This window comes from Malus sylvestris, chromosome 9 (assembly GCF_916048215.2).
Source record: "Malus sylvestris chromosome 9, drMalSylv7.2, whole genome shotgun sequence".
NCBI lineage: Eukaryota > Viridiplantae > Streptophyta > Magnoliopsida > Rosales > Rosaceae > Malus > Malus sylvestris.
Window position 1 is genome coordinate 32,168,607 of NC_062268.1, and position 59,074 is coordinate 32,227,680.

At 37.5% G+C, this 59,074-nt stretch overlaps 3 protein-coding genes across 11 annotated transcripts; all 3 read right to left on the reverse strand.

Annotated features, from left to right (window-relative positions):
• Positions 1 to 26,018: 26,018 nt before the first annotated feature.
• On the reverse strand, positions 26,019 to 30,206 carry LOC126582562 (PHD finger protein MALE MEIOCYTE DEATH 1). Its single transcript, XM_050246700.1, has 3 exons — positions 29,788 to 30,206; positions 27,796 to 28,039; positions 26,019 to 27,716 (listed from the first exon to the last, which is right to left on the reverse strand). Exons 1-3 carry the CDS (start codon positions 30,080 to 30,082, stop codon positions 26,219 to 26,221), a joined length of 2,037 nt encoding a protein of 678 aa, XP_050102657.1. The 5' UTR covers positions 30,083 to 30,206; the 3' UTR covers positions 26,019 to 26,218.
• A 7,296-nt stretch (positions 30,207 to 37,502) lies between these two features.
• LOC126582559 (potassium channel SKOR-like) lies at positions 37,503 to 55,142 on the reverse strand. 8 transcript variants are annotated; one of them, XR_007609546.1, is made up of 15 exons: positions 55,022 to 55,142; positions 54,629 to 54,908; positions 50,900 to 51,124; positions 50,622 to 50,685; positions 50,042 to 50,381; positions 49,672 to 49,967; positions 49,222 to 49,302; positions 48,661 to 48,759; positions 48,318 to 48,539; positions 48,025 to 48,207; positions 47,821 to 47,896; positions 47,438 to 47,732; positions 47,034 to 47,155; positions 46,251 to 46,574; positions 37,503 to 38,929 (listed from the first exon to the last, which is right to left on the reverse strand). XR_007609546.1 is itself a non-coding variant. In XM_050246696.1 (15 exons), the coding sequence occupies exons 2-15, from the start codon at positions 54,877 to 54,879 to the stop codon at positions 39,000 to 39,002; spliced, it is 2,508 nt and encodes an 835-aa protein (XP_050102653.1). In that variant the 5' UTR covers positions 54,880 to 54,908; positions 55,022 to 55,142; the 3' UTR covers positions 37,503 to 38,999. The 8 variants fall into 8 exon arrangements, 6 of the variants coding, with proteins under 6 accessions (XP_050102653.1, XP_050102651.1, XP_050102649.1 ...); XM_050246696.1 differs by lacking the exons at positions 46,251 to 46,574; positions 47,034 to 47,155 and adding exons at positions 39,963 to 40,084; positions 40,312 to 40,449 and having other exon boundaries at positions 37,503 to 39,253; positions 47,576 to 47,732; XR_007609547.1 differs by lacking the exon at positions 49,222 to 49,302.
• Positions 43,009 to 45,832, reverse strand: LOC126582575 (uncharacterized). Of its 2 annotated transcripts, XR_007609548.1 has the most exons (4): positions 45,257 to 45,832; positions 44,935 to 45,180; positions 43,320 to 43,423; positions 43,009 to 43,200 (listed from the first exon to the last, which is right to left on the reverse strand). XR_007609548.1 is itself a non-coding variant. In XM_050246724.1 (3 exons), exons 1-3 carry the CDS (start codon positions 45,432 to 45,434, stop codon positions 43,181 to 43,183), a joined length of 444 nt encoding a protein of 147 aa, XP_050102681.1. In that variant the 5' UTR covers positions 45,435 to 45,756; the 3' UTR covers positions 43,013 to 43,180. The 2 variants fall into 2 exon arrangements, 1 of the variants encoding a protein (XP_050102681.1); XM_050246724.1 differs by lacking the exon at positions 43,320 to 43,423 and having other exon boundaries at positions 43,013 to 43,200; positions 45,257 to 45,756.
• Positions 55,143 to 59,074: the final 3,932 nt, after the last annotated feature.

Below are 59,074 nucleotides of genomic sequence, written 5' to 3' on the forward strand. Positions count from 1 at the left end.
ATGGAAAAGAACCCAACACACACTAAATAAATCCACCCACACATTACTTTTACTAATCAAGTTGTCAACATGTAGTTACAAGCAAACAACCCTGATCTTTGAACAACATCATACAATTTAACTTTTCTAAGTCATTTGTATGATTTTTGTGTTGTGAAGTTGTTAGTTTGGACTTTGAAAGACTTGATTGATGATTTTAGTTCAACTTTAAATGTTTATTTTCATTGTCTTTGATTCTAGTTAGAATGCTTAAGTTATGATTGTGTTGGAGATGTTAAAATTTAAAATTTCAATGTTTTTTATTGTTTGAAAAAAAAAAAAAAACCAAAACCGAACCGGAAAAAACCAAACCAAAAAAATGAACCGAACCGAAATTTCAGTTTGATTTCGATTTTGGCAAAAAACCGAACCGATTTGAACCGAACCCACCCCTACAAAGTAGGGCAACGTTCAACCCATGAGTGCATTAAGGCCTTGTTTGGCACTATGAGAAGATGATTTATTTTCTTTAATTTTTAAGATAATTTTTTGATATAACGAATTTTGTTTCACCGTGTAGGCATGGACATAGTCAAATTGGCTAGAACAAATATACACCTCAATCCTTCCTCCAAGTTTAAATTCGCTATTTCAGATTAGTTTAAAATAAAACAGGATTAGTTTAAAATAAAACAAGATTTGCTAAATCCATTCTCGTCAATGCTAAATTCAACAAGCACATGGATCCAATACATTCCAAACATATGTGTTCAGTTTGGCCCAATTAAAGTTTTCAATTTGGGCCTATATAGTAGTTGTGAGAGGAGCGAATGTCACACACTTTTTTGGCAGCTCATTTTAGGGTCGGTTTGGTTTTATTTGGATCGGTATTCTTCAAACTCAAAAACCAAACCAACACTACCGTTCGGTTTATTTTCATTTATTTGATTGGGTTCTAATTTTTTTTTTGTTAATTTTAATTTAGCAAATGAGAGATAGATTAAGAGCTCTTTCGAAGCTTCTTCTTCGCGATCGACAATACTAATCTCTCGAAAGGTGAGACGGGTACGGACGCGACATAGAAGCCGATGAAGAAATGCTAGTTATATAATCCTCAAAAGTAGACTGTGTTGGAGTTTTGAGACTCCATGTCTCACATCGGGGAACATATGTTTCCCAATGGTCTATATATATATATATATATATATTGTCTTTTATACTAATAGTTAGGATTTGGCCTATTTGGAAAATGATTGAAAGACTTGTACTTTATGATTGTGTGGATTAGGCTTATATAATATAGCCTAATATAATTAATATTAATTAATCAAGATAAGGGCCTTGGGCCTTAGAAGTTAAAATTAATAAGAGTATTAATTTTAATTAACATAGTAATTAAAAATTGTTTTGTTTAAGAGACACAGCTTTTATAAAGAGTTGTGTACTTTCAAATACGTTCAACAGGTATTTGAAAGGGTATAAAACAACCTATATATTTGCAATCTCAGTTTCCAATAGAATTATCTTTTCTTCCTCTCTCTCTTTCGTACAAAATTCCTAGAGAGTAAACACACAAAGCAATTCGTCAGAATTCTATAATTCAATGTGGGTTGTAGAATTGGATAATTGCATTTTGGTCGAGCAGACATCGTAGAACCACAAGCACAAGAGTGAGATGAAAATACTATTCGAATGACATTTTGTGTTAGCCTCTATGCGTGATTCAATCAAGTCAGTATCATTTTAATTCCTATAATTATTTTTATTATTTCATTATGTATTACAAGTATTATTCGTTAATAAAGAATCAATATTTCAAGATCTTTTTTTTTTTTTTTTAATTGTTCTCCAACAAACTGTACAGTCAAGAGGGAGAAGGGAAACATAATCTCCATTCCTATGGAAATAGAGGACGGTTTATTATTGGATCAATATGATTACATTCATTTTTTCAAGATCGTTTTATCGTACAAGCAAGAACCTTCTTCATTTACAGCCACACCCAAGATAACATTTAGGTTTGCATTGTTCCGAAAGCATGTGATGGGGAGCATTAGAACATCTCTAAATTGTGCTTCAGGATTCTTTCGGTAATTTCCTTGCCGCTACCAAAAAAGCCTATGTATGTCTTGTGTAGCCGTTGCTGAAGCGGTGGCTGTGCAGTATGGTTGTGAGTTGGGTCATGAATTGGGTCAGACTCATGTTGTTCTTGAATCTGATTCTCAACAATCTATTTCATGTTTGCGGGGATCTCTTCTAATGGTAAGTGGGAGGCTTTTCCCATTTTAGCGAGGTGTTTGAAGCTTGGGGAAGCCTTTCAGGATTGTCGCTGGTCTTGGATTCCAAGATTAGCCAATTTGGCGGCAGACCATTTGGCGTCACGTAGTTGTGTGGAGATGTGTGACGTGTCTTGGGTTGCTAGACCTCCATCTTCACTGGTGCATGTGCTGAATAAGGATGACTTACCATGTCCTCCTTAAGTTCATGTTGGTGGTGCAAGGGGGGACGCTTTAAGGTTGTTTCGAGTGTCTGGTCTTCTTACCCCTTGCACTTCCAGTTTGTTTTTTGCTTGTTAGCCTTTTGTTCAACTTTCATTGTTCTCTTTGGCTTCTTTTGCTCTGGTTAATACATCTCCAGTTTTCCAAAAAAATAAAAATAAAGGAGATGTCAAAATATACACATCAGTTATAACAGTAAAAAAAGATCACACTAATATTCTCTAACCGAAGTGCCAAATCCTAGGTGGCGATGACATGAATTGGCAGCAAAAAAGATTGCTGTCAAATTTGACGCAGCTTGAAATGTTTTTTTATTAATCATCAAATGTATTTTATTAATTTTAATTAGTGTAATCATTTATTATAATTAATGTTGAGTTGATCGATGCAATTATCCTATTTTTTTTTTCTTTTCAATCAAGGAAGGTGAACAGATTACTAACTAAACTTTAAATGTCCTTTATTAAATTTTAATTAGTTTAATAATTTATTTTATAAAATAATAAAATAATAATTTAATTTGACATATCGGTTGGAGAACAAAACTTTAAAAGATGTCAAAGTGCCACATAAGCTGTCAAAATTTAAATTTTATGTTCAAAATTTGACATCTCCTTTGGAGATGGTCTTAGAAGTAACAAATTGTGGCTCGTCGTTTTTGGAGTCCATGGCAACTTGGTATTGCTTTCAACCTTCGACTGTCAGAGGCAAACCTGTCACTCAATATAACAATTAATAATTTAACCCACTAACGATATCGTTTGTAAAAAAAATTGTAAAGCATTTAGATTTGAGAGCCTAACTAATATCTCTTTTAGATTTGTAAATCTAGTTTAGGTTCTTCTGTTTAAAAGTCAATACCATGGCATATTAAAGTATTTAACCCAATTATCAATTAAGCTTTAGAAATAGGAATTGGTTTATTATATTAACACCCTACATATTGTTGAATAAATCTTACCCCGGTGTCTTATTTCCCCACCCACCATTTAATGAAAATGTTAATAACATATTTATCCTTTTAAAAGAAGACTCTTAAACCCCTATTTAATTCAGTACTAAAATAATAAATAAATAATGGTGTGTGGGGTGTGATATCTTTGGTGGAAAGAGGTTGGGAAAGATTTGGGTTGGAATCGACGGAAAGGTTGGAGGAAGGAATGGGCGTGTGCTAGATGAAGGCGAGAAACTTCAATAGAGAAAAAAGAGAATTGGGTGTGAGATCTGCGGTTTTGACAAAAAATGGAGGAAGAAGAGTGGTTTGGGGATTCGGGGTTTTTGCGGCATTAGGTGTGAAGGAGATGATGAATGTCTAGGTCTTAGGTCTTGCATTTTCTTTCATTTTTTATATTTTTATTTATTTATTTATAATATTATTTAAAGATATATCAGAGTTGTTTAAAAAAAAAATATTATGGTTATTTTGGGAATAATGGTAGGTGGGGAAATAACATTTTACTTTTTTAATTTTCTATGGTGGGTGAGATTATCATGTGGGTGGGAAAATAGGACAATGGGGTGGGTCTAATAGCACTCATTGAAAATTATCTTAGATTCTTAATACATCTTACATACTTCCCCATAATACCCTCACACCCCATTCTCAACATACACATTACATTTTCTACATACACCCTATATTTTCTATACACCCCACATTCTTCAAATCTTATAATACTCATTTGTTTCTTGAATCTCTCCTTGTTCAAAGTTTTCCGAGTTAGTAGCCTTCCCATTAAGAAAACTTTGGAAGTTCTTAGCAGTAAGCCCTCCAGTTTATCAACCACAATATGTTGCTCCTCACCTGTGAGGGCCAGTTGCTCCAAGAACTAGGAAACCATGTCCTCCATTGCTCCTTCTAGAATTTCTAAACTCCACTTGGTCGTTCTAGCGATTGTTTCTGCAAGTAGTCGCAGCATTCCAATAAAAATTCAACAGACCAAACTGAAACATTCCTTCGGGGATACCGACGTGAACAGAAATCCACAGTTCAGACTACCATCACTGCCTATGCGCCGCTGTGAAGAAACTCTCTCCAAGATAACCCTAGAGATACTGGTTAAAGCAAACTGATGAATATTATTTGCTAAGAACATACAACTCAAGATCAAAATTATTTAAAATTGTTGATTGGTAGCAGTAGTGACATTGTAAACAAATATTAGGCTTGAATCAATAATAGGCTTAAATAAATATTTTGTAGTATGGTTTCCTAGGAACTCGCAAGCAAGTATTTGGAAGAAAGAAAGGCCTCCTATATAAAATATAAAAAATGTGATCTTGATTCACAATTTGATGCCCAACAACCTATGTTCGAGAAGATAATTATGATACTTTTATAAAGTTTAATAACCCAGAAAAAAAAAAAAAAAAGAGATTGGGTAAGGAGGGATTGGCGTATAAGAAAGTGCATTTAAGGTTTTTATATGTTTCATTGGTTAGAATTTTATTCAACAATGGAGGATGGGAGAGGCTTTGATAGTTGAAGAACATAAATAATACATTAAAGGGAACTTTAACGAAAAGCACCCGGTATTGTCACTTTAACGAAAAACCACATTTTTACACTAAAAAGTCAATCCTAGTACTATTCACTTTACCCTTTATTTTGTCCTTATCATTAAAACTCAAAGTTTTCAAGTCCTTTTCATTAGTTTTCCTTACATTAAAAGTAATTTGGGGTGTATTTAGAAATTTCTTATTTTTTTAAACCTAATAAGATCGAAATTGTCATTGAACATAAGTCATTTAATATTAAATTTTGATGTGGAGTGCATTTAACATTATGTGGGGTGCTAATAAAAAATGCTTTTATTAATCAATCAAATAATTGAAACATTTGCATCTTCAACTAACACATTAAATAGGAATTCTGGACCTAACTCATCCTAGTCAAAACTCCCGCCGGGCCTCTAGGGTTTAGGGGTGGCCGGCCCTAGGGTGGAATTTAGGTGGGAATATCCCAAGATATTTATGTAAATAAATATCTTGGAGTAATTTGGTAAATGTCCTAAATAAATGGAATTATGATTACTTATTTAAAAGATATCTTCTCTGATTAGGAATGTATATATGATAAGAATAAGGGATTATTCTATCATAAATACCTTTGATTTTTCCAACGGGTAGGGGTGCCTTGAGTAGTAGTTGATCTTTGCTTGCTTTACCTCAGCTGCGCATGGTAAATGGGAATGCTTCTGCTGATTTAATAGGGGTAGTCTTGTCTTTCTTGGAAAATAATTCATGTATCAGCTTTATGAATTTTGGAATTATTTTTGCTCCACAAATGCCCCCACACCTGCTGGGCTGCTTTCAAGAAAGGGTATGAGGTGTAGGAATCCAAAGCTGCAATGGAGTTTGTGTCACAATTTGATATAGATTCCCTCTTTGACTTGGAATTTAAATTCTTCTAGGAAAAGGAATCTAATTGCCACCAAAACATATTTAAGTCTGTGTCAAGCAGGGAATTAAATAAATTTGGAGTGCAACTAAAACCTCGCAAGAAAGAGAGAAAGTTTGAGGATATTTGTTTCCCCTCTCCTAGTAATCTTCTTTGCTTGCCCATGCAAAGAATAGTGTTCCGTTTGTTTTTCTTCTTCTCCAAGGTAAGAAAATTTTGATTTTTTTCTTTCTTGTTGATTTTTTGGAACCTTGGAGCTTGAATTTTTGGCTCAACGGGGGTTGAGGACATGATGAAAAAGGGCAGCCGTGGGCTGTTACTGCGTGGCATGGCTCGGCTGGCTGGGCCTAGGAAGGCTCGACTGGGCAGAGGTAGTCAGCGTTAGGGCACGTGGACCTGGGTCTTGGGTTGCTAGGATCATGCCCATGCAGCGTTGAGAGATACGAGAGAAAGGAGGCATGGGGGAGCCAACCCCCTCCTTTTGAATTGGGTACCATGATTTTTAGATGTTTGTCTATTACAATTTCTTATGCACTCTATTTTAGTCTCACTTATTAACTTTGTTTGATTTTTAGTCGAACAATGCTTAACTACTCAAGGATGAGTATAAACTCCTATTTAAAACTTTTCTAGTTCGAATCACAGAATTTCGTGCTTATGATTAGAACCGTTTATATTATGAATCACGTTGTAAAGATCATCTCTACAAAAAATGAATTAAGAGTAAGATCGTTTAGTTAATCTATTGTAGTAAATATATAGACAGTTCGTAATACTTTTACCAATTCCATTCATTTGTTTTCAAAGTTAGATGACTAAATGACCTTAGTTTTAATTATTTTTTGCTGAGGTGATCTTTATAGAGTGATTTATAATGTGACGATTTCGATCATAAACACAAAGTTCTATGAATCAGTAACGAACAGTTTTGAGTAGGAACTCATACTCATCCTTTGAGTAGCCGAATATTGTTCTTTTCAGTCATGATCGATATGCATTTGGATTATTTTTTAACAAAATATGCATTTGGACTTAGATTCAAAACAATCAAATCATAAGATAACCATTGCATGCATATATGTTTGGCAATTTTCTAGTAAAACCCGCGTGAATCTTGCCATTGAAAGCCAAGCAGCAGCAGTTCGGGACCCTGAAGTAAAAATAAACAAACTTCAAACCCCATTTCCTAGTATATATTTTATGTGTTTGAGAAGAATTTGTACCATCTATTTGGGTTAATATTTAAACTTTGGGCCGAAGGAACAGAAGCCCAACAAGAACCAAGAAGGCATAACTCTGCCCCGAAGGCCCAACATTAAACTCATTCGCCTAGCCCAAGGCAAAATGATGATTCCACATTTAATGCAAAGGCTAGTGGCTTGAAAGAAGTGACACTTGGTAGAAATCAGCCTCCTCTCAGCCCAAAAGCACTTTCTGGATGGCAGAGTACGTAAATTACTAATGAGTCACTACCCCTCAGTTGCTTTCGGGCAGGAACCAAGCTGCAAACAGTTAGGCTAATTCACCTATAAAAGGAGGAAGAGGGCCCAGAAACAAGGACACTTAACCAATCAAACAAACAAATACACAAACTCTGCTCAAGCCAAATTTTCATACAAAGTTGTAGTCAGCCCCCAACCTCAATCCTTTTCAGGATCAGATCTCACAAAAACCATCTTTTGTCTAGTTTAACAGCTCTGGTGCTCACCAAGTAGTATTGATTTCTCTTGTAACTTTATTTGTCATCCATTCTCCCTTGAAACCCTCAGACCCCTGTAGTGGCAAAGAAAAGAAACGGCGAAAGGTCCAGCCTTACCCGACAAGGTTCAATCTTGCCCAATTCCCTTTATTTTGTCTTTTATATAATAGATCTAGTGTTGTAATGAATTCCCTAGTATGTATTTAAATCATTTTAGGTCTTTTAATGATCCAAAGTTTAGATTACTCTTGGTTCTGGTTTTAATTAAAGGGTTTCACTATCTTAAAAGTGGATCCACTTCATGCCGTGATTAGACCTGGACCTCTGCCCATTTACCATACTAGATATACAAAAGTCCTTGATCTCAAGGCATAGAAAAGAATCTAATATGGACTTAACCCATCCACAACAATTCTTTGATAATGAGAAGTTAGAGTAACTTGGGGCGCAAGTAATCGACTTAAATCCACTCATTTCACATCTGCCATATTGAGATGGCAGTGGCACGCCTCAACACTTAAGTTAGTTTTGACTGCGAGCCTCACGGCTTATACTTAAGGTCCGACAAAGGCACCTTTCAGAATTAACTCTGTCCTCTTCTTGCAACCCGACAAACAAAGCAAGAACCTGACAGTCAACCAAAGTGCCAACTCAGCAGGGAGCTGTGTGCTCGAGCCAGGAATGCCCACATGCGATATTCCTGCCCGAACACCATCTTTATAGTTGAGATGAGATTTGCATGTGTTGGTGGACCATATCTCTATTAAAGAGATGATACAAATATATGGAATTGGATCCTCTCATGAGCACAAACTCTGGAGCCTCCTGACCAGTGTACGTGGGCTGTTGAATTTTGATCCAACAGTTACAAATAGAAAGTCCTTCTAAAGTTATAATAATTGTAGTCGTTGGATCAAAATCCAACGATTCACATGCGCTGGTCAGGAGCCTCCTGAGCTTGTGCTCAGAAGAGGATCCAATTCCCAAATATATGATCAGTTTAGCATTAATCGTTTAAAAATATTAGACAAGATGTGGCCACATTTCTCGAGAAATGCATGAATGTATGACAAGATGCCAAATTACCCGAAATCGTCATAGTTATGTCCAAATTAAGTACTTCTCTGAATATTGATGAATTTACGATTTTGTCCTCGGCTATGGCAGCTCCCTGGAGTACACTCACATGTATTGGTAATTTGGCACATAGAAAGATGATAAAAAGATGCATCATAAATATTTTTCTTATTTTTTTGAAAGGAAAGTAAGTTAAATCCAACCTGAAAAGAAGAAAAACATGCAACTTTTTTGGCCATATTCATAAGAATCTATTGAAATTTATGCATAGTCGCGCTGGCGTTACTCATTAAATGAATGTTTGCCACGTATTAATAAAACAATTTCATTAACAATCTCAATAAATGTTTGTCACAATGTCACATATTACACATCCTCAATTTCATCGATTAGTCAACAAAAAAGAAGCTGTTATATCCATATGGTAAGTAGACCCTTCTTTACTAATTGTTTAACCTCTTCTCAAATTCTCCTCTCATTCTTGAATCATACACCAAATCTTTTACAATTTCAACTTGGTTTCAGTGAAGGATGAGTTCATCTTACTCTAAATTAAGACCTGAGGCACTTCCTCAAAAGAAAAGACATCTTCAGGTACGGGACCATGAATTAAGATTAATTCCATTTCCTTTTGGCTTAATTTTTTGCAAATAGTTAAATTTAATCAAATATTTATTCTCTATATATCCATAATTGTTTTCCTTGATAATTGTTCTTATGCATGTGTATTGAATTTTTTTCAATTCAATTTGTGGTGTATATTCAGAATGGTCTCATCGAAGACCCAGTATAATTTTATTTTGTACCAATATATCGTTTTCACTTTCAAATAAAAATTTGTGGTCTATATTTGCTATGAAAAAGTTTTGGTCGAGTTTTCGCGATGAGTTAACCAGTACATAATTTTATTTTTCGTTTTTTTACCAAAATAAAATTGTTTTTGGTTGATTGTGGCTAGTTTTGTCATGTTTGTGCTAAAAAGACCTAATTAATAATTAAAAAGGGAAATTCTTGAGCTAATTTCCCAAAATTTGTTGAAATCGATTTGGCATCTGTAGCTACTTGTGTTTTTTGGAACTTGTATATTTTTCTATAAATTTGATTCCTTGTAGTTATGTTTTCCCTTCTGTTTTTTGGGTATTTTATCATACAATGAAATTATTTCTTAAGTGGTAAACTACGTAACTTATGTGAACTGTGTCTACAATTTTTATGGTAACGGTTTGACTACAAGGAGACACAAGGGAAAGTTGTCACGGATAACAATACGGAGGGATAGGCGTATAGGGAAGGTTGCTAGAGCGATTAGGATTATAAAAATAAATAAAAAACAATAGATAAATCAAATCCATTACTCAAATTGACATTTCTACCCTCCTACAAAGAGGGGACTCCCTTGAATATTTTAAGAGAGAGCAACCACAACCATTCCACCCGACAGGGTGAGTAGACCACGTATGATTGGCAGCCGCCACTCTGAGTAAATCAAATGTATCTTGCACATGAAGCCATTACATGCCAACATTTGTTATAGTTTACAACAAGATGAATGCAACCACCACAAGTGCTCCTATGGAGATGTGGTAGAATTTCAAAGGTAGGGATGTTTCTTGGTTTTGGATTTTAGGCAAGAATCTGACAAAACTACGAGTGACTCGTTAATTAAAAGTTTTGAGATAATGTATATCATTTGACTGTAGTTAGAGATGGCTATCAAATCCATTTAGCCTTTCAAGACCCAACCGGAGATTTGTCTTGCTTTTAGGATTGTTGAATATCTTAAACTTTAGCAAAAAAAAAAAAAAAAAGACAAACAAACAAACAATGAAGGTTTAAAATGAATAAGTCGACCAAATACAATAACTTAAATAACCATTAATTCGATCTTTTGTGATACAATTGAAAATATCACTACTGTCTAGATGGGCTATTGTGTTCGTGTAATTACCAAAACGAACACTACCAGATAAATAACAAAACGAACACTAATGTTGGTCAACCACCGCTAGATCTAATCTAACGATGGACATATATAAGAATTTATTTACCTATATTTTTCTCTGTTGCTAGATCTACTCCAATGACAGTTGACTAAACACTCTCCTGGACCACAGGGTCCAGGTGAACGGGACTGTCCACATAAATAGGATATGTTTTTGCTGTTCTATTAGACACGAAAGGTAGTGGGTAACTAATAGGATGCTGTTAGTAATTGTTGGTTGTTAGTGCTAAGTATCCTATTTGTTAGTAATTGTTGATTGTTAGTACTAATAATAAGGGGTTAGTTAGGGATAAGATTTGGGAAATATCTTGTAATTGCCTTAGCTTGCAATTCGGTATAAATACTTAACACTTTTGGAAATGCAAGGGTATCTAGTAAAAGAAGTTGTTGAATGATATTGAGAGGAATATTATTGTACAAGTGTAAGGTTAGAACAAGGGGTTTTATTATTGGAATCAGCCAGTGTCAAACCTTCACGTTTCCCTTCTTGTATGACGAGAGCAACGGCGCGTACCAACACCATGGATACACGAGTAACAGCTCTTAAAGGTTCGATTCAGGAAATCCAATCTTTCGTCGCAACGATCGAGTAGACGATGCAGAATCTGTCCACTGTAATCGCATCAATGGAGTCTTGATTCTCAGCCTTGGAATTTCATTTTTCAGGCATGGATCGTCCTCCTCGTGCTCATGCTGACCATGGTGATTTTGCGAATCAAATGGGTGGGTCTAAAGAAACCTTGTATGATCCAATTGCTCATATGGGTTAGCATTTTCCCCATCAAGATTCGTCGTTTCAACCCAGACCGTCATTGATCAAGGTTGAGTTCCCTCGATTCTCAGACGGCGATGATCCCTTGGCATAGGTTTATATGGCAGAGCATTATTTCGAGTTTTTCTCGATTAACGATGCACAAAAGGTACGAATGGCTTCTTTTCATATGGACAATGAAGCTTTACAATGGTTTCAATGGCAGAACTGCATCAAGAACCACCCAACATGGAAAGATTTTGTTTATGTTTTTTGCAAAGAATTTGGACCCTCTGAATTTGAAGATTTTACCGAAGCCCTTGTTCAATTGAAGCAGTAGGGTTCTCTCAAAGAGTACATCTCGGAGTTTCGTCGATTGGCGAATCGGACTACGAAGATCGGTCCAGTCATGCTATGGGGTTGTTTCATCGGAAGTCTGAAACTGGAGTTACGTCATGACGTCAAATTGCTTCGCCCATCTGATGTACATGAAGCAATTTCTCTGGCTTTCCAATTGGACATCAAACTATCATATACCAAGGTTCGAAATTTCTCCAGAAATTCTGCTTCTTCTTTCAGTAATGTTACAAACTCAAACTCCGTGCCTCTGTTATCTGGTAATAATTCTTCTTCTAGCACATCTAGGGCTAGTACTACGAGAAAAATGTCCTTTGAAGAACTTCAAGATCGTAGAAAAAAAGGGTTGTGTTATTCTTGTCTATCCTTGTTGCTTGATGGTGCTTCCACTTCCACAACTAAGTACCATTTTGATAATGGTTTTCTTAAGTATAAAGGCAGGATTGTATTAAGTCCATCGAGTTGTTGGCGGGAAAAAATCTTTTATGAGCATCATTGCACTCCAGTGGCAAGCCATTCTAGTTTTCTTAAAACTTATAAGAGGATTTCCAGGTCCTTCCATTGGCAAGGCGTGAAATCGGATGTGATGCAGTGGGTGGCAGCTTGTCAGGTCTGTCAACAAAACAAGACTGAAACTCTTACTTCCCCTGGCTTACTTAATTCACTTCCCATTCCCTCTATTGTGTGGACGGATATAGCAATGGACTTCATCGTTGGTCTTCCCCCTTGCAAGGGAAAACCCATTATTTTTGTGGTCGTTGATTGCCTTTCTAAATATGCTCATTTCCTGCCGATGTCTCATCCATATTCTGCACATTCAGTTGCACAAATGTTTGTTGATAATATCTTCAAACTTCATGGAATGCCGTCCACAATAGTAAGTGACTGAGATCCTATTTTCTTGAACTCTTTTTGGAAGGAATTTTTTGCACTGCAAGGTTCCAAATTGTGTCTCAGTTCAGGTTACCATCCCCAAATAGATGGTCAAACAGAGGTTACCAATCAGGGTTTGGAAACATACTTACGATGCTTTTGCAGTCAGCAACAAAAAAAGTGGGTTCATTAGCTTCCTTGGGCAGAATGGCACTACAATACTACTTTTCATACTTCATCAAAACTGACACCTTTTGAGGTTGTATATGGTCAACCACCTCCTGCTTTGCCTACTTATGAATCAGGAGCAACTAAAGTAGATTTGGTTGATAGAAGCCTACAAGAAAGGGGAAGAATTTTGTCTCAACTCAAGACTAATCTTGTCTCGGCTCAAGTACGGATGAAATAGCAAGCTGATAAACATAAAAGTGAACGATCTTTCGAGGTTGGAGATATGGTTTTTCTGCGATTGGTACCATATCAACATCAATCCCTCGCTAAACATCCCTTTCATAAGCTTCAGCCACAGTTTTATGGTCCATTTAAGGTGTTGCAGAAGATTGGTCAGGTGGCTTACAAAATTGAATTACATTCCACATCAAAACTTCACCCAGTTTTTCATGTTTCTTGCTTGAAGAAACAATTGGGCTCTGATATCATTCCTGCAATTCCTTTACCAGTAGCTACCGAGGACAGCCTAATCGAGGATTATCCATTGGCAATACTGCGGAGGAGGTTAACAGGCCATGGCAGTTCATCTACGACAGAGGTGTTGGTGCAATGGACACATCGCCCTAAGGAGGAGGCGACATGGGAAAATTATGCAGAATTTGTCGACAGGTTTCCTGCATTCCAACCTTGAGGACAAGGTTCATTTTTTAGGGTGGGGTAATGATAGGATGTTGTAAGTAATTGTTGGTTGTTAATGCTGAGTATCCTATCTGTTAGTAATTGTTGATTGTTAGTACTAATAATAAGGGGTTAGTTAGGGATAAAATTTGGGAAATATCTTGTAACTGCCTTAGTTTGCAGTTCGGTATAAATACTTAACACTTGTGCAAATGCAAGGGTATCTGGTAAAAGAAGTTGTTGAATGATATTGAGAGGAATATTACTGTACAAGTGTAAGGTTAGAACAAGGGGTTCTATTAGTAACTATCAAGAAGTAGATGATACACACAAATGCAATTTCTAAGTAATTGCAAGTCATCTCCACTGGTTCAGTAGTTCACACATAACTTTTAGGTTATGTGAGACAAGTGTTGTAGTCAGTTGACTCTGACATGAAGAAAAAAGTAGGCATTGATGTTCCGTAGGGATTAAACTATATACACACACGCTTTCGGAACAAGAGTCATTCCGATGCAGCCACACTTAACAACATAAAACAAAAATTTAGCATCCATGGCTTGTTTAAGACCAATTTAAGGTAATATAATATGTGAGCTTTGAACATTGTTCACAAGGAATGCGACCACATGTAGATCCTTATGAGATAGTCCATAAGTGTTTTTAAGATGGTTGATCAAGTGTTCGTTTTGAAAACAAGATCGTTTTCTATGAGGAATGAAATCAAGCATGAAAAGTTGTAATTAAATTATGCATTTAGAGTCAAATTTTGGAAAGAAATCTACATAATAGATGACATAATTGTGCAGACAGTCCGAGTGAACAGACTGTGGTCACAAAATGAAGGAATATTAGAAAGCATGATGTCAAACCTCAATTTATTCAGTTTCAATTGAGTAAGTAAGATTTTTCCAAACAAGCTTTAGTCATGCCAAATCATGGCCAACCGAATGATAGATGACGTCAATGTGCAGACAATCTGAGTGAACAGACTGTAGTCACAAAAAGGAGGAAAGATTAAAAAGCAAAGTGTCAGACCTCAATTTATTCCAGCTGGGCCAAATCATGGCCAGCTGAAATGGGGTATGGGAGATGACGTCAATGTGCAGACAATCTAACTGAACGGACTATTGTCACAAAAAGGAAGGATGATTAAAAAGCATAGTGTCGTACCTCAATTTATTCAGCTTCAACTGGATAAGTCAGATTTCTCCAAACAATCTTCAACCAGGCCAAATCATGGCTAGCCGAAATGGGATGATAGATGATGTCAATATGCAGACAATCTGAGTGAACAAACTGTGGTCACTGTTTGGATTAAAACTTGACTTTTGGGCTCAAGAAAGGAGTTGACCCAAAAGGGGGCCCGGAAGGAAAGTCAGCCGAGGCCCGGCTAAAACCTAGAAAAGCAGAAAGGGCCTTTTCTGACTTAGTGCAGCTCATGAAGACCACTTGCTTACCTACCCAAGGGCCAAGTGGTATAGACTGACCAGCTACACAGCCCATAAAGTACTTTATGGTGGCATTACATGTAAAATAGCTGATGAGTCATCACCCTCAAACCGCATTCGGGCAAGGCTGCTGCTACAGAAGGCCAAGCCGAGTTGTCTATATAAGAAGAAAGAGAAACCAGGAATAAGGACACTCAATCAAACAAACAAATGCAAGCACAAACTCTGCTCAAAGCCAGATTTGCCTTCAAAACAAAGCTGTAGTCAGCCTTCATCCCTCTCGGGACAAGCCTTCATCCCTCGCGGGATAACCCTCCCTTCAAACCTTTGTAATAGCTCTGCTACCCTGTTCCACCTTGTTGTAGTATCGATTCATCTTTTGTAATCTCTCTCTCTATCCCTCTAAGCTTTCAGACCCTTGACAAAACTACAAAGATAGGAACCTACAAGACGAGCAGCCTTACCTGATAAGGTTTAACCTTGCTCGACCTTCTTTGCTTTGTTTTTGTCTTTTCATTCATTAAGCCTAAGAATATGTTGTATACTTCCAGTTATATGTAAGTTATTTCTAGCAATATGACTATTAAAAGGCTTTCTCAGTACTTGAATCCGATTTGAATATATCTTCAGTGTTCAAACCAGATCTAAGTCCTAAGCCTTCGGGCATGTAAATCTGATCAGTTAAAAGTCCTTGGCCTCAAGGCATAAAAAAGAACCTTATGTGGACTTAACCCATCCACGACAGTCCTTGATAAACAAGAAGTCTGAAGTTACTTGGGGCGCAAGTAATCGACCTACCCTCTAGTTTTATTTCTATTATATTATGATTACCATAGAATGCTTGAGCATGGAATGGATTCTGATGGAAAGCCTCAAGGCCTACACCTAAGGCCCCATAAAGGCATCCATTTGGATTCATTCCGTTCTGCGATCTAGAGAGTTTGAGTATAAGAACGAACTCTGATGTGAAGCCTCAAGGCCTACACCTAAGGCCCCACAAAGGCACCTATTTGGGTTCATTCTACTTCTTGGACTCGGGTAATCAGAAGTATAATAGTTAGAAAACTCCTGCAATCACGAGAACAAATATGATGTGTTCGAGCACTGGTTTAGTTATTGATGGAAAGCCTCAAGGCCTACACCTAAGGCCCCACAAAGGCACCTGTTATAACTAACACGGTTTCTCGGATATATACATATATACAACTAAAACTCGACATCCATTTTACATCTGCCATGCTGAATATGGCAGTGGCACGCCTGAGCACCTAAAAGTTAACCTTGATTGTGAGCCTCAAGGCCTACACCTAAGGCCCCACAAAGGCACCTCTCAAAGTTAACTCTGTCCTTCTCTTTCAGCCTTGCCCGACGAGCCTTGCCCAAAGAGTCTTGCCCGACAAGACTTGCCCGACGAGACTTGCCCGACAAAGCCCGACAGTGAAGCAGAAGCCCGACAGCAGCCCTCAACCGGCACCAACCTCCAGGGGAGCTGTGTGCTCATCGGCCAGGAAACATCCCCGACGGAAATTCCTGACGCGAACATAGTTTTGGCACGCCCGGTGGGATTTCTACATTTGATCAGAAGATATATGTCAAAATGCCAAAAGATTTGCAAACCACGTTACTACAAATGTTGCAAAGATTGGAGAAAGCTTCCACAAGCTCCAGAAATGATACAGGCTTGGTTCCTCTCGAAGGAAAAAGACGTAGAGCCAGCCAGCCAGAAGAGTTGGTGATGGCCAAACCTGCAGTTCCCTTCACCGAAGCCCCTGTAAATATGATCAATATGACATGGGCTGAGAAGGGAAAAGAAAGAATTACAAGGGAACCAGAAGATGAGAGATTGGCTGAAAAACCTACAGGATGGGTGATTAAATCACCCGAATATCCAAAAGCAGCCATAATCAAGGGGATGGTTATGTGTAGTAAGTGCCAATGCGAGTGTGAGCTCGAAATTCCCCCGGCTGGAATCTTCATTGATCATGAACTGATCAGGAGAAAGGAAGAAGACGTTAGAAGAGAAGCCCGCAAAAAGATTAAGCAGGCAACAAAAAAGGACACTTCCCGAATCGTTTTTCAACAACTAGGAGGTGATTCCCAACCCAAAGCTTTGTCAGAAGTATTTCGAAACCATGAAGTTTCTGAAAAAGCAGAAGATATGGAGGCCAAAATACGAAGGGGTGCAGATCATCCTCAATGTGGCCAGATGGGGAGGGAAATCAAGAGGATTGATGGCATGACCAATCCTGTTAGAAAAGGACATCCTGCCCACCTCGGGCGAAAATGGTACGTAGTCGGGAAGAACGGACAGCCTACCAAACCAATGGGAGCCTCCATGGTCAGGAGGGTTCAAAGGCAGCACAAAGCCTACATGAATTCCCTGAAGACCCCCACAACATCCGAAGCCTCTAAAAATCATAAGTTGGAGAAAACAGCATCTGAGGGAAGTAGTCAGCTCCATTGGAGAAGTAAGAAAGAGGTGGAAAAAGGCCAACAGCAAGACAGAAGGTGAGGGGGATCACGTGCCGCAGAGCCAACACCCTGGAAAGTATAGGATCTTGAGGAGAGCTCAAGAAGATCTAATCATGGTGCCAACCCCTGGGTGGAAGCCAGAGCCTATTTGCGTCGGAACCATTTCATCTGAAATGAGACTACCTTCTCTGCCATTGGTGGATCTTTTTGGTGAAGTTCCAAAACAAACACTGTATGCGGACATGAATCAACAGCAACAGGAGGGGGCACCAAAACCATTACTTCCAGCTGATGCGATGACCTAGTTGGATGAATTTATGGACCAGATTTGGGGCAATAAAGAAGATCCGCCCGAGCCTAGTAATTTCCATATCAACATGACATATGTGTTGTCCGCCACGTTTGGTGCCAGACCTGATCAACCCGCTACTATGGAGGGTGATTACTTGACAACTGAGCCAATGATGGCACATGTCAATGTAGAGGTAGTTGAAAAAGAAAACTCGGGCAAGGCTGAATCTTCAGAAGCATCCAAAGGTGGTCCTCTAAGGATTTACACAAACGAAATGGTGTTTAACCGCCCGAACAGCTCGTTGGCCAATCATCTGAAACCCATATATGTTACAGCTCTCTTAGAAGGTATGCCCTTCAAAAGAATTCTAATTGATGGAGGAGCAGCTGTTAATGTGTTACCAGCTAAGCAGATGAAGAAAATGGGAAAAGGCACGGAGGATCTTATTCCCACAGACCTCACGGTCTCTAGCTTCTCAGGCGCTATCACCAAGACTCATGGGATATTGCCTCTAGAAGTGGATTTGGGATCTAAACAGATAATGCTGGCATTCTTTGTGGTGGACTGCACTTCCACTTATGGGGCCTTACTCGGAAGAGATTGGATCCACCAAAGTTTGGCTATACCCTTTACTCTTCATCAACAAGTGGCTGTTTATCATGAAGCGGGCTTAGAATGACCAGGCTTTTGGGAGATGGTAGAGGGCGAATCACGGCCATTTCTCCCCACAGCCAATGTTGCGGAAGCAAGTTTCTACAACCCCAATGTAGGAATCTTGAAGTGTTCAGGAGCTGACGAGAACGGCCGCCTTACCAAGGTGACGGCCCAAAAGCTTTTGGAACAAGGAATGCTCCTTACTAGAGAGGAGTGGGATAGACCTTGTATCCTCCCAAATCCCCTACACCATCAATGACTGAACAAAAGAAGAGAGATCAGGTAATGGCAGTCAGATCCCTGATTAAAAGACTGTTAGTGTATGGGAAAGGAAGAAGGCAAGAAAGGGAGCTCTTGGACAGGGAAGAGCAGGAATGGCAGGTGGGAACTTCAACCAGCCAGCATGAAAGCAAGGAGGAATCTTGCAGAGAAGAACTGGATAGGGCCATTCAAATGGCCGAGTGCATATATGATCTAGACAGGCCAGACGACTTGCCCGAGAGCCCGGAGCTGGTCGAATTTTTGTGTACAGACCCAAATAAGCTACCACCAAAAGTCCAGGATCCTCTGGAAGTTATTAATTTAGGAACAGAGGAGGATCCGAGACCAATACAGATCAGTGGGTTATTGGGGGTTGATGATCGGGCAAGGATTATTTATCTTTTGCAAGAATTCAAAGACTGTTTTGCTTGGCATTATACCGAGATGCCAGGGTTAGATCCAACCTTGGTGGAACATAGAATGCTCATCAAAGAGGGATATAAACCTGTCAATCAAGCACCACGGAGGATGTCAAAGAAGATAGAAGAAAAGGTCAAAGAAGAGATTGAAAGGCTAGTGAAAGCTGGCTTTATCAGACTAGCCAAATATGTGGAGTGGTTGGCCAACATTGTACCCGTTTTAAAAGCTGTAACAAAAGCGGTACGATGTTGTGTGGATTACAGAAATATTAATGGCGCTACACCAAAGGATGAGTATCCCATGCCCATGGCCGATTTATCCATAGATGCAGTAGCAAAACATAAAGTCCTATCTTTTATGGATAGGAATGCCGGGTATAATCAGATAAAGATGGCTCCAGAAGATATACATAAAACAGCTTTTAGGTGTCCCGGTCATGTGGGGGCATATGAATATCTGGTCATGCCATTCGGGCTCAAGAACGCTGGTGCAACTTACCAGAGGGCAATGAATGCCATCTTTCATGATCTAATTGGCCAGAGCATGGAGGTATACATCGATGACATAGTGGTGAAGTCCAAGACAGAATAACAGCATCTGGAAGATCTCAGACAAACATTAGCAAGGATGAGGATCCACAAATTAAAGATGAATCCAAAGAAGTGCGCGTTTGGAGTAAGAGCGGGCAACTTCTTGGGATTCCTGGTGCATCAAAGAGGTGTAGAAGTGGACAAGAACAAATCTCGGGCAATAATGGAATCACCTTCACCCACCAACAAGGTGTACCTCCAGATGCTACTGGGCAAAATCAACTTCTTAAGAAGATTCATTGCTAATCTAGCAGGTAAGATCCAGTCACTGACTCCTTTACTAAGATTGAAAGATAAAGAGAATTTCGAATGGGGACCACCACACCAACAGGCCTTTGACAGCATCAAGGCCTATTTGACTTCTCCACCAGTGTTGGTGCCACCTCAAAGGGGAAAACCCTTGAAGCTGTATATTTCTGCCTCAGAAAAGTCAATCGGGAGTTTGCTAGCCCAAAATAATGAAGGCGGGAAGGAGCAGGCCGTATACTACCTCAGTAGAATTCTGACCGAGGTAGAGACAAGATATTCTCCAGTGGAGAGATTATGCTTGGCTCTATATTTTACTGCCAGCAAGCTAAGGCATTACATGTTGCTCTGTCACGTACACATCATCGCCAAAACAGATGTGATAAAGTACATGTTGTCAAAACCAATGCTAGCAGGAAGGATTGGGAAATGGATTCTAGCATTATCAGAATTCAGTTTTCAATACATACCCCAAAGGGCAGTCAAAGGTCAAGCAATTGCCGACTTTCTGACCGAGCATCAGGAATCTCCAAGTGAGGTGATCAATATCCCGGGAAGCTTAGAGGTTACTAGCATTTGGATCCCGCCAAGAGAAGATATTTCGGGCAAAGAAGACTGGGTCCAGCAAAAGATAAGAAGAGTAGCTGGTCTCTGGATCACTCCTTGGAAGTTGTATTTCGATGGATCTCACACTCATAAGGCTTCAGGAGCTGGGACAGTAATTGTAAGCCCTCATGGGGTTTATCATTATTACTCATTTCTCCTCAACTACGAAGGAAATACTAATAATCGGGCAGAGTATGAGGCCCTAATAATTGGTCTAGAAATCCTGATGGATTTGAGGGCAGCAGAGGTAGAGGTCTTTGGTGATTCAGAGTTAGTAATAAACCAGCTCAATGGTGAGTTCAAGTGCAGACATATCACTATGGCGGGGTATTACTTGGCAGCTACGCAATTATTGAGTTTTTGGGATTCTGAGATATCAGTCAATCATGTTCCCAGGGGATCCAACTTAGCGGCCAACGAGATGGCACAACTAGCCTCAGGAGTGCCAATACAGGAGAGGAAATATGGGGTAGATGTCGAGATCCAAAGAATAAACCTTCCTTCTATCTTAGAAAGGGGATTCAGTCTGGATATAATGGTTCTAGAAACCGAGATAGAAGATTGGAAGTCACCTATCGTTCATCATTTGAAGAATCCCTCTTCACCTACAAGCAAGAAGAATAGACAGCAAGCCACTAAGTATGTCTTATGGGCGAAGAACCTACTAAGAAAAACTCCAGATGGGTTACTATTGAAATGCTTAGGCCAAGAAGAATCCATGAGAGTAATGGCCGAAGTACATGAAGGAATATGTGGAGCACATCAAGCTGGGACAAAGATGAGATGGTTGCTTAGAAGGTACGGTTATTTCTGGCCCGACATGGAGAAAGATTGCAAGTCTTATGCCCGAGGTTGTGAAGAATGTCAGAGGCACGGACCTCTCCAACATGTGCCTTCAGTACCTTTAAATCCAGTAGTCAGGCCTTGGCTTTTCAGAGGATGGGCGATGGACTTCATCAGGCAAATCTATCCAACTTCTAGTAAATGGCATACCTTCATAATTGTAGCAACGGATTACTTCACCAAGTGGGTGGAAGCATCAGCAGTAAAATCCATAAACTCAGCCACAGTCAATAATTTTATCGAGACCAAGATTCTACACAGATATGGGGTGCCCGAAACCATAGTAACGGATCGTGGGCCATCTTTTATCCCAAAAGAAGTTGAGGAATTTGCAAGCAAGTACAAAATAAAGATGATCCAGTCCAGTCCGTACTATCCTCAATCAAATGGCCAGGCAGAAGCCAGCAACAAGATCCTGGTCAACATTATCAAGATGATGGTGATTGATAGTCCAGAAAAGTGGCATGAGAGGCTGGGGAATACGTTGTGGGCATACAGAACTTCCAAGAGGGCAGGAACTGGGACAACTCCTTATGCTTTAACTTTCGGGCAAGATGCAGTGCTCCCCATGAAGATCAATGTTAGTTCTGTTAGGATTCAAAACCAATTTGGGTTACATAGTGAAGAATACATCGAAGCCATGTGTCAAGGAATTGAAGACTTAGATGCAGCCCGAATTGAGGCTTTGAACCAGATTCAAGAAGGAAAGCGAGCCGTCGCCCGAGCTTATAACAAAAAGGTGAAGATGAAGTCTTTCAAGGAGGGAGACTTAGTATGGAAGACAGTCCTCCCGCTAGGAGCTCAGCTTCGGGGCTTTGGAAAGTGGAGCCCAACATGGGAAGGTCATTTCATTATTCGTCAGGTATTGGATAAAGGAGGATACTACTTGGCGGACCTCGAAGGAAATGGGCAGAAACATCCCATTAATGTTAAATTCTTGAAAAAATATTGTCCTACATTATGGGATGTTAGAGATTGTTACATTGAGGAGGGGGCAAAGTAAAGCAGGCTTCGGGAGTTTCATATGCAGTGTTTGTTCATCAACCATTCAAAGAGGACAGAAAGCCAAAAGCTGAAATAATATTTATTTCATGTCGACAAATTGGTGAAATTAACAAAAGATTCAATTCCTACATATTACATTTGACTCTCTCTGGATATAGTGATGTTTTCAGGTGGTTTCCGATGCCTTCATGAAAAGAGTCCAATCAGGTGATCGGGTTGTGCGGCCAACATGAGCCTGGTAGAGGATCCTCCGACAGGACCGTCACCATATGTGATGGTGAAGCCCGACTTATCACCGCAACAAGCAGGAAGACAAGCCTTCGAGAGGAAACCGCCTGACCAAGGGTGTTGGAGATAGCGGGGTGTTCGACCAAGGGTGTTGGAGATAGCAGTCCTTTGATGAAAGCCCTCTTTCTCATGAAAAGGGAGTTTTAGGAAACCCCACTCAAAGCCTGAGGAACTCATCTCTCAGTTTCTAAATGCTCGAGGAAGATGGAAGAAAAGAGTGAAGAGGATTTAATGGCTTGACAGAAGAAATTCTGAGCCATAATTTATAGAGTCCCCAGAGGATAGTTCAAAGGTCGTGAGGAGAGCAACGGGCACAGGAGTGCCTTCATCCTATCTAGAAAATACAAAGTTCCAAAAGATTGAGATACACGCATGCGGATATTCAATCAATGTTGGCGCTTGGGATTCCAACCTTAACATTAATTGAAGGGGGCACTGTTTGGATTAAAACTTGACTTTTGGGCTCAAGAAAGGAGTTGGCCCAAAAGGGGGCCCGGAAGGAAAGTCAGCCGAGGCCCGGCCGAAACCCAGAAAAGCAGAAAGGGCCTTTTCTGACTTAGTGCAGCTCATGAAGACCACTTGCTTACCTACCCAATGGCCAAGTGGTATAGACTGACCAGCTACACAGCCCATAAAGTACTTTATGGTGGCATTACATGTAAAATAGCTGATGAGTCATCACCCTCAAACCGCATTCGGGCAAGGCTGCTGCTACAGAAGGCCAAGCCGAGTTGTCTATATAAGAAGAAAGAGAAACCAGGAATAAGGACACTTAATCAAACAAACAAATGCAAGCACAAACTCTGCTCAAAGCCAGATTTGCCTTCAAAACAAAGCTGTAGTCAGCCTTCATCCCTCGCGGGATAACCCTCCCTTCAAACCTTTGTAATAGCTCTGCTACCCTGTTCAACCTTGCTGTAGTATCGATTCATCTTTTGTAATCTCTCTCTCTATCCCTCTAAGCTTTCAGACCCTTGACAAAACTACAAAGATAGGAACCTACAAGACGAGCAGCCTTACCTGATAAGGTTTAACCTTGCCCGACCTTCTTTGCTTTGTTTTTGTCTTTTCATTCATTAAGCCTAACAATATGTTGTATACTTCCAGTTATATGCAAGTTATTTCTAGCAATATGACTATTAAAAGGCTTTCTCAGTACTTGAATCCAATTTGAATATATCTTCAGTGTTCAAACCAGATCCAAGTCCTAAGCCCTCGGGCATGTAAATCTGATCAGTTAAAAGTCCTTGGCCTCAAGGCATAAAAAAGAACCTTATGTGGACTTAACCCATCCACGACAGTCCTTGATAAACGAGAAGTCCGAAGTTACTTGGGGCGCAAGTAATCGACCTACCCTCTAGTTTTATTTCTATTATATTATGATTACCATAGAACACTTGAGCATGGAATGGATTCTGATGGAAAGCCTCAAGGCCTACACCTAAGGCCCCACAAAGGCATCCATTTGGATTCATTCCGTTCTGCGATCTAGAGAGTTTGAGTATAAGAACGAACTCTGATGGGAAGCCTCAAGGCCTACACCTAAGGCCCCACAAAGGCACCTATTTGGGTTCATTCTACTTCTTGGACTCGGGTAATCAAAAGTATAATAGTTAGAAAACTTCTGCAATCACGAGAACAAATATGATGTGTTCGAGCACTGGTTTAGTTATTGATAGGAAGCCTCAAGGCCTACACCTAAGGCCCCACAAAGGCACCTGTTATAACTAACACGGTTTCTCGGATATATACATATATACAACTAAAACTCGACATCCATTTTACATCTGCCATGCTGAAGATGGCAGTGGCACGCCTGAGCACCTAAAAGTTAACCTTGATTGTGAGCCTCAAGGCCTACACCTAAGGCCCCACAAAGGCACCTCTCAAAGTTAACTCTGTCCTTCTCTTTCAGCCTTGCCCGACGATCCTTGCCCGAAGAGTCTTGCCCGACGAGACTTGCCCGACAAAGCCCGACGGTGAAGCAGAAGCCCGACAGCAGCCCTCAACCGGCGCCAACCTCCAGGGGAGCTGTGTGCTCGTCGGCCAGGAAACATTCACGACGGAAATTCCTGACGCGAACATAGTTTTGGCACGCCCGGTGGGATTTCTACATTTGATCAGAAGATATATGTCAAAATGCCAGTGAGCAATCGAGGCATTGGTGACAAAAGATGTTGCAGCTGTGTCTTTGCCTGACAATGCTTTTCGTCCCAAAACCTTGTTTTGTAGGTAAACTGTTTTCTTAATGAAAACAGGGAAGTAGTTGAAGTTTCAAGCGGCTCAAGGGATGGAAACTTGATGAGGGAACAAATTTTAAGCAAACAGGAAGTTCAGAATGGAAATCAAAAGCCCAAATGGCTCGATTCATTTGTAAAAATAATCTTTTTCGATAACTGTCCAGATCATAATATACCCAAGAATGAAAGGAACATATACTGTGTTGATTGTAACACAGCAGCCTGCCAGTACTGCATTGCGTTGGGTTATCATTGCTATCACCAAACATTGAAAATTTACCGATACGTCTATCAGGGTGCTGTCGCACTTGATGCCATGAAAAAGCATATTGATTGTTCCCAAATTCAGGTACATTAATTCATTCATGTGTTTTCCTTCTTTACTACATTCTTCAATATGTTTTCCTTCTTACCGAATTCTTTAATGTGTTTTCCTTTTTCATCTGTTTCTTCTTTTTTCGTCGGTTTTTCAGCCATATAGATCCAACAAACAATTGATTTTATCTCAGACTCCACTTCCCCGCTCTAAATCAAAAAATGACTCGGACAAAAATGAAGGGTGCTGTGAGATTTGTAAAAGAAGACTACTCGAACCAGATGTCAATCGATATTGCAGTATTATTTGCAAGGAAATTCTCTGACTGCATTACATTTTATGTTTAAATTTATACTGATTTCATTTTTCTTTCAATTGAATTTGTCTAAAGTTACTGCCTAAAACTTCAGGTCAAAGCATTTTCAACAAAGGCCAGTGCTTCAGTTCCTCCATTTCTTTTCATCCAGCCTTCTAAGCAGCATAAGAGAGTTCCGAAACCTGAAAGAAGTTTATCCAAAAGAAAAGGGAAACCATCCAGAGCCCCCTTTTTCTAAAGCCTTAGGTCAGTTCACTTGCTTGATACTTAAAAACGAAAGTACTCACTCTTTGTAGTCATTTCAGTAATTAAACACTAAATTTTCTGAGTAAAGCCTGCTTCTTGTTTTTCAGGTCTTTCTTCACTCTCTCATATTAAGTCAGGAGGCAAGGTTTCTCAAAGAACTTCAAGCATGCCATCTGAACATCATTCTGCATTTTATCATGTTGCAGCAGTCGCCAGACCATGCAACCGTGTGTGTGTGAGAGAGAGTGTGAGAGAGAGAGAGAGAGAGACAGAGAGAGACAGAGAGATGAGCAAGACTCCGAACATTTCTTTATTAGTTCACTTTATCTGTCTGAAAGACTGAATTTCAGTATGACATTTACAGTTACTATTATCGAAGGAACAAGAATATTCGCCAATCTTTATGCATTGTCATTCCTAGGCTGCTAGCAATCAGCACAAATCATTTGCATTAGTACCCCAACCCCACCCCAATCCCAGTCCTTGTTCAGTGTCTGCAGCAAATGGAAAAAGCATCAGAGCAGTCGAACCTGAGACAGGGTTCAATTCTAGGAGGCACCAGCGAAACACAACAGGCAGAGCACACAAACAGCGGTGGAACAGTGTCAGCATCCTCAATTCCACAGCAGCGTGTATGTTGCCACACTTCGCAGATGTCACATGCCACCATCCTCTCCCCATCATCATCTCTAGCTCCGCACTCACATCTCACCATCCAAGTGTCTGATCCGCCTTCATACCTCAGTGGCGTGTCTAAATCTATCCCGCTTCCTCTCACACCAACTTCTGCTCCCGATTCAGCTACTCCAAAAAGTACTTCCATATCATCCATTTCATCCAAGCCTTCGATTCCCATGACCACAAACCGTTCTGTGATACAATAAGTATCTCTCAGTGCACTCTCAGCTGCTCGCTTTAGCTCTCCAATTGTTGCATGCAATGGCATAACTACTACTTCACCAGGCGGCAGCCCCCTCTTGAATTCGATTTCCTTATCAGTCGAGCTGGGCAAGAGTTGGCAAAAGAATGTCAACCACTGCTCTTCATCATCCCTAAATGGACATTCCTTCACGAAGTGCTTGGCGTCCAATACTGCTCGAGTAGCCAAATCCACTAGCTCTGATTCTGGGTATCCCAAAAGCACGTGCTCATATAGATAAAGCACATCATTGTATACATCAACTCCAGGAAATAGAGTTGCTGATTGAAAAGACTGAGCAACTATCTCTTTCCCAGGTTCCGAGACCTTAACCCCATCTGCAAGATCATGAACTGTATACTCCAAAATCCGAGTTGTTGGGTTCACTGCACGACACACAATGTGATTCCCAACTATCACATTATTCATTGATTTCAGCACATAATCCAAAAGGCCAGTATCTCCAATATGTAAGCGAGCTGCATCTCGCACATCTTGCCGGGTCATCCCACCATGACCACTCTCTTTCTTTTCTTGCAATGTATTCACAATCACATCCGCTGCAAACTCTAGCCTTCTTGTAGGCCATCTGCTATCCATGTGAGCAAGAATAGTACTGAACTTCCTGCACTTTGCAGACTTTTCCTTCATTGAGGGCTTGACCTGGAGAGTCGCTTTTGTTGCAGATTTTACAATGAAAGATGAAACTTCAGCAGGACCCATTAATGACTTCTTCTGTCCAGGAACACTGGACTTGACAGTTAGCATAAACCGGAGAAGATCTTTAATTGTGACCAATTTTGTTTCACTCAAATTTCTGTAGTAGCGGATTATCTGTTTCAGTTCTTCGCACCCGTCCATGTCAATAAAATCTTGAAGGATCCTTTCAAGTGCTAAAGAGCTGAGAATCTCTATTGCTCGTTCATATTTGTGTGCTGTCACACCGAAACTGCCATGGCAGAATCGGTAACCCCATCTACCAAACCAAGAATGTCCATAAGCAACACCATGAAGAAGGCGTAGATCCATTGAACGTTTCTTAGAGGCATCCTCAACGGAGATTTTCCTGGCAAAGGGAAGAAAATATCAAAACCAAGTCACTGATTTCAATAATGTAATTTCAAAATCAAGAAATGTGGGGTTACCTGGTTCGAAGATTAGTGCAAATTCTGTCCCAAAGATCCATGATCTCTCTGCCATAGAGATGCTTAGAACCCCCTTCGAGTCCATTGATGCAGACCAAGTGAGCAAACCCATTACAGTGGATTAAGCCATGCAAGAGGTGAGTAGGAAGATCGAGGATACCATTATCCAGAGGCTTATGCCACTCATCGTCCACCGGGATTATCATATGGTACTTTCTCTTCGATACAAATTGATTGCTCCAACCTAAACAAACACAACATGTCATGATTTCTTGTTTAAGGAAAAGCCAGCCTAGTAGCCATTTCTGTGGAAATTGTAGTACATTATATTGGAGTTATACTAACGGTAAAAATCCTCTACTCAGTTAAAGAAATCAAACGACAGAATTAGGGAAGAGTTACAAATTTTCTATGGTTCCATTCCAAAAAGGAAGAGTTACAAATTTTCTGAATTCTGCATTCCAACAATTTAATCCAGCAGCTCGCTATGCTATGTTCAACCAACATCCAATTTTGCAACCAAAATTTTTAACCAACATCCAATTCCAAAATCCAACACCAAAGTAGCAGAAACCCCACTCGAAAATTGAGGAACGCAGCTAAAGATAAGTAGCACGTTGGTCATTTAGTTACTAGTACATTCGTTTGATTTATATTAACCGTAACAATATTCTACTTGTCTGAGAAATCCATAACCAATTTCCTAACTTTGGTTCCTTTCCAAGATGGAAGGAGTTTCAAATTTTCCAGATTATGCATTCTGCAGAATCCAATAACTACATCCAGCAACCAACATAAAAATTTTCAACAAATATCCAAATCGAACACCAAAGTAGTAGAAACCCCAATTGAAAAACCGAGGAACAAAGCTAAATTGTTGTCTTCATGATTTCTCGTTTAAGAACAGCCGGCCAAGCAGCAAGTTGTTCGTTTAGTTACTAGTACATTTAATTTAATTGTAATAATACTCTATGTGGATAAAGAAATCAATGTCATTGAATTCGTTTCTAAGAAAGGGAACTGCAACTCAATTACCATAACGGAACGATAGAATTAAGAATTATTATAGGGTGGGAAACCAATTGTCTAACTTAGGTTACTTTCCAAGAAGGAAAGTGTGTAGACATTTTCCAGGTTCTGCATTCCGCAGATTCCAACTACATCTAGCAACAACATCAAGTTTTTCAACCAAAAACTTCAACCAACATCCAATTCCAAAATCCAACAGCAAAGTAGCAAAAACCCCACTCGGAAAACCAAGGAACAAAGCTAAAGATAGTAGTAAGTTCATTTAGTTACTAATACGCTCAATTTGACTTACATTAACCACGACAATCCCCTACTTGGATAAGAAATCTATAAGTCACGGCATTGGTTTCTAGGAAAAATGTAACTCAATTAACATGGTGGAATGACAGAATTAGGAATTGTTTCTAGGGTATATAGGGAGACAAATTTTCTAACTTATCTTCCTTTCCAAGAAGGAAGAAGTTAGAAATGGTCCAGGTTCTGCATTCACCATCAAAGTAGAATCCAACAACTACGTCCAGCAACCAGCATCAAATTTTTCAACCAAACTTTTCAACATCAAAGTAGCAGAACCCCAATTGGAAAACCGGGGAACAAAGCTAAAGATAAGCAATTCTTAAAACAAATTTGACCAATTTATAGCCCTAAGAGAAAGAACTCAAGAAACCCAATCGAGAAATCAAAGAAACGATCACATTACAGTACACAAATTGGAGTTCTATAGTATACCCCACTTGAAGAAAGAAAAACCCAATTCAGAAATCAAAGAAAAAATCACAATTCAACAGAGAAAGTCGAGTTCTTTAGCCAAACCTACTTGAAAGAAACAATGAATTGAAGAAATATAAGCAAATCTTGGAACACCAACGACCAATTCCTGACCCTAAACAGAAGTTTGCAGAAACCCAATTCAGAAATCAAAGAAACGATCAAATTATACGAAAAAGAAATTGGGGTTTTAACCTGTGCATCGGCATTGGTCACAGAAGGGTTCTTCAGAGGTCTTGACGTCCTCTTCAATGGTGTAAAGAGGGACAACCAAGCTTCTATTGTCGTGCACAAGAAGAGTGCACCAAATCGGCATTCCCCGCACAGTGTAATCTTCACGCTGGGCACATTCTTGAAGGAAGAATCGAATGTTATCGCGAAACGGACCAATGAGACTGATCGGGCAACCGGGATCGCAGAATGATTGCAACCCGAAAATCTTTGGCCTTCGCTTCTTCTTCTTGCAAGCTTCAAGGATTGGGATTGACATGGTGATCACTTCACGTTTCAAGCTTCCAGCTTTAGCTCTCCCTTTCTCTCTCTCTCTCTCCTTCTCTCTCCTCCAAGATTCTGCGTTCTTGAAAAATCAATAACGACCTGAAGAAGTCTGTTATAGAGGGGACGTTTGTCTGTTACAACTTTCAGGCCCTGCCGTTTGAGCTCTCGGGTAAACAATTTTCCCGCTCGAAATGGAGAGTGAGCAGATTTACAATAATGCTCCTCCTACTGAGAAATAATTACAAGTTTTACCAGCCCGTTCTTTCCCTTGATGCCTGCGTGAGGTGATTAGACCTGGCAGTTTCTGATACGACACGAAATAATGGGTTTCGGGTCAACATGATAATTTATTGGGTTATTATCGGGTGATCCGTTAAGAACCCGTTCTTAACGGGTATACACGTGGGTAACCTGTTTCGACCCGTTAAGAAAAAAAATTATTTTGATAAGTTTAAAGTTTAATTACTAAAAGATTTATTATAAAATATAATAGCCATATTAATATATACAATATATTCTATATTAAATATATAGTTTTGTATTATTATTCTATATCATTATTTATTTTTATTATGAGAGTTTCATATTATCATTACTAGGATAAATTTTACTTAACATGTTGTTGTCCAAAATTAAAATAAACTAATATAGTATTTGTATAGGCAATAACTAAGAAGACATACATACAAGTATGAAAAATGTGAAAGAATATATAAACACTCGTGATTCATCATTATTCCTTCACGAGTAAATAATGGTTACACTTACATTATCGTTTAGATTTTTAAAATCCTCCAAACCTTCATGAATAATGTTTTTTATTTGAGGGAAAATTAATAAAATTAATAATAATTATTGTAGAAGTGTAAAAAATGTAAAAAAAAATATACAATCACTCATAGTGACAAACTTTACAACTTTCATGAAGGGGTCAGCTTCGAAATCCAACACTATAATTCATAAACCTTAAATTTATATTTAACCGTTGATTGTCATTTACGCTTTATTCTTCTTACTGAATTTCATTTATTAAATTTTCTTTTTTGAAAACATGATCATATGGCGGATGTAACAAGATGAACGGTTCATATCTTTGATATCACGCTTTGATATTTACGGTTAACTGAAATATGAGTCGATGTCATATAGTTTGTAGAAACTTTATAAACATCAAGCAATATTTTCACTAACTGTAAAACTCCAAATATAATATCAACTATCCAAACTGTTCATCTTCCTGCATCCTCTAATAGATCAAGTTTTCAAAAAAGAAAATATGAAACTACAAAATTTGATGAGAACAATTAAGCGTAAATGTAAACAACAATCAACGGTTAAATTTTGATCTATGATTTATATGATTATAGTGGCGAATTTTGAAGTTAAGCTCTTCATGAAAGTTGTAAAGCTTGTCATTACAAGCGTTTATATATTTTTTCTATATTTTTTTTACACTTCTACATTAATTAAAAAACTATTAAAGACTTTAGGTAAGTGAAAATATACTTAAAAGAAAAATGTGTTTTATGTTTTGGATGTGACAATATGGTATGTACATACTTTTTTAGTATTATGTTTTTCATTTGATTATTTATTGGTTTAAAATACACTTTCCTTAACGGGTAACAGGTCGGGTCATATTACCTGTTAATATTATCGGGTCGATTTCGGATCGGGTCATTTTACCTATTTATTTTAACGGGTGTTACACGACACGACCCGTTAAGATATCAGGTATGACACGAAAACAACAAGAACACAGAAAGCACGACACGAATGCCAAGTCTAGAGGTGATCATCTGATATGGGTATTTTAGTCATTTAAGTATTCTAGACATCATCCACATGAGGGTATCGAGTATGAACAGATTCTTTTTGGGCACTCACTTTGGGAAATACCCATGTTTTTAAGTTGTCACTTAATACTACGGTTTAATAACATTCTTCTTCATTTATGACGAGATGTCTGAAGTTTAAATATAAAAAAATGATGAGTATGCAAGCCTCTAGATGCACCAAAATGTTAGTTCATTACAAATTCATTGTTTGAATTTCGTTTTATTAAACTGTTGATATTTTTATCTTGTATAGTGTTCTTTATTTTGTTTTCAATAAAATTGTTCGCTCTGATTGTTGTTCCACCAACATTCATAAAAGACATTAATCGATTTGAAACACAAAGAACTAAACGTACATTTTTTGCAAATCATAGTGACGATTGTGATTAAAATCCCTATTTGGCACCAAAACATTCAATTGGTCTTCACGAAACCACTTGAGCATCATGTTTTTATTTCATGCATAAAGAAGAGTGGATGAAGGATGATGAGCAAAGATGCATAAGAAATGTAAAGGGAAAGGTGCATATAATGAAAACTAAAGTTAAAAATCCAAAAAACTTCGTTGAATTGTTTTCACTTTTGGGAGATTCTGTTTTCGTTCATTCTTTATTTCTTTCCCTCTCTCCCATCACCCTCCTTCATCTCTCATTTCTCATATACTTTTCCCCCATATACTTTTCTCACAGATATCTCAATACAAAATGTAAAAATGAAATAGTTATCAAACGGCCTTCAATCTCTTCGAAGAGCACCTTTTTGCAGATGAATGTGTTGAGAGTTGTCCCACATTGGTGAGAGACGAGGTTTGCTATGTGCTTATATGGTCTTGGGCTACTCCCCATATTGCCAATTGGTTTTATGGTGGAATCCCAATTTCATCATGGTATCAAAGCGGGTTGTCCTCATGTGAAGCCAAACAGCCACACATGCTCCACGTCACCCAGTTGTTGTCCACGTGTAGACTTGAAAATCCGCCACACGTGCGGGGGCGTGTTAAGAGTTATCCCACATCGGTGAGGGACAATGTTTGATATGTGCTTATATGGTCTTGAGCTACTCCCCATATTGTCAATTGGTTTTATGGTAGAATTCCAATTTCATCGTAATGTTGTGTATGAAGCACATATTCAAATGAGCCTAAATGTTTTGAACACGAGGGGCCAAAGTGTGTAAGTTTTTAAAAAAACTGAATTCTAAGAGAAGATGTTATTCGGTTAATTTCACCAACTAATTGTCCTATCTTCTGAATTTCATGTTTCTCCCTTCAATCTTTCTTTTAGAATTCAATTCGTGGAGTTTGAAGATGTTATTCGGTTAAAACCAAAACCAAAAATATGTTAATTGAATTGTTTTCACTTTAGAGATTCTATTTTCGTTTATTCTTTATTTTTTTTACCTCTCCCATCACCCTCCTTCATCCCTCCTTTCTCCTATATACATTCTTCCATATCTCAAACACAAAATGTAAAAACAAAATGGTTATGAAACGGCCTTCAATCTCTTTAAAGAGCACCTTTTTGCAGATGAATATTGTGTATGATGCATTTATAAATAAGCCTGAATGTTTTGAACACGAGGGGCCAAAGTGTGTAAGTTTAAAAAAAAAAAAACTAATCTCTAAGAGAAGATGTTGCTCGTTAGTTTAATTGTCCTATCTTCTGAATTTCATGTTTCTACCTTCAATCTTTCGTTTAGAATTTGTTTAGTGTGTGAATATAAGGAGAGTAAAAAAATAGGACTTGAGCATGAAATATTAGCACTGTAACCTCCAATTCTGAACCATGGTCAAATGATCACCAGAGATCCCCAACTCAAGCGAGTCAAATTCCTTCCACAAATGTTTTTTTCTCTTCATTTCGTTTTTGCCTTAACTTCAAATATTAAAAAATAAACCACCCTTTATACCATGCATAAAATTTTCCCAACTTTTTAGAACCACTGATTGATTCTAATTTGTAGGAAATTGTTACTAATCCACACGTTATAAGCATAAACAAGTAAAACACAAAAAGAAGAAATCTTCCCTAAAAATCGTACCCTTGACTAGTACGGGCACTCATCAACATTATGATCAAGCTGTTCTTAAGTGTTGAAGTTGCCGGAAGTGCATCTGGGCTGTTGCGTTACTTGGATCAGAAGCAACAACAGCATTTCGATCCTCAGCTTCTTTCTTCGCATTGTCTCCAGAAATCGAAAGCGCGTCTTGCAGAGACGAGAAAAAGAGGCGAACAAGAGTGCCAACAAGGGGAATAGAGGAGCATATAATTGCAGCTTGTCTGATGTTCATAGCTTAGATGGTAAAGAGTTAAAGAACAGCTTAACTTGGAAATTATGCGGTATCATGTTTTGCTAAATTTATAGCGGAGAGTGCAGTGAAAAGTTGCGTTCTTTTTATGTCAATTTTAACGACAGACGTGACAAGCAAGTGACAAACGTGATGAGCAAGTTGGGAGAATTCACGTGGTAAGCAAGTTGGGAGAATTCTATGTAATTTGAAATTTCAAGCAACCCAAATGGACCCTTAGTAGAAAAAGAAATAAAGAATGCACTAATAGAGTATATATTCTTCTTAGTGACGCTCACAGCTGTCAAGCAATAATAGGTAGTTTCAATTGATAATGATGTTTCAATTGATAATGATGCAATAATTTGAAAAATAATCGTTTTGGCCAATTTCTATTAACTTTTTTTGTACGTCATTGATTGTTTCAGAGAAATTACAAGTTGATTTTAGTGACTTTTTTGCTTGCAAAGAATATTTAAAGAAAGACTTGAACTCGGGAACTCGGTTGGGAGAGATTCCCTTAAAATCGGTGATATTATGCCATGAATGTCGTGACTAACAGACAGATGATTACTATTTGAAAATATTAGTCATCTATGACATGTGCTGACATTGGAACAATATAGCGGGTTCAAGAGACCTTCTATCCTCAATTAGAGGAATAAATTATCTTAACCAACTGAGCTATAAATTCCGTGCATCCATCACCTGAGTTGTTCTCTCTCATCGTGTACACTAGTAGTGGTACAGAATCATATGTTATTTTAGTGACATAAAATGCTTTAGTTTGTGGGATAACATCTTACAAGTTTACAACACACGTGACTGTCACATGATGAGTGTCGTAGATTTCAGCAATATATTTCCAGTGACATGTGAGAATCTCTCGGCTGATGTGGTTGGGTTCATTTGTTGGAGGACAACCAACCATACCACTACATTTTCGTACCAAACCAACCAGATCATGGATCCAACAGTCGCTTGGATTCTTAAAATTCAGAATTCACCTAGTAACGAAAGAATCAAATGCTGTCTTTGTACTTCACTTTTTCGTTCTCTGTTGGAAATTAACCCAAAAACGATGCGTTTTAGTCGTTATGCTTACACCTAATGCAGATGTTTTACAAAATGATACAAGGACTATACAAAATAAAACTATGGAATGACCAAAATGTTTATGTAAAATGGGTCTCACTGACCAAATACAGCTTCTGACCATCATTTATCAAATCCACATCAAGAATTTACCTGCATCTTCTTTTAATATTATACCGGAGCCACTCGATGAAAACTCCAGTTGCTCTCCCGCTGTTCTGATGAGCTCTCCAATGGTACTCGGGACACACAACAGAAATTTCATTTCAACTTATCATGTTAAATGTAAGTACAAGGTGTCATGTATAGGAATGTTCATTACGCCATTCGCAAGCGATGTTAACCTATTTTCTTTTGCTTCTTTTTCATCTAGAGATAAAACATGACAAAATAACTTACTAGAAAAATCAATTATTCAGTAATCTGATTTCCTCATTTGGCTACAACGGAGACTTTGTTGGAGATATTTCCTATCCATGAACCTCAACTTTTTGCTTTTGTTTGTTCGAGTAACAAAAGCTGATGGAGATATATCCTGTTCCAAATTCATGACCTATATAATATCGGTGCAGACATAACTTGTTATTGTTTGTTCGAGTAACCAGGATCGCAGAATGAATGCATCCCGAAAATCTTTGGCCTTTGCTTCTTCTTCTTGCAAGCTTCAAGGATTGGGATTGACTTGGTGATCACTTCAAGTTTCAAGCTTCCAGCTTTAGCTCTCCCTCTCTCTCTTTCTCTAACTCTCTCTTTCTCTCTATTCCAAGACTCTGCGTTCTTGAAAAATCAATAATGACCTGAAGAAGTTTGTTATAGAGTGGGCGTTTGTCTGTTACAACTTTCAGGCTATGCCTTCTGAGCGCTCGGGTATACAATTTTCCCGCTTGAAATGGAGTGTGAGCAGATTTACGATAATGCGCCTCCTGCTGAGAAATAATTACAAGTTTTACCAGCCAATTCTTTCCCTTGAGGCTTGTGTGAAGTGATCATGCGATATGGGTATTTTAGACATCATCTACATGAGGGTATCAAGTATGAACAGATTCTTTTTGGGCACTCACTTTGGGAAATACCCATGTTTCTTAGGAAATGAACATTTGTTTTATCGTTAAAATTAACATGGTTTTTAAGTTGTCACTTAATATTACGGTTTAGTAATATTCTTCTTCATTTGTGGCGAGATATCTAAAGTTCAAATATCAGAAATGACAAGTCCACAAGCTTCTATATGCACAAAAAAGTTCATTACAAATTCATTGTTCAAATTTTGTTTTATTAAATTGTTGATATTTTTATCTTGTAAAGTGTTCTTTATTTTGTTTTCAATAAAATTGTTCTCTCTGATTGTTGTGCCGCCAACATTCATAAAAGACATTAATCGATTTGAAACACAAAGGAGTAAAAGGAGTAAACGTACATTTTTCGCAAATCATAGTGACGATTGTGATAAAAATCCCTATTTGGCACCAAAACAATCAATTGGTCTTCACAAAACCACTTAAGCATTATCTTTTTATTTCATGCATAATGAAGAGTGGATGAAGGATGATGAGCAAAGATGTATTAGAAATGTAAAGGGAAAGGCACACATAATGAGAACTAAAATTAAAAAACAAAAATCTTTGTTGAACTGTTTTCACTTTCGAGATTCTTCTTTCGTTCATTCTTTATTTCAATTTCCCTCTCTCCCATCACCCTCCTTCATCTCTCCTTTTTCTCATATACTTTTCTCATATATATCTCAACACAAAATGTAAAAACAAAATAGTTATGAAACGGTCTTCAATCTCTTTGAAGGCACCTTTTTGCAGATGAATGGTGTGTACGAAGCACATATACAAATGAGCCTGAATATTTTGAACGCGAGGGGCCAAAGTGTGTAAATTTAAAAAAAAAAGATTAATTGTTCTATCTTCTGAATTTCATGTTTCTGCCTTCAATCTTTCTTTTAGAATTCTATTCACATAGTGCGAATATAAGGTGGGTGGGCAAACAAGAATCTAGCATAAATTATATATTAGCACTGTAACCTCCAATTCTGAACCATGGTCTCAAATGATCACCAAAGATCCCCCAACTCGAGCGAGTCAAATTCCTTCTACATGTTTTTTTTCTCTTCATTTCGTTTTTGCCTTAACTTTGGATATTAACAAAAAAACCACCCTTCAAACCATGCTTAAAAATTTCCCAGCTTTTTAAAACCACAGATTGATTCTAATTTGTAGGAAATTGTTACTAATCCACGCGTTATAAGCAAGAACAAGTAAAATACAAAAAGAAGAGTTCTCCCTTATCATACCCTTGATTAATATGGGCACTCAACAACATTATGATCAAGCAGTTCTTAAGTGCTGAAGTTGCCGGAAATGCATCTGGGCTGTTGCGTTACTTGGATCAGAAGCAACATCGACATTTTGATCCTCGGCTTCATTCTTCTCCTTGTCTCCAGAAATCGAAAGCGCCTCTTGCAGAGACGAGAAGCAGAGGCGAAAAAGAGTGCCCACAAGGGGAAGAGAGGAGCATACAATTGCAGCTTGTCTGATTTTCATAGCTTAGTAGATAGTTAATAAACAGTTGCTCGACCTTGTTTAATTTGTAGAATAATTGGATTAAAGAACAGCTTAAATTTATAGTGGAGAGTGCAGTGAAGAGTTGCGTTATTTTAAAGTCAATTTTTCAACAAGTTGGGAAAATTCGATGTAATTTGAAATTTCAAGCCACCCAAACGGACCCTTAGTAGAAAAAGAAACAAATAATGCAATAATAGAGTATTTATTCTTCTTGGTGACGCTCCGAGCTGTCGAGCAATAATAGGAAGTTTCAATTGATAACGACGCGATAATTTGAAAAATAATCGTTTTGGCAAATTTTTCAATAACTTTATTTGTATGTCATTGATTGTTTCTGAGAAATTACAAGTTGGTTTTAGTGACTTTTCTTTATGCAAAGAATATTTAAAGATAGACTTGAACTCGGGAACTCAGTTAGGAGAGATTCTCTCTTGAAATCAATGTCACTATGTGGTGGCGAACGATGCCTACTATTTGAACATATGACAATTATCTTGGCATTGGTGGTGACATTGGGACAATATATTGGTTTCAAGAGAGTTCTCATCTTGTTTAGAGGAATAAATTATCCTAACCAACTAAAGCTATAAACCCTGTGCATGTTGATTTTAGTGATTGATTAACTCAAAACTCTCTCGAGCATCCAGAACCTGAGTTGTTCTCTCTCATCTTGTACACTAGTAGCAGTACAGAATCATCTGTTACTTTAGTGAGATATAATGCTTTAGTTTATGGGATAACATCTTACAAGTGTACAACACTCATGATTGTCACGTGATGGATGTCGTAGATTTCAGCAAAATATTTCCACTGACATGTGAGAATCTCTCGACTGATGTGGTTGGGTTCGTTTGTCGGAGGACAACCAACCATACCACTACATTTTCGTCCCAAACCAACCAGATTACTGATCCAACAGTCACTTAGATTCTTAAAATTCAGAATTCACCTAGTAACGAAAGAATCAAATGCTGTCTTTGCACTTCACTCTTTCGTTCTCTGTTGGAAATTAACCCAAAAACGATGCATTTTAGTCGTTATGCTTACACCTAATGCAGATGTTTTACAAAATTATACAAGGACTATATACAAAATAAAACTATCGAATGACCACAATGTTTATATAAAATGTGTCTCACTGACCAAATACAGCTTCTGACCATCATTTATCAAGTCCACGTCAAGAATTTTACCTGCATCTTCTGTTAATATTATACCGGAACCACTCGATGAAAACTCCAGTTGCTCTCCTGCTGTTCGGATGAGCTCTCCAATGGTACTCGGCACCCATAACACGATTCCAGGTCTCCTTCCTTCTCTGCTTTCCCATGGGTGGAAAGGGTACACCGTGCACTTCTTTGGGGGCATTTTATCTGAACGTTGCAACAGAAATTTCGTATCAACTTACCATGATAACTGTAAGTACAAGCCGTCATGTATAGGAACATTCATGAGGCCTTCGCAAGCGATGTTAACCTAGTTTTTTTTTTTTTTTTTTATCAAGAGAGAAAACATAAGAGGTCGCCCTTGGTGCGATGGCAAGTGCCTTCGCCCATGAGCGGTAGGTCTCAGGTTCGAGACTTGGGAGCAGCCTCTCCATAAATGGGGGTAAGGCTAGCCGACATTCACCTCTCTCAAACCCTGCGTAAAGCGGGAGCCTTGTGCACTGGGTACGACCTTTTATCAAGAGAGAAAACATAACGAAATCCCTTACTAAAAAAATTGATTTTGTCACTATTCTGTTTTCCTCATCTGGCTACAACGGAGACTTTGTTGGAAATATTCCTATCCTTGAACCCCACCTTATTATTGTTTGTTCGAGTAACAATAGCGAAAAAAAAAAAAAATTCATGTTCCAAGTCCATGATCTATATCAGTGAAGACATAACTAATATGTTAAATCATAACATTCATCATCCTATACCGTCATCTCCTTGGTGTTTTTTTACTAAACGGTATTAACATCTGACCGAAGTGTAAAACCTTCCTATTGTTATAATTTTCTTTCTAGTTCTTCTCTCTAATTTCAGAGGAGAAAACAAACTAGAAGGTCACAAAGAAAATATAAGAGTTTGTCTATACCTGTGATTTCTTGAGCACAGTAAGGGAATTCTGTCAACTGAGCTGCCTTTGCTTCTTCCAGCAGTTTGATTAAATTCTTGTTCCCACACATCCGACCTTCATCTAGTGGGGTATTTCCCCATCTGCAGGCCAGAAAACGATTATATGGTTGTTAAAGCAAGAAGAAAAGTAACTATTTATAAAAACAGTCGTGAAAGAGAGAAGAACAGGTGAAAGAGGTTGGATTAGTAAATTAGGTTAAGTTTCTAAACTTCCTGTCAAACAATACTAGGGAACCAGCATAGAAAAGTATCATTTTAGAACAGTCCCGGTGAGCTTTTCTCAAAGATAATGAATATTCCAACTGTACCTGTCCTTCGAGAAAACGCTAGCCCCAGCTTCTAACAGCAACTTTGCCATTATAAATAGTCCTTCTGATGCAGCTACATGAAGTGGAGTCCGGTGATCATAATCTTTTGAATTTGGGTCAATGCCATATGCCAATAACCTTTTAAGGAGATCTGCGTCCCCCCCTGCAATGGATGTACATATAAAACTACCAGCATTGTCGATGTTCAAGGAGGCCCCTTGTTGGACAAGTAAAGAAGAAACTCGATCATTCCTGTTCTTGATGGCTTCAAGTAAGGGTGTGTTCCCAAAATTGTCTAGAAAAGTTAAACGAATTATTATATTGTGGTACTATGATTGGAAAACAGTTCAAGCCACATAAAGATTGGTATACTGTAAACATACCCTTGATGTTGATGTCTACTCCTTCCAGAATAAGGAAAAGTGTAATATCTTCATGTCCTTTTAATGCAGCGAGATGCTGTGGAGAAGAAATACATCTTTCAGGCAAAATATATCATCATGTCCCCCATAGAAATACACCTTTCAGGCAAAATACAACTTTCCTGGTTCCATGATCACTTCTCCAGCGAGAAAAAATTCTTCATGCAGTTTAATAACCTACAAGATGAAGAAAATAAGAATAACTCATTTCACTAATTCACATTCAAGCAGATATATCCATGACCATGGAAGGTTCTACTTCACATTATACGTGGTACTGCACATGAAACTTATGACTTTTAGACACAATTACACCACCTACGTAAAAGTGATGCCACACTGGTTTTTGGTGGCCTATTTGGCATGCAGGCACAAATATTCACAAGATGGTATACGCTTATATCACATGTATTGTTTTCCAAATGAGGTGCCAAATCAAAATCATGCCCATGCAACAGAGGAAGAAGCACCAATTTTGCAGGATTTTTATTGTCTATGACATTAGTACCCAATTACACATACGAACAAACTGGCATTGCACACCAGATCAGAAGGATCCAACTATCAGTGTTTCAAGTGAACATACTTTGTCCATCTATTATGTACATAGAAAATTAATGACTTACAATCCGATTGATGAATTCTGTCAAGCATCCCTTGAACAGAGGAACACTTTCAATGTATGGGAAATATAAAGTTTGCGAAATCTGCAATGAAGAAACAACTAATTTTACTGATAAAGAAGTCTTTCAAAACTTACTCTCTCAACCAGAAACCCATGATGTACAAACAGCCGGAATAACGCATATATATTGGAATACATGAGGTATCTTCTTTTTATTCAAAATCCATAGGAATAAAACCAACGAATTTCTACCAAGGTCTTCAATGCAAAAAAGCAACCCAAGTTTTCTATAAAAAGAACTAAACAAAAAACACACATGTACCCCAATAGGAAATCATATAATGTAAAAAGCTTTGGAATATGCATAACAATTAAAATCAAATAATTCTTATGGAATTTATTGTAACCAATTCGTCAATACACAAGGTACACAGAGATCCCATTTGTATCTTACCTTAGAGCGAATTGAAGCAGGAATTTCCTGGAGAACAGCAGCCTCCGTGCAGGTACTCTCATAGTTTAAACGCAAGTCACCCTTGATTTGATTATGGATATCCTTCCCAAGTCTATTTCTGTTCATATATTTGATGACATCTATCATTTTGTCCCTGAACTTTTCTGTCTTTGATCCTTTTACAATTAACGCCGTCATGTTACCAATCAAATACGCTCTGAGAATCATGTTAAAAGATACATAACCCATTATGAATATCATTTCCCTCAGATTGACTGCATGAATATCTCCATAACCTGTAAAGAAAGAGTGCTGGTCAGGCATTAAACATTCCAACTGATTACATAAACGAATTAAAAGGTAACTTACCAGTGGCAAAATACAAAGAAGCGTAGCGCTTCCATAAATCAATGTCCCTGAAGCTTGAATAACTGTAGTCACCTAACTTCAAACTTCCAATCCATGTGTACCCCTCTTGTGAAGCAGGTAGGGTGGTGGCCAAATAGTAGAATATGCAGGCCGCTGTATGCGTGCAGTAGAGTTCAACGACAATAAGCTTTATAATCCTCGTAAACAGATAATTGATACGAATACCCTTTTCTAGGTCATGAAAGAACCTAGTGACTTTGCGCACCCGACATAACCTTATCCATAGGAGATACCTCACTTCCTCTCTTCTTCCACAAGCCTATTCCAAAACAGATTTCACAAAGTGACTACGGAAGCAGGACATATTGAAAGCATTATAATAGATAAACTTTATTACTTCAAGAATAAAGATATATGCTTGCAATTTTATATTGATCTTATACATTCTGTACACCTGCCCGCCAATCTCATGAATCGGCAAAACATGAGCATTAATAAATTAACATTTTATGGGAGAAAGAGTCGATGGCCAAGTCACACAAATTGAAAATGGAAGTACCTTGTAGATGTGATCCCAAGGCATACAGCCAAGCAAGTCAATGATAAAACTCGATTTCAAGTACCTGCAAAGGAACATATGGTTTGTAAAATCACCATGGGCATTTGTTTGCTTTTTAAGTTTTAACTAAATTCAACAAATTCCAGTAAGTACTGAGAACTGCTACATAGTTTGTACGGAACAATCACAACGATCCTTTTTTCTATAAACAGCTATATGGAAACGAAAACTAACCGTAGAGCAATCCAGTTGCGCTTATAGACCATTCGATAGGTGTGACTGTCTCGGTAGGCGATGAAGAACTGCAAAACAATGTCTACAAGGAATGCTACCTGTCCTACTACATCCAGTATAAAGAGTCTCTCCCCCAAACCCCTGAAAAACCCGAACTTCAAAAGGTGTGAAGAAGGACGAGTACACTGCCCATAAAAGTATGAATTTCATCCATACCCGATACCACCTGCATTTGGTCTTCACATTTCAGTACCGAGAGAGACGAAAAATAAAACACGAAAATACAAGTATATATATAAATATGTATTACTGCACATATACATAGGAGGAGGGAGAGTGCAATGCCTGTCAGTATGTAATGTAGAAGTAGTTCATTAGAATGGCTGAGGTTTTTACTTGTTAGCTAATCTAGAGATCGGGCCGTTGTCAACCACAGGTATCATTTTGGCCTGCCGGAACACATAGGAGGAATGCTCATCATTTTGGCCACCGGATGCATTATATATAGGATGTATTGGCCACTTATTGGCTAAACATACAACTGAACACTAAACGTTTCAACTAGTAAACTGGCAAATATCTACGTGTTCGATGCTGCTGTGCTGAATATAATGCCTGTGTACGATACTTATGTGCTGTTTTTGAAGTTCTTTGATTCTGATTTGCCGACAAATTTTGAAATTTGCTTGCTAAACTAGAAAGAACAAAACTGACAAGATTGATTGAAAGTCTGATCGAAATCTTAGCTAAATTATTGTAAATAGATACTGACATGTGGTGTGTTGGGATTAGTTAAAAATCTTAACAAAAATCTATTCACAAAATAGTACTTTCGGATAATGACACGTGGCGTGACAAGATTAGTTAAAAATCCTATCCGAAACTAGAACTAATTTTTTTAAGGGGTATTTTGATATGGATCCAAAGTTACTAAAAATTAAACCTATTTCAAAAGTCAAAAGTCACTAAAAATTGAACCTATTTCAAAAGATGGGCTAGAAAATTGGACCTATTTCAAATTTTCCTTTTTTTTTATTATTCTATAAAAAAAAGTAATAATATTTTAAATGGGATGGGTGCCAGCACATTTTGTAGAATAGAGATGCATTTGGTCAATTACTGTTCATTGAGGTCTATCACTGTTTACTGGGTGGTTTAAATGGGTTGGATGCCAACGCATTTTTTTAAGGATAGAGTTGCTCTTACCATGATTTATTTAATCAATTTCTCATGTGGGACCCAAAATAAAAATTTACAATTAAATATAAAACGAGTGAAATCACAACTTTTGCCCTTATTTTAGAAAATTACTTTTTAGAAATTGTCTAAAATAATTAAAAATCAAATTTCACTTGCTAAATTGGTTAAAATTTTACATCGAAGACATTGCAATAAAAATTTGACACGTAACATTGATAATTTGGATAATATGGTAAGTCAAACTTGAACTCACTAATCATTCTAATTTTAACTTGTTATTCCATCGTTTCTCAACACTTACAAATCTTAAAGATACACACTCTCTTAATTTTTAACTTTTACAACGACTAATAACATTCTAGTAAAATGATCATACTTAATATGATGACTAAATTTTTCACTTAGTAACGATTTAATGATATTTTTCTTCACTTAGATGGTATGTATCAGATTCGAACGTGTATGACGAGTTCAACTAATTTATTCATATTCCCCTTAGTGTTAGTATAGGGTTTAGTATATCATAAAATAAATCTAAAAATAAATTTGGATTAAAAAAATCCAGCCATCCACGTTTGAAAATCATAGTCAAAACGAAATGAATGGCTAGGATACGTGCGAAATTAGACTCGTAATTAAATGTAGATAGACAGATAATACCGATTTTAATTCGTTACTTGACCGATAAAATAATTATGGAGACACAATATTTAAAGGGAAAAATAAAACGAAAAAGAAACTGAAAGAGGAAGCGTCGTACCAGTTAGCAGGCTCCGATGACTGAACCGCCGCCGCCAAGTCGAAGACCCGTCGCCGAGTCCTAATTCGTTCTTGATTAGATTGAACTGGCTCCCGCACGACGATTTGATTCGGTCCCTCAGATCCTGCACCTCATACTCTTCCTCCTCCTCGCCGCCGTCTTTCGACGACTCATCCTCCGTCTCACGGTGGTCCGCCACCACCATTCTCCTCGACATTTTCCCCAAATCGATCAACAAACGAAACGCTGAACAGAAGGAAAGCGCGCGCAGATTCAAAATCACGAGCTAAGAAAACAAATGTAAAAATGAATATCCAAGTACCTTTTTTTCTCCGGAAACTTTGGGATTCGCTGTGAAAAGATATAGCAGGAGACGGCGAGAAACAAGTTGGAGAAGCTGAAAGCTCTGCAGAGCTCTCAAATCCACGCGTTATAAGCAAGAACAAGTAAAACACAAAAAGAAGAGTTCTCCCTTGATTAATATGGGCACCCAACAACATTATGATCAAGTTGTTCTTAAGTGCTGAAGTTGCCGGAAATGCGTCTGGGCTGTTGCGTTACTTGGATCAGAAGCAACATCGACATTTTGATCCTCGGCTTCTTTCTTCGCCTTGTCTCCAGAAATCGAAAGCGCCTCTTGCAGAGACGAGAAGAAGAGGCGAAAAAGGGGAAGAGAGGAGCATGCAATTGCAGCTTGTCTGATATTCATAGCTTGGTAGATACTTGATAAATAGTTGCTCGATCTTGTTTAATTTGTAGAATAATTGGACTAAACAACAGCTTAAATCTATAGTGGAGAGTGCACTCAAGAGTTGCGTTATTTTTAATTCAATTTTTCGACGAGTTAGGAAAATTCCATGTAACTTGAAATTTCAAGCCACCAAACGGACCCTTGGTAGAGTTTTTTTTTCTTCTTAGTGACACTCCAAGCTGTCGAGCAATACTAGCAAGTTTCAATTGATAAATTTTTCTTTAACTTTATTTGTATGTCGTATGTTGTTTATGAGAAATTTCAAGTCTACAACACTCATGATTGTCACGTGATAGGTGTCGTAGATTTCAGCGAAATATTTCTAGTGACATGTGAGAATCTCTCGATGGATGTGGTTGGGTTCGTTTGTAGGAGGACAACCAACCATACCACTACATTTTCGTCCCAAACCAACCAGATTACTGATCCAACAGTCGCTTGGATTCTTAAAATTCAGAATTCACCAAGTAACGAAAGAATCAAATGCTGTCTTTGCACTTCCACTCTTTCGTTCTCGGTTGGAAATTAACACAAAAACAATGCATTTTAGTCGGTATGCTTACACCTAATGCAGATGTTTTACAAAATGATACAAGGACTATATACAAATTAAAACTATCGAATGACCACAATGTTTATGTAAAATGTGTCTCACTGACCAAATACAGTTTCTGACCATCATTTATCAAGTCCACATCAAGAATTTTACCTGCATCTTCTGTTAATATTATACCGGAACCACTCGATGAAAACTCCAGTTGCTCTCCTGCTGTTCTGATGAGCTCTCCAATGGTACTTGGGACCCATAACACGATTCCAGGTCTTCTTCCTTCTTTGTTTTCCCATGGGTGGAAAGGGTATACCGTGCACTTCTTCGGGTGCATTTTATCTGCACGTTACAACAGAAATTTCTTATCAACTTATCATGATAACTGTAAGTACAAGGTGTCATGTATAGGAATGTTCATTAGGCCCTTCGCAAGCGATGCTAACCTAGTTTCTTTTCCTTCTTTTTCATCAAGAGGTAAAACATGATGAAATCCCTTACTAGAAAAATCGATTTATCTGTTTTCCTCATTTGGCTACAATGGAGACTTTGTTGGAAAATTCCTATCCTTGCACCCCAAACTTGTTATTAAGTTCCAAGTCCATGATCTATATCGGTGCAGACATAACTAATTCGTTAAATCTTAGCATTCATCATCCTATAACGTCATCTCCTTGGTGTTTGTTTACTAAAGTGTAAAACCTTCCTATTGTTAGAATTTTCTTTCTGGATCTTCTCTCTAATTTCGAAGGAGAAAACAAACTAAAAGGTCATAATGAAAATATAAGAGTTTGTCCATACCTGTGATTTCTTGAGCACAGTAAGGTAATTCTGTCAACTGAGCTGCCTTTGCTTCTTCCAGCAGTTTGATTAAATTCTTGTTCCCACACATCCGACCTTCATCTAGTGGGGTATTTCCCCATCTGCAGGACGGAAAACGATTATATGGTTGTTAAAGCAAGAAGAAAAGTAACTATTTATAAAAACTGTCGTGAAAGAGAGAAGCACAGGTGAATGAGGTTGGAGTGGTAAATAAGGTTAAGTTTCTAAACTTCATGTCAAACAATACTAGGGAACCAGCATAGAAAAGCAACATTTTGGAAGAGTCCCAGTGAGCTTTTCTCAAAGATAATGACATTTTTTCTTCAAAAAAAAGATAATGACATTTTTTCTTCAAAAAAAAGATAATGACATTTCAACTGTACCTGTCCTTCGAGAAAACGCTAGCCCCAGCTTCTAACAGCAGCTTTGACATTATATATAGTCCTTCTGATGCAGCTACATGAAGTGGAGTCCGGTGATCATAATCTTTTGAATTCGGGTCAATGCCATTTGCCAATAACCTTTTAAGGAGATCTGCGTCCCCCCTTGCAATGGATGTACATATAAAACTACCAGCATTGTCTATGTTCAAGGAGGCCCCTTGTTGGATAAGTAAAGAAGAAACTCGATCATTCCCGTTCTTGATGGCTTCAAGTAAGGGTGTGTTCCCAAAATTGTCTAGAAAAGTTAAACGAATTATTATACTATGGTGCTATGATTGGAAAGTAGTTCAAGCCACATAAGGATTGGTATGCTGTAAACATACCTTTGATATTGATGTCTACTCCTTCCTGAATAAGGAAAAGTGTAATATCTTCATGTCCCTTTAATGCAGCGAGATGCTGTGGAGAAGAAATACACCCTTCAGACAAAATATATCATCATGTCCCACATATACGTACGCACACACGATGCTAAGTCACAGATATATTCACAATGATTAATATAAGAGTTTCATGGTATTTCATACCAAGGGTGACCTTCCATCATAATCTGTCTTGTTGGGATCAGCTCCAGTTCGGATCAAACCTTTTAGCTGAAATAGATCTCCGTGGTAAGCCGCACTATTTACCTTCAAAGCAAACTCAGCTTCTTGCTTTCCAATATGAAATGTAATGTCTGACTCTAGTTGTTTCATGCGAGGTGCTTTACCCTGTACCATTTTCAGCCATACGATGGGCACATAAGTAAATCTAATCAAAATATTTCCAGACAGTTGTAGGCACATAGAAAAAGGAACATAAATAACCACAGAAAACTTACCTCTAAAAGGTTGTTCAAGATTTTCCGCCCGTCATAAAAGTATATGTCAAGGATGCTTGTAAAAGATTGTTTATCAAGTCGCAGAAGTCTACATAATTCACACACCCTAACTGTATGAAGTTGAGGAATGTTGCAAAGAATGGAGATTTCTCCAAATGAGCTGTTAGGTTCCAAAAGCTCAAGAGTTTCTTCTGTTCCATCTTCCCCTATGCCCACCTCCTCCTGTGCAGATCCAATTTCCAAATTTTCAGTAGAAAAGCTAAGACGACAAGAAATGAAATGAGAAACATGGCATTACCAACTAAATAAGACACACCACTGACTCTAGAGTATGAAATCATACCAGCACACCATGACAGACGAAATAAAGTTGATCCACGACGTTTCCTGGTTCCATGATCACCTCTCCAGGGAGAAAAAATTCTTCATGCAGTTTAATAACCTACAAGATGAAAAAAAATAAGAGTAACCCATTTTACTAATTCTCATTCAAGCAGATATATCCATGACCATGGAAGGTTCTACTTGACATTATACGTGGTGCTGCACATGAAACTTCTGACTTTTAGATACAATTACACCACCTACATAAAAGTGATGCCACACTGGTTTTCGGTGTCCTATTTGGCATGCAGGCAAAAATATTCACAAGATGGTATACACTTACATCACATTTATTGTTTACCAAATGAGGTGCCAAATCAAAACCATGCCCATGCAACAGAGGAAGAAGCACAAATTTGTAGGATTTTTATAGTCTATGACAATGCTTGTTAACATTAGCACCCAATGACACCTACGAACTAACTGGCATTGCACACCAGATCAGAAAGATCCAACTATCAGTGTTTCAAGTGAACCTACTTTGTCCATCTATTATGTACATAGAAAATTAATAACTTACAATCTGATTGATGAATTCTGTCGAGCATCCCTTGAAGAGAGGAACACTTTCAATGTATGGAAAATATAAAGTTTGTGAAATCTGCAATGAAGAAACAACTAATTTTAAAGATAAAGAAGTCTTTCAAAACTTACTCTCTCAACCAGAAACCCATGATGTACAAACAGTCGGAATAACGCATATATATTGGAATACATGAGTTATCTTCTTTCATTGAAAATGCATAGGAATAAAACCAACGAATTTCTACCAAGGTCTTCAATGCAAAAAAACAACCCAAGTTTTCTATAAAAAGAACTAAACAAAAAACACACATGTACTCCAAAAGGAAAGCATATAATGTCAATAGCTTTGGAATATGCATAACAATTAAAATCAAATAATTCTTATGGAAAATATTGTAACTCATTCATCAATACACAGTACACAGAGATCCTATCTGTATCTTACCTTAGAGCGAATTGAAGCAGGAATTTCCTGGAGAACAGCAGCCTCCGTGTAGGTACTCTCATATTGTAAACGCAAGTGACCTTTGATTTGATTACGGAGATCCTTCCCAAGTCTATTTCTGTTCATATATTTGATGAGATCTGTCATTTTGTCCCTGAACTTTTCTGTCTTTGATCCTTTTACGATTAACGCTGTCATGTTACCAATCAAATACGCCCCAAGAATCATGTCAAAAGATACATAAACCATTATGAATATCATTTCCCTCAGATTGACTGCATGAATATCTCCATAACCTGTAAAAGAAAGAGTGCTGGTCAGGCATTAAACATTCCAACTGATTACATAAACGAATTAAAAGGTAACTTACCAACAGTGGCCATGGTTACAATGGCAAAATACAAAGAAGTTGTGTAGCGCTTCCATAAGTCAATGTCCCTGAAGCTTGAATAACTATAGTCACCTAACTTCAAACTTCCAATCCATGTGTACCCTTCTTGTGAAGCAGGCAGGGTGGTGGCCAAATAGTAGAATATGCAGGCCGCTGTATGTGTGCAGTAGAGTTCAACGACAATAAGCTTTATAATCCTGGTAAACAGATAATTGATACGAATATCCTTTTCTAGGTCATGAAAGAACCTAGTGACTTTGCGCACCCGACATAACCTTATCAATAGGAGATACCTCACTTCCTCTCTCCTCCCACAAGCCTATTCCAAAACAGATTTCACAAAGTGAATATGTAAGCAGAACATATTAAAAGCATTATAGTAGATAAACTTTACTAATTCAAAAATCAAGATATATGCTTGCAATTTTATATTGATCTTATACATTCTGTGCAACTGCCCGCCAATCTCATGAATCGGCAAAACACGAGCGCTAACAAATTAACATTTTATAGGAGAAAGTGTCGATGACCTAGTCACACAAATTGAAAATGGAAGTACCTTGTAGATGTTATCCCAAGGCATACAGCCAAGCAAGTCAACGATAAAACTCGATTTCAAGTACCTGCAAAGGAAAAGTTAAATCAGCAACGAAATTAAAGTACCATGCCGGATTATATGGCTTGTAAAATCACAATGGACATTTGTTTGCTTTTTAAGTTTTAACTAAATTCAACAAATTCAAGTAAGCACTGAGAACTGCCACATAGTTTGTACAGTTATAACCCATCACAACGATCCTTTTTTCTATAAACAGCTAGATGGAAACAAAAACTAACCGTAGAGCAATCCGGTTGCGCTTATAGACCATTCGATAGGTGTGACTGTCTCGGTAGGCGATGAAGAACTGCGAAACAATGTCTACAAGGAATGCTACCTGTCCTACTACATCCAGTATAAAGAGTCTCTCCTCCAAACCCCTGAAAAACCCGAACTCGAAAGGTGTGAAGAAGGACGAGTACACTGCCCATAAAAGTATGAATTTCATCCATGCCCGATACCACCTGCATTTAGTCTTCACATTTCAGTGCACAGAGAGAAGAAAAACAAAACACCAAAAATACAAGTATGTATGTATTTATATATATATATATATATATTGGTGCATATATACACAGGAGGAGGGCGAGTGCAATGCATGACAGTATGTGATGTAGAAGTAGTTCATTAGAATGACTAAGGTTTTACTTGTTAGTTAATCTAGGGATCGGGACGTAGTCAACCACAGGTATCATTTTGGCCTGCCGGAACACATGGAGGAATGTTCATCATTTTGGCCACCGGATGCATTATATATAGGATTTATATTTTCACACCGGTTGGCCACTTATTGGCTAAACATAACAACTGAACACTATACGTTTCAACTAGTAAACCGGCAAATATCTACGTGTTCGATGGCTGTGCTGAATATAATGCCACGTGTAAGATACTTATGTGCCATTTTTGAAGTTCTTTGATTCTGATTTGCCGACAAATTTTGAAATTTGCTTGTTAAACTAGAAAGAACAAAAAACTGATGACTGGTCATTGCAAGATCTTCAAAAAACAACACATTAAACATTCAATTGTCACACGTCCAAAGAAAACACAGTAATTTGTAAGTATTCACATATCTTCGATGGAGCTCATGTTAATATTGTTATATGGGGATGTGTGTAGCTTGTGATTTGTGAAGGTTTAGGAATGAAATATTGGTAGAGAGACTACTTTTTTTAGTGTATTTCTTTTTCTTTCCTTTTTTTTCTCGAATGGTATGTGTTTTTAAAGTTTTCATTTTCATCATTCACGTTCAAACTCCATTAATGTTATCTACTAATCCTCCACAATTTCATCCATACATCAATATACGTAATTCTTATTGTCCAATTATGTTGAAACTTCTATTGACAACACTCGCACGCAAGCACGTTTGTTAAATTAACATACGTTATCGCACGTAAGCATTTTTAACAAATGTTTTCGACGCAATTGAAAATATAAGGATGACATTGATATGAATTATGAAAGATGACATTGATTAATTTTGAGCATGAGAAACAGTTATTAATTAATACAATACTAAATTATAAACCTCACTGAGTTATACTAAATTCGGGATTAAGTGGCTAAGTGCTACCATTAGCTAACATACAACTTTTAGTTTTGGCCAATTGTATCTAAAACATCTTTAGTTGCCTTAAAGTTGGGCTGACAAATTCATGATAGATATAGATAAAGGAAAACTAATGAAAAGGACTTCAAATCTTTACATTTTAATCAAAAACCACCCACAAAGTTTATTTTTCGATTCCATTGTAAGAGCATTCCTATTTTAAAATATATTGGTATCATACTTTTTTTTTCCGCTTACTGTGGAAGGCCTTAATTACTTAATAATGTTGAGCGCCATCCGAAAATTTTGACAACAGAAAAACAAATAGAAAAGAATAATAAGCATGAGTTGCACATGCAAGGCAAAAAACATAGCTGCTCTAGTAAAACGCTGTGCTTGCTTGCCCAGTCACAACAACCCTTTTCTAGAGAAAGAAACAAAGGAAGATACCATTGGTACCATCAAACAAGGTTCAAAAAATTTTACCCTCGCCATCAAACAAGGTTCAAAATTTTTTACCCTCGCCATAAAAACTAGTGCACTCAAACACTTTTCTAGAGAAAGAAACAAAGTAGGATAATATCGGAAGAGGATTTTATTGTCCGGAGCCCAATGACTAGCAAATTCAAACCACTCAAATTAAATCTGATAGTTCCCATCTCACACAAATCAAAGGTCTAAATCTATCTCTCTCATGAATGATCCAGATTTGCTGCCTTGAGCTAGTTGGTTATATAGTCTTTTATTTTTTTATTTTTTATGCATAGTTTGTTATATTTCAGAGCAGCCTCTCCATAAATGGGGGTAAGGCTAGCCGACATTCACCTCTCCCAGACCCTGCGTAAAGCGGGAGCCTTGTGCACTGGGTACGACCTTTATGCATAGTTTGTTATATAGTCATACCTGTAAACTCACCAATGTTTAAATCATAATTAAAAAAATATAGACAAGTACCAATTTTAATAACCATTTTTCCTTTTCTCTGTTTTTTTCTTTTGATCAAACTCTCAACTCTTATTAGGCAACAAGGCGAAAAAGAACAATACAGTGCAGAGCTCGGCAAAAGAAAAAAACTCAAAAAGTACTCTCCCATTTTTATAATCATGCTATTTTTTGTTTTTAATTTTCTGTTTTTGAGTTCGAAATAGAGGGAGAGTGCGTAATAAAATGAAAACAATCTAAGACAATTGAAAAATGTGAAAAGAAAGACACAAATGAAAAATGACAATCTTCAAGATTTTGTTTTCATATAATCTTCGTTTAACACTTCATCCCTTCCAATCATCCTTTTTTCAATATATTTTCCTTCTATCTCTAGTACCCAAAAATTAAAACAAAAAATTATTTTATCAAAGATGTCCTTACTTTTAAGCAATCACGCACTTTCTAAACTTTAAATCTGAGTAACGTCATTAGAGATTGACAAAAACAAAAAAGTAAGCAATTTAGGTTTGACTTAATTGTAATCTCCATCTACATCCTAATATTTTAATTGTTTCATGGGATATCGATCACTAAACATTAATTTATGGTTTTGATGTTTATGACTTGTGAGAATGAAGTTATATGTCCTATTCCATCCTGCTATATACGCAGCTTCAACGACATCATCATATCCACGTATCAATTTCCTAAACCGTCAATTACCTTATCATGTTATTTAATCGATTTCTCATTTGGGACCCAAAATAAAAATCTATAAAAAAATTTTTTTGAGAAAACAATTAAATATTAAACGAGTGAAATCACAACTTTTGTCCTTATTTTAAGAATTGTCCAAAATAATTAAAAATCAAGTTTCACTTGCTAAATTGATTAAAATTTTACATCCACGACATTGCAATAAAAATTTGACTAGTAAATATTGACCATTTATGATGATATGGTAAGTCAAACTTGAACTCACTAATCGTTCTAAATTTAACTCGTTATTCCATCATTTATCACCACTTGAACTAATTTTAAACTTACGCGGTCTCTTAAATTTTTAACTTTCTACAACAACGACTAATAACATTCTAGTAAAATAATCATACTTAATCTGAGGACTAACTTTTCCACTTGTATTACGACTTAGTGATATATGTCTTCACTTGGGTGATAGATAACAACTTCGAATGTGTGTATGACAAGTTCGACTAATTTATTCACATACTCCTTAGTGTATTAGTATATCATTGTAATAAAATAAATCTAAAACTAAATTTTGACTTAAAAAAATCCAGCCATCCACGTATGAAATATCATAGTCAAAACGAAATGAATAGCTAGGATGCGTGAGAAATTAAACTCGCAATTATGTAGACAGGCAGATAATACCGATTTTAATTCGTTACTTAACCGATAATTATGGAGACATAATATTTAAAAGGAAAAATAAAACGAAAAAGGAACTGAAGAGGAAGCGTCTTACCGGTTGTCAGGATGAATGACGAGTCCTTTGGAGAGCCCTCTGACGCCGTCGATCAGGCTCTGACGACTGAACCGCCGCCGCCAAATCGAAGACCCGTCGCCGAGTCCTAACTCGTTCTTAATTAGATCGAACTGGCTCCCGCGCGACGATTTGATTCGTTCTCTCAGATCCTGCACCTCGTACTCTTCCTCCTCCTCGTCGCGGTCGTCCTCCGTCTCACGGTGGCCATCCACCTCCACTCTCCTCGACATTTTCCCCAAATCGATCAAAAATCGAAACGCTGAACAGAATAAAAGCGCGCGCAGATTCAAAATCACGAGCGAAGAAAATAAATCACGAGGAGGACGTGGTGGTGCTATATGATGTGCTTGGCTAGCGAAAAAATCCAAGTACCTTTTTCTCGGAAAACTTTGCGATTCGTTGTGAAAAGATATAGCAGGAGACGCAAGTTGGAGAAACTGAAAGCTGCAGAGTTCTCAAATCGTTTCAAAAATCTGTTTGTTTGTTTTGTTTTTTTTTTGTTTTTTTTTTTTTGTTCTATAAATATTTTTTGAAGTAATTGAAATTTGAAAGCACGCAGCGCACAAGAAAGTGCAGTCTGCACTACTTTTTGGCAATCAGAGTTTGAAAAACTGTATGCGCTCTAGTCAATTTATACTTGCAACCGTTCTTTCCGTCACGATGCACTTCCAACAGGTTACGTTTTTTTTTCAAATAAAAAATTTTAATTTTTATCTTTATTATTATTATTACTTTATCTGGTGCAATAACTCGACGTGTACCGCATTTGAATAAAAACTTACAGAAAATGTTGATGATAAAGAGATCAACTATTTGGATTAAATTTTGTAAATTATATGATAAGGTTATTAATGATTGATTTATTACTTAAGTGTTGATTAACATGTTTATTTCTTATTGATGACATCACATAATTTGTAAATTTGGTCTAAAACATTGATATGTCTAGTATTACAATACTTATTGAAAATGTTATATTGGTCTAACCCTTGGTATAAAATTCGATATACGATGTAACAAGAAAAAAGTAACTCTATAAATTCAAAGACGAGGTTCAAACGAGGAATGGTTTATGATGGATACCTAGGATCTAACATATGAGGAATCGGGAACGTGTGGTAAGTGACGAACTGCTTATTCCATTTGCAGGCAAGAGATATGTTGTTTTATGCAGAGATATTCGGCCATTTGGGAGTTTCGGCTAAGTGACACAATTAATGGATATCAAAATTTGGTATCGAACTCATTATTCATAGGTGCCAAATTTAAGATTTTTTACCTACTAATGAAGAAGAATACTGCAACACAATAATACTAGTAGCAACAGAAATTAGTGCTATAGCCTATAGTACGTAAGAAATAAACAAAATTAGTGACAACGAATCCATTTATTAAAAGATTCCTTCAATAATATTTTTGGTCCTTTATGATCATTTCCATGTGTTTTAAGGATACTCAATAAATATTTTGGTCTGTTTCATGATTTCCCTTAAATCTAATTTCAATTTTTTAAATTTCGAATAATAGCAGAAATTTTAATGTGTATTATATTATAATTTACGTGGAATAATAATATTTTGTGGTGGTGTCCTAATTATATCAAAAAGGGATAAATTTATACGGACATGTCATATATTTTTTCAGGCGAAACGATCTCAGTTTTATTATAATATTAAAGGCTAAACATCGCAAAAGAACATAAATAGGCTAAAAGTTATATATTGTATAATGTTTCTTTGGCCAATTGGTGATACTTTGAATTGGTGATGATAAAGAGCAAAGCAAGATGGGTGCTGCTGGCGGCTGGTAATTAAACAGCCAATTAAATACGATTGTGGTTTTCGATTAAGATTGGTTTGATGAGGTTAGCAGGACGTGGATGTTAACAAAAAAAAAATAGTATATGCTAATGCACCTGACGGCTTCACACACACACACACACACACATACGTACAACTTGCACACATTACCCACTTGGGAGATAACACGTTAAGTAACACCATTTGCTCGGATTTGAAGCATCCTATGTCTTAATCAGTCCAGCATAAGCATAATGATTAAGAGATCTAGTTACATCTAATTAATTAGACAAGCTTTGCCTTATGAATAAATTGTAGCAATGGTCCCTCAACTAAAAATCAATTATCATTGGTCCCTCAACTTATCAAAATGTGTAGCTATAGTCTTTTCATCAATTTCATCAAAATTTTGTCAAAAAAAAGTTATGTTGGAATAACCATTTATATAATTAGGATCCCTCAACTCATCAAATGTGTAATTATGGTTATTTTCGTCAACTACGTCAAATTTTTTGTCAAAATGAGTTATGTTGGAATGATCATTGCTACAATTGGATTAAAGTTAAGGGATCATTTCCCCAGTTGAATTAAAGTTGAGAGACCAATGGTAATGAATTTTTAGTTGAAGGATCATTGCTCCAATTTAGTTAAAGTTAAGAGACCATAACTACAATTTACTCTTGCCTTTTTTAAAATTTTTTTGGTACAAAGGTAAATTTTATAACTAACCACAAATTTTCAAACTAAAAAACCAGATGCCAAAAGAAAAACATAACCAAGCAAAAGTGGACCAGAAAAACAAACAAAACATGAGCCCAACCAATAATCTTCTAATGCTCTTGTTGTTGATGTGAGAAGAAAAACTTCGGTGCAATGCGCTTGGTGTTGTCTCTTTTGATGTAACATTTCTTGAGTTGTTCGATGCATGTTGCGTTATCTTCATAGACCATCGTCGAGATGTCAACAACGAGGTAAAGATTGCAAGAGCTTCAAATATGACCAACAACTTCTCTCAGCCAGAAGCATTCCCAAGTAGCTTCATGTAAGGCGAGTATTTCAGCATGGTTAGACGAAGTGGCAACTAAGGTTTGTTTAGTTGACCTCCAAGATATTGCGATGCCTCCAACGGTAAAGACGTAACCCGTTTGAGAACACGCCTTGTACGGGTCATATAAGTAACCTAGGTTAGCATAACTAACAAGGCGGGAATCGAATCGAGATAAGGGGGTGCATCATCACTCAAGGATCTGTGAGGAGAACATGCCTAGACCTGTAGTACCCTTACGATAACAGAAGATATCTTTAACACCAGTCCAGTGTCTACATATCGGTGCATTACTGTATCTTGCCAAAAGATTAACAGTAAAGGAGATGTCAGGTCTAGTGCATTGAGCTAAGTACAATAAAGTACCTATCGCACTTAGATAAGGAACTTTAGACTCCAAAATCTCTTCATCATCCTTTTTCAGACGGAAGGAATCTCATTTTGCATCTAGTGATCGTACGATCATAGGAGTACCCGAAGGCTTCATTTTATCCTTGTTAAAGTGGCGCAACACCTTCTGGGAGTAGTTTGATTGATGTATTAAGATTTCATCCGAACGGTGCCTTATCTCGAGACCGAGACAATATCGAGTCTTTCCTAGATCTTTCATCTCAAATTCTGACTTTAGGTGCGCGACAGTTTTCTTGAGCTTTTCAGGAGTTCCGATGAGGTTCATGTCGTCGACATAAACTGCAACAATTGCAAAATCAGAATGTGACTTCTTAATGAACACGCAAGGGCATAGTTCGTTAGTCATATATCCCTGACTAGTCAAATACCCACTTAGATGGTTATACCACATTCTTCCAAATTGCTTCAAACCATATATTGAATGCCTCAGCCAAATTGAGAGGGTGTTTCAAGGTTTGGAAATATTTGATCAAATCAAAGTAAGTCATTCGGGAACTTTTATATAAATTTTCACATCAAGATCCCCATAGAGATACGTAATTACTACGTCTATTAGCTTCATACTCAGTTTTTCATAAACTATCAAACTGATAAGGTGGCGAAAAGTAATCACATTCATAACGGGTGAATAAGTTTCGTCATAGTCAATCCCGAGGCATTGTGAGAAGCCTTGCGCTACAAGACGAGCTTTGTAATGTAATTTTGTTCCTCTCATTATGAAATCAGTGGCTAAGTGGCTAGTGCAGTTTTCTCTTAAGGTTACATTTTCCATAATATATTGTGATGACATAGTTGTTTATGTTTTTGTCCATCGAAAATTAGGATGGGTGTTGAAGCACTGCATAGGTAACATTGTATAGGGTGGTCGGCAAGGACAGAGCCAAGATTTTTTTCTTGGATGGGCTAGCTGAAAATAGTACTATAAAATCATATGTTTATTTTTTTTTGCTTATATAAAATTATATGATAATCAATATAAAAGAACAACAATATAATATAAATTATTCTTAAAATCATAACCCTAACCAATAAATTCAAGGACCATATAAATAATTAACCTACTAATTAAATCAAGAATAAGTAAATAAAGAGATTAAGAACGTACCAAAGGTAACATTCATTGGAAAATTGCAACGGAATGCAAGGAATTGCGAAGATAGAGATTTAATT

What these genes read in the sequence shown, in the direction of transcription:
- LOC126582562 (XM_050246700.1), bottom strand. Translation starts at nt 30,082, where the DNA reads ATGTCAATCCCAATCCTTGAAGCTTGCAAGAAGAAGAAGCGAAGGCCA. An exon ending in TGACCAATGCCGATGCACAG is followed by an intron (nt 28,040 to 29,787) that starts GTTAAAACCCCA and finishes GTGTTTGTTTAG; the next exon opens with GTTGGAGCAATCAATTTGTA. An exon ending in TGCACTAATCTTCGAACCAG is followed by an intron (nt 27,717 to 27,795) that starts GTAACCCCACAT and finishes TCCCTTTGCCAG; the next exon opens with GAAAATCTCCGTTGAGGATG.
- LOC126582575 (XM_050246724.1), bottom strand. Translation starts at nt 45,434, where the DNA reads ATGTTGTTGGGTGCCCATATTAATCAAGGGAGAACTCTTCTTTTTGTG. An exon ending in AAGTTTCCGGAGAAAAAAAG is followed by an intron (nt 45,181 to 45,256) that starts GTACTTGGATAT and finishes CCTTCTGTTCAG; the next exon opens with CGTTTCGTTTGTTGATCGAT. An exon ending in TCATCGGAGCCTGCTAACTG is followed by an intron (nt 43,201 to 44,934) that starts GTACGACGCTTC and finishes GACCAAATGCAG; the next exon opens with GTGGTATCGGGTATGGATGA.
- LOC126582559 (XM_050246694.1), bottom strand. Translation starts at nt 54,879, where the DNA reads ATGTCGAGGAGAGTGGAGGTGGATGGCCACCGTGAGACGGAGGACGAC. An exon ending in GTCATTCATCCTGACAACCG is followed by an intron (nt 51,125 to 54,628) that starts GTAAGACGCTTC and finishes GACTAAATGCAG; the next exon opens with GTGGTATCGGGCATGGATGA. An exon ending in AGTAGACATCAACATCAAGG is followed by an intron (nt 40,607 to 40,694) that starts GTATGTTTACAG and finishes TAACTTTTCTAG; the next exon opens with ACAATTTTGGGAACACACCC.